We start from the raw sequence: 72,089 nt of genomic DNA, 5'->3' as shown, positions 1-72,089 counted from the left end.
CTGTATGTAGCATTTTAAACTTGATTTGACTAATTCTCCATTATGTAGTAAGCTTTCAAATTATTCCCCTCCTCTAGTGATTTTTTTGCCCCTGTAACAGAAAGGTTAACAAGTCTTTTAAAAATATGCAGAAGAAAGTAGAGTTGTGCTGGGAAGATGCAGTCTGTGTTTGAATAGTGTTTTCTTGGGTAAAGTTTATGGGGAAAATCTCATGTAGAACCAATGTGGTATAAAGAAAAAAACCCTCTGTTTATTAACAAAGGGCCATAGAACAGGGCCATATAGCAGACATAAAAATAGAAGAAATTTAGTGATTACCTAATGACATGACATTGTGTGGGACTCCAGGTGATTGTAGGAAATTCTAAAGGTCACAGTACTACAGAACTGGATATAATGCCCTACATCTGATTCAGAGTATTTAGTTCCTTTTGCTGTATCTTGTGCTGTATCTGCTTTCTCTGAAATAGTAGTTTTATTTTTCGCAATTTAATCAAAATTTCTTAATGTTCTGATTACTGCCCCTGCTGACATTCTGGAGTTTGGTTCTTGTTTTCTCGTGGAGATTTTTGTGTTTTTTCTTTAATTATTATTTTTGTTTTTGTTTTTGTTTCACTGTACTTATCTTTTCACTTATTAATGTATTCATTCATTCAAGACCTATTTGAAGACTGCATATTTTGTATCTCATACTATTATAGGTATATATAAACAAGCTAATAAAAAATATTCTTGCCCATATGTTAGAAGAGATAAATATTATGGAAAAAAGGAAGTAAGGTAATGAGGAATTATCAGGGATAGAAGTAAAGGAAAACATTTCAGTGCTTGTTAAAATCAGAGTAGGCCCATCAGAAAGGGGAAATTTGAGAACAGATCTAAAAGGACCCAGAGGAGTAAAGAATGAAGATATCTAAAGGAAGTGCATTCTAAGCAAAGGAGACAGTCAATAAGGAGGGCCTCAGCTGAGCGTGTGCTTAACAGGTTCTCACAGGAACAATAAGACAGTCAATGAGGCAAAGAAGAAAATAATGTGAGAAATAGAGGATTAATATGATACCAGATCATGAAGGACAACGACATCCATGGTTGAGTCACACAGGGCCATCCTAGGACTGAGATTCAATGAAGGAAGCAGAATACATTCCTATCCTTACCATGAGACTAATAAGCACTGAGAGCAAAGCAACAACAGTCTAATATTGGGAAAAGGGCAAGGATTTGGAGAGACACCATTTGTGGCACAGTTTTGCAAGATGGGAAAAAATTTAGAGTGGAACTCTCAACACTGAGTACAACCTTCTGGTAATTCAGCCCTCACCTAAACATAAATTAGAAAATCATGCAATAATGATGGCAAGACCCAAACTTGGCCCAAGTACTGACTAGATTAATTTAAATCCTCCACACACAAATCAAGTGTTAGAAAGAGGCATGCTTATTACCAAATTAAATACTATTTTTCTTAGACTCTTTTGTTCCATAAAAGGTTTCTGAAATTCAACTGAAAGTTATGTAACACATAAAAAATTATAAGAAAAACATATTATTAGAAAAAACAAGCAATTAATAGAACCAGATTTAGAAATAGCACACATACTGTAACTCTTAGAGAATTTAAAATAACCATTACAAATATATTTTCAAAAATCGAGTAGAAACATTGTACAACATGCATAAACATATGGGGAATTTCAGCAGATAGTAAATACAAGAAAGTAAAATGGAAATGATAGGAAAAAAATATAGTAATAAACATGAGAAACTACTTCAAAGGACTCATCGGTAAGCTCAATATAGCCAGAGAAACTTAATGAACTTAAAATAGGTCAACAGTAATTACAATAAGTGAACGGAAAAAAGGCATGAGGAGGAAGATGATAATTTTGATGTAAAAACTCCAGTGAGAAGACAGATTATCAGACTGGATAAAAAAGCATACCCACTACGTATTAGGTACAGGAAATACATTTCAAATATAAATGCAAAGATATGAAAAAATGGAAAATGATTTATTATACAAGCACTAATCAAAAGAAGGATTAAATGACTGCATGATATAGAACGAATTGTACTTCACACTAAGGAAAACTATCAGGGAAAGAGAAGGAAATTATATAAATATAAAGAACTCACATCAGTAAGATGATATAGCATTTCAAAATGTATGTATATATTAATTTATTTACAGTATAACCGCACAGTTTTGAAATTTATGAAGCAAAAAATTGATAGAGTGAAGAATGGACAAATTTACCATTATATTTGGATACTTACATAGTCCCTTCTCAGTAATCATTAGAAAAAATATAAGGATAATCAGACCTAAATCATACTGTCAATCAGCTTTATCTAATTGACAATTATAGGACATACAAACTTAGAATAACAAAATACATATTTTTTAAAGAAAACTTAGAATATTCACAAACATAGAATTATATTTGGGGTCACAAACCTCAACATATTTAAAAGAAGCAAAAATACAAAAGATCCTTAACAAACAATACAAATAAGGGATGAATAACAGAAAGATGTCACAAAATACACAAATATTTAAAAATTATATATTTCTAAAAAATTGATGTGGAAATATGAAGCCTAAAGTAAATTAGAAATATTTTGAATTAAATGAAAATCAAAACATATCAAAAGTTGAGACACAGAGAAATGTATAGCAATAATATCTTATATTAGAAAATAAATAAGGTCTCAAATCAATGATCTAAGTATTCATTTTAAGAAACTACAAAAGGAAGAGAAAATTGAACTTAAATAGGAAGAAAGTAACACAAATGAAACCAGAAAGCAACAAAACTGTAAAATAAAACAGAAAACATCAAGAAAACTAAAAACTGATTAACTACAAAGACAAAAAATTTTAAAAGACAGATATTTGGTCAGATTGATTAGGAAAAAAGTAGAGAAACCCCAATTACAAACACTAGAAAGAGACATTCCTACAGATCCTGATATTAAAAACTTATTAAGGTAATATTATGAACATCATAATAAAAATCCTACAACTTAATAAATTCCTTGAAAGATTAAACTACCAAAGTTTAATCAAGAATTGACTTGCACTACCATTGAATGAACTGAATTTATAGTCACATTCTTCCAATACATAATGTTAGGCACAGATGCCTTGAAAAAAGTTTTGTATCACTCAATTAATTTTACAAGGTCGTTGTCATATTCATGTGAAGCAGAAAGAATGAGAGAGAGAGAAATGAATAGAAGATAAGAGAACAGAAGGGAAGAGAAGAATTGAAGCTCAATATTTATCATGAATATAGACACAAAAATCCTCCACAATATATTAGAAAGTTAAATCCACTAATAAATAAAAAAGATAACACATCATGCTCATATGCTGGTAATGCAAATTTGGTTGAAATTCTGAAAATCAAAACAATCTAATTCATTATATAAATAGAATATTTATATATATTCTCACTGAATCACCAGAAATAGAAGAATCATCTTTAACTTGGCAAAGAGAATGTATGTTCCTCAACAAAACAAAACAAAACAAAACACCCTACAGATAGCATCATACTTAATGGTGAAACACAATCTTTTCTCATGTTTTCCTAACATCATATTCATAGGTCAAACACTGATTTTTTTTTCTCATTTATTTCTAACATATTTGCATTAGCCACTGTTCTATCATGAAACTCTAGTCAATCCAATTAGGTAAGAAAATAGCAAAAGGAATTTGGAAAAGAATTAAAACTATCTCTATTTGGAATTGACATAATTTTTTTAGGTATTGGATTCCAAACAGTCTTTAAGAAGCTACTAGAACTAAAGAGTGAGATAAACAAGATCACTTGATAATATTGAATAATAAATTTAATTAACATAAGAACAATGCATGATTAGAGATTAAAATTTTATAAAAAATATTTAAAATAGCACTAAAAAGATGGAGTCCTTTAATATAAATCCAACCTAACATATGCAAGAGCTGTGTCTTAAAAACTATAAAACATTGATGAGAGAAATCAGAGATCTAATTAAATGAAGATATATACAATATTCATGGATTAGAGAACATAATTTGTTACTATGTCAATTTTTCTCAAATTATTCTATGCATTCAGCATATTGCCACTATTTATCCCAGCAGTACTTTATCGATATCATTAAGGTGACTCTAAAATACACATGGAAAGCAAATTTGCTAGAATAATCAAAATAATTTTTAAAAAAGTCTGTGGACTCACACTGACTTCAATGTTTACTATAAAGCTAAAGTAATTACTGCATTGTAGAATTGTTGCAAGAGTAAACAGATGATTAGAGTAAAAAATGCAAGAACAGACACGCACACACTATTTAAATAGTTTCAATACAGATATCAAGTCAATTCAATGCAGAGCTCATAGAATATGTAACAAATGGTGCTAGCATTGAACGTTCAGCCACACTGAAGAAAAATAAAAAGGGAGAGATCATTTCAATCCATACCTTACAACCTTATAACATATATAAAATTCATTCAAAATGGACATAGACCTAATGTGTGACCTAAAATGACAAAACATTTAGAAGAAAACATGCAAAAATATTGAAAACATGCAATAGATTGTGTTAGACAAAAATTTTGCAGAGAGGATAAAGCATGAATCACGAAACAAATGTGGAAAGAATGGACTTTATCAAAATTATAAACTTTAGCTCTTTATAAGTCACTGTAAAGAAAATGAAGATACGACACAGACTGGGGGAAATATTTGTAAATATATATATGATAAAGAACTGGAATCCAAAATATAGATCTGTTAAAATTAAATAATGAGGAAACAATCAATAAAATTTTTAAAATAGCCAGTATACTTAAGCCTACATTTTACCAAAGATTACAAATAGCACATAAACACATGCAATTATGCTCAACATTGTTATTATTTTTTGGATAATGTGATAAAATCACACATATCAGAATAAATAAATTAAAACAAAAACAAGGAAAAAAAACAGCATCAAGTGCTTGAAAGAATGTGTAGCAACCAAAATTTTCGTATCTCCCCAGTAGAAATGCAAAATGTTAAAATTAATTTGCAAAAGTGTTTGACAATAATTATAAAAATAAACATATACTTATCATATGATCCAGCAATACCTTCCTTAGACATTTATCTAAGGAAATGAAAACATTCATACAAATACTTGTATGTGAGTTATCACAGTTACTTTAGTCATAATCATCAATACCCCTAAATAGTTCCAATGACCATTACTGGAGAAAAGCTTATAAATCATGGAGACATTACTACATTGGAATTCTCCTTAGTAAACAAATGGAATGTGAATGGACCTCAAGTACATGTTATGACATAAAAAAATTTCAAATGCATCATGCTAATTAAAAGAAGCCAAACTCAAAAGCCTATTCATTCTTTGATTCCATTTATATCACATAGTACCAAAAGAAAAGAAAAGAAAAGAAGGAAGAAAAGAAAAGAAAAAAAAAGAAAAGAAAAGAAAAAGAAAAAGAAAGAAAAGAAAAGAAAAGAAAGAAAAGAAAAGAAAAGAAAAGAAAAGAAAAGAAAAGAAAAGAAAAGAAAAGAAAAGAAAAAATCAAAACTACAGAAAGAAAAACATCAGTGAACGCCCCTGGCTGGACTTTGGGGCAGGAGATTAACTACAAAATTTTTCAGGTCAAATAAACTGTTATATATCTTGCCTGTGATGGTGAATACATGACTGTAACATTTGACAAAATTCACAGCACTGAACACTTAAACAGGTTAAGTTTTACTACATATAATTTATACTTCAAAAAATTTACCTTAGTAAAACTATTGTGATGAAAAACACAGCTGATACTTGATTATAGACTAGTTAGTGGTGAAGATGATACTGACTGACTGCTATGGATAAAGACAATGTTGACTATATATATATTTAGTCATATACATATATATATATATATATATATATATATAATGAGGATTGGGTGCCAGGAACTATGTTGTTTTATAGATATTATCTTCAGAGTTTTTGACAGAATTGGGAATTATGTGTAAGAGTATCACTTTTTTCTTCACTGGGAAAATGAGTTTTATATTAGCTAAATAGTAAGCCAAAGCAACAAAGCTTAAAGGCGTTTGAGCCCTAAATGACAGATCCATTAGATTCTAAGAGACATGCCACCCCCCTTTTTTTGGGCAGTGAGAAAATAGGATGGAAAGGAGCTAAAGATCTTAGTGAGAATTAAGAACTTGTCCTATTATTAAAAGAGCATGAGAAAGGTGGCAGGAAGATTAGATTCAAAGAAGGAAATATCAAAGTGGCTAATGACTATGGTGAAAGTTGAATTGGGATGGCAAATCAAAGCCCTGGAGATGAAATGAATGTGACATTATGCTCTTAAAAGGGTTGTTAACACTTACAGTGAGATTTTTGAGGTTGATGGCAAAAGGGGGACTTGGTTCACATTCAACTAATTATATTATAGTTAATTGAGAATTCAGTTTTGTGTATAAATTTATTTCTGTATGATTCTCTGCATATGCATATAATGTAAAGGTCACAAACAGACAGGGCTGTTTCTCAAAAGGAAAAGAAAATATACTGGAACTGAAACACTAATACATATTTCCTGACTAATGGAAAGGAAAAAAAAGGAGGAAGGAAGGGAGGGAGGAAAGAGAGAGAAGGAAAAGAAAGAAAGAAAAATTAAGCCACCATGTTAGCCTGCAAATTGGAGGAAATACGAGCTGTATAAAAGTTTAATAAATAAAAAGTAAGAATTAAAGTGAGTATTTTCATCGTGATCCACAGGGAATTAAGTGCATCAATCTCTACATTTACCTCGATAGCCTGACCTTAGGAAGCAGAAATAATTGAGAAAGTGCTCAGAGAATCCCATTATTAGAGAGTGAAATTACATAGAAAAACCTAATCCTGAAATCCTTATGCAGGTGAAGTCTCCTCGAAGACAAGCTTGTAGACTACAGGGAGCTGACAAATGAAATTGTGTATAAGATTATCAGTCTCCCAGAGACACTTGTGTCTGCTCACTTTATTGGAACAGCAACACGAGTGTCCATTTCCTGGCAATGAGAAGTGCCTGAAGAATTTATCTACCATCTAGGAGGAGTGTGAAAAATACCCTGTAATATCATTTAAAAATATGTTCATTTGCTAGGAATGAACATTGAGGATAGCTGCTACAACTGGTTTGAAATTCATTCTCTAACATGAAAAGGAAGGCTTCAGACATTTCACTAGGTTACAGAAAAAATAAAAATTAAGAGCACTTGATCGTGCTGTGGAAAATAAAACATTACGTAAAATAATTTTATTTTTCTTTTTTAGGACATTGGCTTTTTGGAATATGAATAATTTATAAAAGTAATAGTACTTTTTAAAATGTAAAATGGAGAAGGTGCTAGGATGCTGTGCTTCAATATTAATGCATCTCTACATTTTTAAAATGTTAATATTATTGTAAAGTTCTAAAAGCTTTACATATGTCATCTCAATGAATTATCTATGATGATGCAGCTTTTATCGTTATACCTATTTTACAGAAGAAGAAGTGGAGGCAGAAGTGTATGGACCACATACTTGTGAACCATAGTGTTCTTAGAATTTTCCCTACAGAGCCTGATAAAACTGGGAAAATTGTGCTTTGGCATAACCTCATCTTTAGTTCTGCTTCTTCAGAAGTGCCCTTCTGCTGGTTTTTGGAATGACCTACCTGGGCCTATTTGGTTGAGCAAAGATTCATGCTCAGATTTTTTTCTGATATTCACTTCCCTCCTTTATCAAAATTTATTTGTTGGTATTCATTCCCTGAGGACCTTGCTAAGTAATTCCTTCTTACAGGCTAATGGAACAACTACCTTCCCAGCTAATAGACTTGCACTTCAAAAGAGCCATTTTGGAGACATTAACTTATGACATTAACTTGTGGAAAAAATGGATATTGATGAAGAGACTTTTAGGCATCAAACAGGCCTCTTACTTACTATCTGGAGTACTTAGAAAGTCATTCTGTACTATTCTGCCTATAATGTACTTAGCGATAACATCCAAGTCATCTGAGTAAAAGCTGAATTTTTAAACATCTGAGACCTCTAGAGCTATTCTAAATTGCCTTATCAAGTTATGAGATGTCCATGTGATCAGAGGATACCAACTTTAACAGAATTGTTTACTTTCAGGAGTTAGATACAGGTTTTTATTTGTACTTAGCATTTGGAAGACGAGGTAATCTAAAACTGACATGGATTGTTCTTCACTGAGTAGGTGTTAAAATTATACCACCAAGACATGCATTTCTGATATACTCAACAGTGTGTGATCTTAAGTTGCTATGCCATGAGAAATTGTACAAAAGTACAGTATATTTTGTTGACCACAATATATGCAGAAATCTTTGAAATTTTTCTGAGAAGTCCAGGTTCAGAGTTATGCATGTACTGCCATTAATAATGAAAATACCCTAATATTCTAATGTGATAACTTACAACATGATCAACTGTAGATTTTTTAAAAATCTCTGGCTATATACTGCAAATTATTCAAGTATATGACATACTTCTGAATCAATCAATTAATAGTCACAAAATATAGATACCACAAACATAGAAGCTTATTATTCTTGCTTTCAATATGAGTCTATAAAATCGTGCATAAATTATGCAAATGTTACCAACTGTATTATTTTGTCACTCAGTGGTTATTAGGTGCTCACCAAGCAGAATGTTCATATGTCACATTTCAAAAGTGTAAATTTTTTGCAAAAGAACTCTCAGAGTTTCAACAGCATAACTGAAAATGGATAGTCCCCAATATTTATTTTGACCTTAGAAAATGTGAGTTCACACAATATACTCAAATTCACATTATATTCATTGAAAAATAGTTTGAGTTCTGATCTAGTGTATTCTGTACTGAAAGGGGCATTTCATATATGAAATAGTCCTATAAAATAGCACTATATTTTAGGGAAATTGTCAAGTGCATGAGGCTAGCTTTTGAATCGTATGTCCTGTTAAAACCCACTTTATTTTGTGTTTATTTCCCAAACAACAATTTAAACTTTTTTAAAAATATATTTTAGTTATTTATTCATGAGAGACACAGAGAGATAAGCAGAGACACAGGCAGAGGGAGAAACAGGGGCAGAGGGAGAAGTCCCCTGTGGGGAGCCCCATGTGGGACTTGATCCTGGGACTCCAGGATCACACCCTGGGCCAAAGGCAGATGACCAACTGCTGAGCCACCCAGGCATCCCTAAACTGACTTTTAAGATACACCATATACATTAGGTAGGCCTGTCTGGTTGCTTTCCTTTCTAATTTCATGTTTATATTATCTATTATCTTTCATTTCTCTCTTTCGATATATATATATATATATATATATACATATATATATATATCAAGAAAGATATATATATATACATGTGATATATCTGTGTGTGCATGTCTGTGTATTATATATATATATATATTATATATATATATATAATACACATGTATACCTAACTTTAATTAATCTCCAAAAGGCCATTGACCACTCTCCCACATCTCACACATTTCCATCATTTATTAGCTCTTCTAGATGCACTCTGGAAAAATTAGACTTGATTCTTTATTTCCTCTCCTCCTCAGAGCTTTATAACAATCCAAGGCAGTGGCAAGGCAGTAGTGCTCCCTAGGGAAAGACCAAGTGGCCCTGAGTGTAGCTGAGGAAGAAGCTGTTCAAGTTCTGGCAGGTGTTGAACTGGGAGAGGTGACTGAAGTCCTGGGTGATTGGGGCTGTGACAGATGATGGGTTGACCAGGCAGCAACACCTCAAGAAGCAGGTGTAAGGTGCACAAGCCAACATGACTCTGAGAAGAAGCTCAGAAAACTTCTTCAGCAGATCTGGCTTGCCCAGAAGAAGAAAGTAGTCTCTGAAGTGGAAAGGCCAGCCAGGGCTTGTGAACCAGAGCCCAAAGGGCAAACAAAAACGGAAGCATCCCAGGATGTAGACATGGAAGACCCTGAAGCTGAGAGCTAAATCTCTCACCCCTCCTATCAGAAGGTTCTCAGCTGGAGCCAGGAGGACTCTGGTTGCTTCAGAAGACTTTGGAGAAAGCATTGCCCCTTCTCACTCTCTCAGAGTCCTCTTTCTTAATGACCCCAGTGATCTACCTTTGAGGGATGTATTGGGAGAAGGAGGTTGAGAAGAAAGATTGGAGAAGGGGTTCCTTAGCCATCAGTAACATTTGTAATTGAAGCCCTAGAGTTCTCATTGAAACCAACAAAACCTCAAAGGATCCAAGACAATAAAGAGCTGATCTTATGAATTGTTATGTAAAAAGAAAGAATGCTAGAGGTATTTATTTCCTAGAGAGAGGTAACAAAGAGCAAATCTTTAATGGGTGTTGCTACAATTAGATGGAGCAACTAGTTTTGCAAAGTTTCTTACCTTTCTTAAATTTGTTTTGTCATCTGTAAAAATGAACCATAGGGTGGCCAGATTTATTTAAGATTCAAATAACTAAATTGTAGATGCTTTTATACATACAAAAGTGGGAGCCCAGTGCCTGAACCATAGCATGCACACAATGGATATCTTTATTTGAATTTCAGTTGAAGAAGCAGGATGTAGAGGGTTAGTGACTGGTATTGGGTCCGGGAAATGAGAAGCAAATAAGTAGACAGGGAAGTAGAAGAATTGGGTTTTCATGGGAAAGGTCCTGGTATCTGAACATCAGTGGTTAATATGAGAAGGCAGAGGGCACAAGCAAATGCAGGAGGTTATGAGATTTTTGGTCAGGGGAGAGATGGCGCTTATAGAGCTCTGTATATTGAATTGTCAAGTGTTTTATGGGAAACAGATAAGGAAAGGAAGAGAAGAATGAGATTATAGATTAACAGCTATTGGAAAATGAGATAGAGAGGCAATGACTGGGAAAATTGATGAAGTGGTAGATATCAGTAGTATATGAAGTAGAGATATAAAGAAGAGATACTTTTATAATTTGGGGAAGTGGCACAAAAAGGGGTGGACATTGGCTATAAAACTTAAAATGGGGCTTCCATACATTCCCTCTGATACTTTATGAGATCTCTTTCAAGAAGCAGCTTGATTTTCTTTGTAGGAAAAAAAAAAAAAAAAAAGTTCCTTAAAGAAAAATTATTTTCATGGTACTTAAAATCCCTGAGGTTGATCCTATGCTCAGTGCATTGTCTACTTAAAACTTAACAGGAGCCATATGACTGTTGTGATAAAAATAGATTATTTTTATGGCTGAGGAAATTAATAGGTTACACTGCAAATTTGGGGCCATATGCAAGCACAGAACAGGCCATACAAATGCTAAATAACAATGGTCTTTATCTGAAGATTCATGTATATAATCATTTTAAGAATCTGTTAGGGTAGTAACAGCACTGGGAGTTTTGGGGGAGGGCACTGAGTATTTTATGATTTAAGAGATGTATATATACTGAACTTAAAGCTGAAACAGAATACTGTCTGTGTTTATCCGGTGTTGTTTAATGGCTGAGGACCTTCCAAAATTGGCTTAGAGCAATCTGTGATACATAATTGCTGACTTTAAAAGTTCAGAAAAAGTTGTTATGGTTTATTTGGAGATATCATATAGTTTACCAAAGTCTCCTGGGCTTGTTGACACCCCAGATACTTTGTGAATGAGGCCTTTTTTATTCTCCCTTCATTTGTTTAGCTCTTTACCTAATTGATTTTCTGTGCTAATACACTAAAGGTCTGAAGAAGGCAGTGCCTCAGGTGTGACAGATGAAATAAGGTGCTTTTTAGTCATTGCTTTTATCCTCCGTGGCTAATGTGTTGGTTACAGCTGTGCAGTTTAACAGCAAAATCAATACATCATTTGCTGCAGGTACCTGAAAGAATTTGGAAGTCCTTCAATATTTTAACTATTAGATTTCCCCTCGAATTTTTATGTATTCATGTATTCATGTATTCATTCATGTATTCAGGTATATTCATTCATTCGTGTATTCATTCATTCATTCATTCATGTTTTCTGATACTGAATGTTACAAAGTTAGAGATTTTTTTCCCCTCCCTTTTGCCTTCTCTGCAAACACAGTCTTTTCCACTAGCTGGTTAAGTCACTTTTCTTTGGGTTTTGGAACATCTGCCAATCTAAATGAATCCTGTAAAGTGTAAAATAAATGTTTAAAAAATCTTTTCCATTTTGTCTAAATCATCTTTGAGCTTAAACATTTAGCATATGTTCTACTGAAAATGGAACCACTTTGTATTGTGCACGGAAGGCAGTATGTGTGGGGGCACTTGGGTAATTTCTCATGTAAATGGATGCTTATATTGCCAGTTTTCCATTTTACATTGGCAATGACACGGTTTCAGCCTGAAACAGGAAAAAAATTCTCTTGATTAGAACATTTTCCCTATTCAATATTCTCTTGCATATATTTATATTCTTTTTTGTTATTCTCCAAGTGTTTAGTGCATTTTAGTTTTGCTTTCATACGTTGAATATAAACTTCCAAAGGGTGGGAAACATGACCCACTTCTCTCTCATCCTATATAGTCAGCACAGGCCCAAGATAAGGAGTGAGGGAAGCTCATGCAGCTTTGAAAATTCGCATAAAATTTATCAAATTGATTTACTGTTAGTAGGTTCTTAGAAAAACCTGTTGTTGTTTTTTAATTGGATTATCTTTAAGTGTTGAGTTTTTCTATATATGTCCATGCCTGTGTATAATTTATGAAAGCAGCTGTCTTATTCAAGAATTTTATCTCAAAGTGAACTTAGTATTTTTTAAAATACATTTGAAAATGACTAACATGGGACACTTGGGTGGCTCAGTGGTTTAGTGCCCAGCTTCAGCTCAGGGCATAATCCTGTAGTCTCAGGATCAAGTCCCACATCAGGCTCTCTGCATGGAGCCTGCTTCTCCCTCTGCCTGTGTCCTGCCTCTTTTTCTGTGTCTCTCATGAATGAATAAATAAAATATTTAAAGAAATAAAAATAAAAAAAATAAAAATGACTAACATGCTTATTTCAAAGAAGATGCATCTTCAGATGAAGTAGATATAATACAATGATGCTTAAAAGAACATACAGATCATCAACATTTATTCCATATTTTAGCATGTTATTTGCAATAAATCGAATATTAAATCTTATCATTTTAAATGTTAGCATCTAGAAAGATTAAGTATTTAAAAGGCTCCCCACTCATATTTTTTAAGAAAGGACAAATTTTTAGGATATGTCATAAAATCGGCTGTAGTCTAATCTTTTCCATATATACAAAGGCCATGTTTGTTCATGATAACCCTGTAACAAAGTGAGAACTTGATTAAAATTAACTCAGTTTAGAAAACTGGAGGGAGGCAAGATGGCGGAAGAGTAGGGGTCCTCCATTCATTTGGTCCCTCAAACTTAGATAGTTTTCAAAACATCCTGAACACCTATGAATTCAACCTGAGATATAAAGAGAACACCTGGAACGCAACAGAGAAAACAGTCATCTCTTCTGACAAGGTAGGAAGGCAGAGAAGAGGAAAGGAGGGGATATATTAGAAGATAAAGGGCAGGGGAGGGAGCTGTGGAAAGCTGCTGCAGGAAAGTGGGGCAGCGGAATATTGGGAACTTTAGAAACCTGAGCCTGAAAGAGTCTTCCCTGACTGAAAAGTGCTCAGTGGGGAAATAGGGCAGAATCACAGGAGCAGTGAAGCCACAATATTCCCAGAGACACAGTAGGAATAGGGATGCCTGGGAGAAAGCTCAACACATACCGTAGTTGGATTGCAGTAAAGGGCTGGAATGCTGCAATCCTCCCAGGGTGTCTGGGAGAAGCAGGCTGAGTATGCAGGCCAGCACCTGAGCTCTCTTTACCCTAGAGCCTGGCAATAGGTGGAAGTGGGCTATCCTCTGTTCCCTCTGGGTGAGTTGGACCGTGGAAGCACAAGCCCAGCAGTGTAGGGCTCTGGGTCCCAGGTCACCACAGCAGACAAAGACAGTTATTTTCTTTGTTCCTTCTGGAACAGGTGAAACAGGAGAGGGCTCAAGATGGTGAATGCTCTCATGTCTCTAGGTGTCCTTCAATTTGTACAGATCAGTGCCCCCACACCTGTCCCCAGGAGGATCTAGGCCAGTGTGCACTGAGAGACTGCAGGTTCACCACACAAGGGGAACTCAGGTTCCGGGCCTGGAGATCTGGCCAGTGCCATTTTTTTTCTTTTCTTTTCGCCTTTCATCTGGGAGACATATGGCCTCTAGGGAACAAAGGCCTCACAAGACAAACATCTTCACACTGAGCTGGGCCACCTGGCAGAGGGAGGGACATCTCTGCCTAGGCACAGACATCTGAGAATCAGCATAGCAAGCCCGTCCTCCAGAAGGACTGCTGGAATGACATACTGGACCAAATGGATCTGATAGATAGATAGATAGATAGATAGATAGATAGATAGATAGAGAACATTCCATCCTAATGCAACTGAATATACATTCTTCTCAAGATTACATACTGGTTCGCAAATCAGGTCTCAACCAATACCAAAAGATTGGGATTATCTCCTGCATATTTTCATACCACAAAGCTTTGAAAATCTTGTGATTTTCATTCAATCACAAGAAGAAATTTGGAAGGAACTCAAACATCTGAAAGTTAAGAGCATCCTACTAAAATATGAATGGATGAACCAGAGAATTAGAGAAGAATTACAAAGACTCATGGAAACTAATGAAAATGAAAACACAACTGTTAAAATTCTTTGGGATACAGCAAAAGTGGTCCTAAGAGAGAAATATATTACAATACAAGCCTCCCTCAGAAAATTGGAAAAATCTCAAATACACAAACTAACCCTGCACCTAAAGGAATTGTGGAAAGAGCACCAAATAAAGCCTAACCCAAGCAGAAGATGAGAGATAATAAATATTAGAGAAGAACTCAATGAAATAGAGACCAGAAGAACTGTAGAACAAATCAACGAAACCAGGAGCCTGTTCCTCGAAAGAATTAATAAGATAGATAAACTCCTAGCCAGACTTATTAAAAAGAAAAGAAAAAAGACTCAAATTAATAAATTCATGAATGAAAGAGGAGACATCACAACCAATATCAAGAAAATACAAATGATTTTAAGAATGTACTACGAGCAACTATATGCCAACAAATTAGGCAATTTGGTAGAAATGGATGCTTTCCTAGAAACCTACAAATTACCAAAAATGAAACAGGAAGAAATAGAAAACATGAACAGGTCAATAACCAGCGAGGAAATTGAAACAGTCATCAAAAACATCCGAGGAAACAAAAGTCCAGGGCCAAATCGCTTTTCAGGGGAATTCTATCAAACATTTAAAGAAGAAATAATACCTATTCTACTAAAACTGTTTTATTTTATTTTTTTTTTTAATTTTTTTTTACATTTTTATTTATTTATGATAGTCACACACAGAGAGAGAGAGGCAGAGACACAGGCAGAGGGAGAAGCAGGCTCCATGCACCGGGAGCCCGACGTGGGATTCGATCCCGGGTCTCCAGGATCGCGCCCTGGGCCAAAGGCAGGCGCTAAACCGCTGCACCACCCAGGGTTCCCCCCTAAAACTGTTTTAAAGGGAAGAAAGGGAGGGAATACTTTCAAATTCCTTCTATGAGGCCAGCATTTCCTTGATCCTAAAACCAGACAAAGACTCCACCAAAAGGAGAATTACAGGAATATCGCTGATGAACATGGATGCAAAAATTCTCACCAAGATGCTCACCAATAGGATCCAACAATACATTAAGAGGATTATTCACCATGACTAAGTGAGATTTATCCCTGAGATGTTAGGGTGATTCCACATTCATAAAACAATCAATGTGATAGATCACATCAAAAAAAGGAAAAGACGAGAAACATGTGATCCTCTCAATAGATGCAGAGAAAGCACTTGACAAAATACAGCATCCATTCCTGATTAAAACTCTTCAAAATATTAGGATAAAGGGAACATTTCTCAGTATCACAAAAGCCATTTATGAAAAGCCCACAGCAAATATTCTCAATGGGGAAAAACAGACAGCCTTTCCCCTAAGATCAGGAACACAACAGGGATGTCCACTCTCACCACTGTTACTCAACATAGTACCAGAAGCCCTAGCCTCAGCAATCAGACAACAAAAAGAAATGAAAGGCATTTAATTTGGCAAGGAAGAACTCAAACTCTCCCTTTTCACAGATGACATGATACCATACATAGAAAACCCAAAAGACTCCACCCCAAGATTGCTAGAACTCATGCATCAATTCAGCCATGTGGCAGGATACAAAATCAATGCATAGAAGTCAGTGGCCTTTCTAATTTATAACAATGAGACTGAAGAAAGAGAAATTAGGTAATCAATCCCATTTACAATTGCACCCAAAAACCATAAGATACTTAGGAATAAACCTAACCAAAGAGGTAAAGGGTCTATACTCTAAAAGCTACAGGACACTTATGAAAGAAATCCAGGAAGGCGTAAAGAGATGGAAAAACATTCCATGCTCATGGATTTGAAGAACAAACATGGTTAAAATGTCTATGCTACCCATAGTAATTTACACATTCAATGCAATCCCTATCAAAATACCATGAACTTTTTTTCATAGAGTTGGAACAAATAATCTTAAGATTTGTATGGAACCAGAAAAGACCCTGAATAGCCAGAGGAATGTTGAAAAAAGAAAAACAAATCTTAGGGCATCACAATGCCTGACCTCAAGCTGTATTACAAAGCTGTGATCATCAAGACAGTATGGTACTAGCACAAAAACAGATACATAGATCAATGGAACAGAATAGACAACCCAGAAATGGACCCTCAACTCAATGGCCAACTCATCTTTGACAAAACAGGAAAGAATATTAACTGGAAAAAGGACAATATCTTCAATAAATGGTGTTGGGAAAATTAGACGGCCACATGCAAAAGAATGAAACTGGACCACTCTCTTAAGCCATACACAAAGATAAACTGAAAATGGTTAAAATATCTAAATGTGGACAAGAATCTATCAAAATACTAGAGGAAAGCACAGGCAACACCCTTTTTGAACTTGGCCATAGCCACTTCTTACAAGACACATCTATGAAGGCAAGGGGAACAAAAGCAAAAATGAACTATTGGGACTTAAGATAAAAAGCTTCTGCACAGCAAAAGAAACAGTCAACAAAACTAAAAGACAACCTACAGAAGGGGAGAAGATATTTGCAAATGACGTATCAGATAAAGGGCTAGTATCCAAGATCTATAAGGAACTTATCAAACTCAACACCCAAGAAACAAACAACCCAGTCATGAAATGGTCAGAAGACATGAACAGATATTTCTCCAAAGAAGACATAGACATGGCCAACAGACACATGAAAAAATGCTCCACATCACTTGCCATCAGGGAAATACAAATCGAAATCACAATGAGATAATACCTCACACCACTGAGAATGGCTAAAGTTAACAAGACAGGAAACCAAGAATGTTGGTGAGAATGTTGAAAAAGGGGAACCCTCTTGCACTGTTGGTGGGAATGCAAGCTGATACAGCCACTCTGGAAGACAGTGTGAGGTTCCTCAAGAAGTTAAAAATATAGCTACCCTATGACTCAGCAATAGCACTATTGGGTATTTACTCCAAAGATACAGATGTAGTGAAATGCCAGGACACCTGCACCCCAATGTTCATAGCAGCAATGTCCACAATAGCCAGATTGTGGAATGAGCTTCGATGTTCTTTGACAGATGAATGGATAAAGAAGATGTGGTATATATACAATAGAAGATTACTGAGCCATCAGAAAGGATGAATACCCACCATCTGCTTTGATGTGGGTGGAACTAAAGGGTGTTATGCTGAGGGAAATCAGTCAGTCGGAGAAAGACAATCATCATATGATTTTACTCATATGTGGAATATAAGAAATAGTGAAAGGGACTTTAAGGGAAAGGAGGGAAACTTAGTGGGGAAAAATTAGAGAGGAAGAGAAACCATGAGAGACTCCTAACTCTGGGAAACAAACAAAGGGTTGCAGAAGGAAAGGAAGGTGGGGGAATGGGGTGACTGGGTGATGGGCACTAAGGAGGGCACTTGATGGGATGAATACAGGGGTTATTCTATATGTTGTCAAATTGAATTTAAATAAAAAATTAAACACACACACAAAAAAAACAAAGTATATAAAAAATAACTCCGTTTAGGCTAAGGATAATATTAACTCATTTTACATATTTTGTTACAAGTTCCTTTTAGTTTAATTCTAACTATAATTTCAAAACTGTAATAATTCACAAATATATAATTTTCTCAGTTGACCAGAAGAGTATTCTAATTTTCAACCTTTCTTTTCTCTTTTCTTTAAATTTTTATTTATTTATGATAGAGAGAGAGAGAGAGAGAGAGAGAGAGAGGCAGAGACATAGGCAGAGGGAGAAGCAGGCTCCATGCACCGGGAGCCCGATGTGGGATTCAATCCCGGGTCTCCAGGATCGCCCTGGGCCAAAGGCAGGCGCCAAACTGCTGCGCCACCCAGGGATCCCTCTTTTCTTTTCTTTTCTTTTCTTTCTTTCTTTTTTATTCTTTTCTTTTTCTTTTCTTTCTTGGTTGTTCTTTTGGTTTATGTCGTTGTTGGTCGTTTATTTTTTTTCTTTCTTTCTTTTCTTTTTTTCTTTTCTTTTCTTTCTTTCTTTTCTTTTTTTCTTTCTTTTCTTCCTTCTTTTCTTTCTTTCATAGATTTATTTTTTATTTATTTATTTATTTATTTATTTATTTATTTATTTATTGAGCAAACACATGTGAGTGCAGGGGAAGGGCAGAGGCAGAGGGAGAGAGAGAGAATCTCAAGCAGATTCCACTCTGAGAGCAGAGTCTGATGTGAGGCTTGATCTAATAATCCTGATATCATGATCTGAGCCTAAATCAAGAGTTGAGTGTTTAACCAACTGAGCCATTCAGTTGCCCCCCATTCTTTTTATATTTAAAAAAATATGTTTCACAAGTTTCAGAAATACTATACCAAATTATTGAAATTATTAAATTATTGAGTTATTCTTGAATAGGATTTCTTTTTCTACTCTCAGATCTCTATGGAATACTGTGAAATTTGGATAGGTAAGTAATATATGTTCATATAGTTGAGTATAAATGTGTTTATGCCTCAAATATTTACATTAGCAATTACTGTTTTGTTTTTTTTTTTTCATTACAGATGTGTGCATTAGTCATGAAAGAGTTTTTCTAGGGTGGGTAAGATTTATTTTCCTGAGCATTCTGAGCTAGTCATCCAGACAGGTTCAGTTTTATTTGTAATTATACACATCCAGGCTTGCTCTAACCTAAAGCAAAATAATGGACAGAGGCTTAATCATGCAAATGCTTTGTCTCTATAACAAAACAGTTCCTTATTAAAAAAAAAAAAAGAATTGTTTCCTAAATTTTATTATTGATTATTATCAATAGTCAATTTGGTTTAGTCAATTAAGTGAGTAAAAGAAGTGACTCCTTATGCCTATTATTTTTATGACTACTTGTGTTTGATGTGTTGGTGTTTGGCCAGAGAATTAAACTAAACTCCATGGAAACCTGGTTGAAGCTAATCATTGAACTAAAAGGACAATGAATCAAAATATTTAATATCACCTAATATTAAATTGGGAAAAATACTGAAAGTTCTTCATCTTTTAGCCAAATATACCCATTTTGGAGGCAATACAGTCTTGTTGGAGATACCATATTAGCATGCTTTAGACCAGAGAACACAATTTGTTTCTGAGAAGGAATAGATTTTCCCTTAAGGGGAAATATTTTTTTTTTTTTTATACTGCTTAAATGTAATTATGTTGGTGGGAATCAAACGGCCTCAGGCTGCCTTCATTTGCATTCCAATGGCATAATATTTTCATTGCTGTTCTCAAGCTGCTTTAATCTGCTTCATTGTTTAAATTGGGGAAGTAGACAATTTTATGGTATATTGATGCTTTGGCAATCTTGCCCAAGATTGAGTCATCAATCTTCTGAAAAATATGGCCAGGAAAAGTGTAGACTTGATGTAGTTGTTAGTCAAGAAAAGTAGACAATCACCTCATGAAAATCCGAAGTAAAAATATATAAAACCCTAAATCTTTAGGGATAAAAGGCCTAAGAGAACATCTATATCCTTTCTCCCTTTTCTGGGAAAGACTAAGCTAAATAAAAAAATATATGTATCATATGTCATCTTTTAGAATTAAACACTTAGCATTTATATAGCAACTACCACGTAATTTCTTCAAGCACACTAGAAGCTACACAGATGAATAAGACTTTAATCACTGTTCACAAGGAATTTATAATCTATTGGTAGAGATAGTGTTGTGCACAGATATTAAGAATTTAAGCAATGAAAGAAGCAAAGAAGGGACTGAATGGAACCTTAGACTGAAAACTGGGCTGCTCAGTGCTAAAAGTTCCTTCCATTTCCAGAGAGGCAGCTAGTCAACTTTTTCAGCAATGCATTTCATCTAGTGCATTCCTCAATAATGCTTCAAGATGGTCGCACTGCCATCCACCCCCCCACCGGATGTATTGACAATTATGATAATTCTATATGTAAGCTTCATCCTGGTCAAATTGTCTTTATCATGTACTAATATTTTTGTAGCATTCCAATGTATCTAAAACTGAAATAATAATTTAGAAGTTAAGGCCTTCTGGTTTTTATGGTTTCCAATAATTGTTAACAAAAGGGAGTAAATATGGGAAGAGTGCATTTCTACCCATATCCTAATGCAGCATCTCTGTTTCTGAAATCTATTTTTATTAGCTTCTAACAAAGTGTGGTGTCACACAGATATTTTTGGTGTTTGCTCTGTTTAGCTATATTATATCAGGCACAGTGGAATGTTCTCAAAACCTTGACAGTTTGGACTGAACACAAGACCAATTTAGCTTCAAATCAAGTTATTTCCAAGTAGTTTTTGTTGTTGTTGTTGTTGTTTGGTTTATTTTTTGTTTTGTTTTGTTTATGTAGGAAATGTATCTGGAGAATTGGGTGTTCTTAACAGTATATCTATATCTATTCTGAAGAATTCTTGATACCCTGTAAATCTTCCCAGGAAAGAATAGCTCTGGCTTATGCTATAACAGAAACATAGCTTACTCCCCTCCACCTATAACTATTATATAAACAACAAAATCGACTGATTCCACAATGGCATAAAATCTACCAAAACCCTTGAAAGGCAGGGCAGGTAATTGATTTATTAATTCATTAATTAAAGACATGGATTGATTACCTTCTTGGTACCAGCTAGAAGATAAGGGAACTGGGGCAGAAGGGAAGATAAAATGGGTCTTGATCTCAATAAATCTGCCTTGATAGGAGAAGGATAAAATAAGAGAGTCAATCAGACCAGTATATCTTTTAGGGGGGGTCTTTTGTAACCTCAATCTAAGTCCAACCACAGAATGGCATATGTGATAATACCTTAAGACTATCCTAGGTCTGGTTTTACTCCCTAGGATATGTGTAGGGATGCTAATGCTTTGAAACTGCTTTGGGTTACTTCAGCAAGTTTACTAAAGGAGGGTAGAAACCTCAAGACAGGTGGAGTGAAGCTTCTCCAATTCTATGACAATAAACTAGGTGTAAATACATACATATATATATATATATATATATATATATATACACACATACATGTATATATGTATATATACATGTATATATATATGCCAATTTGGTATAACTGACCATCACTCACTCCCTACTTCTCACAACCAAATACAAATATAAAAAAAAAAACCATATTTTTGGCATATTTTAAGTATATTCCCTGAAGAGTCATGATTTAAGAAACACTGACCCAAGACATGATACCTAAAAAGACAGTTCATAGAATAGCTACGAAATTTAGGAACTAACTGAAAAAAGAAAATGAATTCAGTTTTCTAGATCTCTGGGAATTTTTAAAAGAAAATTACTTAGTTTTTAGACTGTCACACAGTTAGCTCTTTCATTCAAGCATGACTATACTTTGCAAAGGTACAGAAGGAAGGCATGTCTGTTGTCTTCTAATTTTTACCTGACTAGGGCCAAACAAGTGGCCTATGTCTATTCCCACAATGCCTTATTGAGATGACATATCATGTAGTATTAATACAGAAACAAATATGGTTTTCAGTTTTAATTTTCAGAAGAAAAAGATAGGCAAAAGTCTTACAGGAGCATAGGAAAGTAATGAATTTGATACAGAGAAATCCATTCCATTCTTTAATTTATTTGTGCCATTTTCCATGATAATCTCAATTGCACCTTTCAGAAACTATTCAACATCTGCTGTCTGACTGCAAGGAATAAGGGAAAAGTAACAATAATTGTGTAGAAAGGGCTAGATACAAGTAGGGGTTTATCTTTTGTTCATCATTTCTATCCTCTATGGACATATTTAGTTTCTGTGAGTACTATGTTGTTTCAGGGTTTTGTTGTATCCTTATTTGAAAGATGTCAATGAAATTAAAAAAAAAATCATTATAGGATGGCCACTTACTTCTATAGATTATTTTACAGCAAATGTTTTTTTGGTGAGCTAAACTGACACCATTGCAGACCAAACTAGTTATGGGTTCCAGTAATAGAACTGCAAATGAGCAGAGACATCTGATGATTATCAAGGCACATAGTCATAAGAATGGCATATAAATGGCTCTTTTGTCTAGTATAAATGTGTGTGTGTGTGTGTGTGTGTGTATATACTTACATAAAATGTCTAAATTGCCTTTTCCATAATGTTGAAATCAGTTGATCTACAAAACACATGCACTATTTCAGCAAGATCAATTGTGGGAAGCAATCGGGTCTACTTTAATTTATAAAATGCAGCATTAATACAGTCCTTTGTAATGTGAAAAAGTCAAAGAAAATGAAAACCAACACTGGTTCTTTTTTTTATACATGCAAGCTGTCAAATCAGATAAAATGCTTGAATACCTGTTATTATAAAAGGAAAAGACTGACTAGGGAGTGAGTATGAACCTCTTCAAGGAATTAAGAAAAAAAAAAAAACAGAATAAGGTTCATGTGGAAATCATTTCCAACATGAGTAGTGGTCCTTTTCCTCATATTTTCTGTATTCCATAGTATTTTGTCACTTTATCCATTTCATTTGAGAAAGTTAAAGCCGGTACCCTTGGGATCCCTGGGTGGCGCAGCGGTTTGGCGCCTGCCTTTGGCCCAGGGCGCGATCCTGGAGACCCGGGATCGAATCCCACGTCGGGCTCCCTGCATGGAGCCTGCTTCTCCCTCTGCCTGTGTCTCTGCCTCTCTCTCTCTCTCTGTGTGACTATCATGAATAAATAAATAAAATCTTTAAAAAAAAAAAAAAAAAAAAAAAAAGCCGGTACCCATATTTGGAATTGATGAAAATCTATAATATGTCAAATGCTAGGCATACATTAAATGGCAAGTTCTAAAACGTGATGAATGGTAAATTTTGCAGTTAGGTGTTTGGCAAGTAAAAGACACACTTTATATGCTAGTAGTGCTCCCAGTGACTTTCCTCCTGATTTAATCTGAATGCTACTGACCTCTGGAATCTCAATGCAAACAAGATACGGTCATTCCATAATATTTTCAGTCACTTATGCCAAAAAAATTGTGTTAGCTAATATTAAAACAAACAAAGTATAGGATTTCTGAGATAGGGTGTGTCAAGTAATATTTAAATTAACATTTCAAGAATGATTAATGGTAGAAATGACATAGCTATATTTAACTTGAGAAATTCCAAGTTGCCCTGTGCCTGCTTAGGGACCATAGTTTTTCCTCCATCTTAAAGTTTTTATTCTACTAAATCAAAGCATTCTCAGGAGAAAACTCCCACTTTATGTTAATAGTCCAGTCAAGCATTACATTAGTCTTTGGACACTTTACACACATCTAACATAAACTAGAAGTTCTGGAGTACTAAAATTGTCTTTAGTCCCTAAGATCAATACCAGTTCCCTGAAAACCCCTCCATGAAACAGGATATACTTATATTTCAGAGACATGTGGTTTACTGTGTTGATGTCATTGACAGTTTTTTTTCCTCAGTTGAATTATGATTTGGTAAATTCATCAAGATGCTTTTCAAGACATTGTGTCACAAAACAGCTAGAAATCGTTGTGGTACTTCAGTTCAAAAGAAGTATCATTTTAGCAATGGGTATAGTGTATCATATATATACAGCCTCTACAGCACTTTCTTATTCTTTATGATGTAGTGCTATAGAAGCAGAATACAGGTTGTCACTTCTAGTGCTTTCCAGGGTAGAGAAGCACATTATATTAAATTAGTAGTAGACAGATGAAAGCTTTTTTGTATATAGCACAACAAAGCTGTGAATTTGCATTATCACTGATAAGTTCCAAATCTTCCATGGGTTATTAAAGATTGTTTGCAAATGGCCATATTATGACACCCAAAAGAACATCCAAAACATCTTCATCTTTTTTGATGGTCTTGAGATTCTGTTTTAAGCAGAACCTTTGTAGAAAATACACCTTGTGTGTATGTGTGTTTAATCAAATATTTTACCTATTTGAATAATCTATTTTATTTTAAGCCAATTATTATGACTTTTTATTTTTTATTTTTATTTTTATTTTTTTTAAGATTTCATTTATTTATTCATGAGACACACACACACACACACACAGAGAGAGAGAGAGAGAGAGAGAGAGGCAGAGACACAGGCAGAGGGAGAAGCAGGGTCCATACAGGAAGCCGGACGTAGGACTCGATCTGGGTCTCCAGGATTGGGCCCTGGGCTGAAGGTGGCGCTAAACCGCTGAGCCACCAAAGCTGCCCTATTGTGACTTTTTAAAAAGATATATTTATTTATTTTAGAGAAAGAGAGCTTGAGCAGGAGGGACAGAAGGAGAGAGAATTCCAAGCAGACTCTGCACCTAGCACAGAGCCCCATGCAGAGCTTGATCTCACAACCCTGAGATCACAACCTGAGCTGAAAACAAGAGTCAGATGCTTAACTGACTGCCCACTATGATTTTCTGTACAATCCAAGTCATATATGACCTCCATCTTTCAACCTTGCAAATGAAAAACTTAGAGCCATAAAGTAGAGTTTTTATGATCATCATCATCCAAATGGAAGGAGAGAGAGTCCCAATTATAGCCATGAAGGATTAAGTTCAAGACTTATCTTCCTACTATAAATTTCTAGAAAACTATCCAAGAAAAAAAAATGATATGACTGTTTTCAGACATTGAATAAAAGGAAACACAGGACTGTGATCTTTGAAAAAGGGAAACAAATGAAGTATGTATATCTTTACTACAATTTTCTTCCTGGGGAAATTTTAAGATTACAGTATAAGAGCAGGAACCTTCCACAGCAATAACAGATCCCCATAGATTTACTGTTTAGACTTGTATAGATTTACTGTTAATCTTTTACACTAACAGGGTATAAATTTGTATAGCGAAGTAACAACATAATCCAATAATGATTAACAGAAAGCAAACCATTCCAATGCACAATATAATCAAATTATTAAAACACAGTGATAGGGATCCCTGGGTGGCACAGCGGTTTAGCGCCTGCCTTTGGCCCAGGGCGCGATCCTGGCGAACCGGGATCGAATCCCATGTCGGGCTCCCGGTGCATGGAGCCTGCTTCTCCCTCTGCCTATGTCTCTGCCTCTGTGTGTGTGTGTGTGTGTGTGTGTGTGTGTGTGTGTGTGACTATCATAAAAAAAAAATTAAAAAAAATAAAAATAAAACACAGTGATAAAAAGAAAAGCAGCTGAAGAAAAAAGTACATTACATACAGAAACACTTGAAAAATTACAGACATCTTTGAAAAATTATGTAAACCACAAAACAAAGAAATGGCCTCAGAGTGCTGATTTAAAAGAAAAAAAAGAAAAAAAGAAGCAGTCTCAATTGGATTTCTATATTGAGAGGAAATCTTTCAGAAATTAAAAATTTTTGCAGGAGAAAAGCATAGCTTAGTTATCACCAGTAATTTTATACTACATTAAATACTAAAGAAAACCTTTAAAACAAAAGAAAATGGATCTTAACCCTTTATTGAATATATTATTTGCAAATATTCTTCCATTATATAGAAAGAACTTACACAACTAAACACCAGAAAACCAAAGAATCTGATTAAATGTGCTCAAAAACCTAACTAAACATTTTCCCAAAGAAGATATACAGATGGTTAACAGACATATGAAAAGAGGCTCAACATCACTAATCAGTGAGGAAATGCAAATCAGAACCACAATAGCATATCACTTCACACCTGTCAGCATGGCTAGAATCAAAAAGACAAGAAATAGTAAGTGTTAGCAAGGATGTGGAGAAAAGAAAGTCCTTGTACACTAGTGGTGGTAATGTAAATTGGTATAGCCACTATGAAAAATAGTGATTCCTCAAAAAATTAGAAATAGAAATACCGTATCATCCAATAATTTCACTACTTGGTATTTACCCAAAGAAAACAAAAATGTTAATTTGAAGATATATGAACCTCTTTGTTGATTGCAGCATTATTTACAATAGCCAATCTATGGAACCAACCCATGTGTCTATCAATAGTTGAATGGATATGGGCAGCCGGGTGGTTCAGCGGTTTGGCGCTGCCTTTGGCCCAGGGCGTGATCCTGGAGACCCGGGATCGAGTCCCACGTCGGGCTCCCTGCATGGGGCCTGCTTCTCCCTCTGCCTGTGTCTCTGCCTCCCCCCTTCTCTCTCTCTCTCTCTCTCTCTCTCTCTGTCTCTCATAAATAAATAAATAAATAAAATTTAAAAAAAATAGTTGAATGGATAAAGAAGGTGTGATGTGTGTGTTTATATATATACACATTATATATATATATATATATATATATATAATTTCTCAGCAAAGAAAAAAAAGAGAATAAGATCTTACATTTGTATAAACATGAATGGACCTACAATGTATTACGCTAAGTGAAATAAGTCAGACTGAGAAAGACAAATACCATGTGATTTCACTTATACGTGCAATCTAAAAATGAAAACAAACGAATAAGTAAATAAACAAAAAGTGGAATCAAACCTACAAATACAGAGAACAAAGCAATAGTTGCCAGAGGGTAGGTGGGTGGGATAATGGACAAAATGAGTAAAGGGAAGTGGGAGAAGCAGGCTTCCCATTACATAATAAATACGTCACGGGTATAAATTCAGCACAGGGAATACATTCAATGTTATTAAAATAACATTGTATGGTGGCAGATGGTAGCTACACCTGTGACAAGCACAGCATAACATATAAGCTTGTATCATTATGTTGTACACCTAAAATCAATGTAACATTGTGTGTCAATTATACTGAAATACTAAAAAAAAAAGCTTTATCAAAGAAAAGCAAAATAAAATGATTTAACTTAAAAACTTGTATCAATATAAAAAAGCACCAGAAATGATAAATATGTAGGTAAATATAAAATTCACATTACATTTTCTTAAAAAGTCTATTTGACGACTGCAGGTTTTACAACATATTTCAGAGCGAAGAGTAAAATTGTATGATAATAAAACATGGAAAGGAGAAGCAAAATGGAAGCATACTGTTATAAAAATTTACATAAAATGTGGAAGAATATAATATAATTTGATGATAGATTGTGATGTTAAAAGTACATGTCAATACTCCAGAGTTATGGGCAGCTCGGATGGCTCAGCTGTTTGGCGCTGCCTTTGGCCCAGGGCGTGATCCTGTAGACCCCGGATCGAGTCCCACATCAGGCTCCCTGCATGGAGCCTGCTTCTCCCTCTGCCTCTCTCTCTCTCTCTCTCTCTCTGTGTCTCTATGAATAAATAAATAAAATCTTAAAAAAAAAATACTCCAGAATTATCATGAAAAAGAAAAAAAAAAAAGAAGGATAGCTAATAGGCCAATACTGAAAATAAATTAAAATGGTAAATATTATTAATCAAAAAGAAATTAGAGGACAAAAACCTATAAGAACAAATGAAAAATGTAAAAAATCATTATCATTAGCAAATTATTTGATTTGAAGCTAATTTCATTGGTAAGAACAATAAATATAAATGGTCTATATATTCCTATAAAGGCAGATAGTAAAACTGGGGGAAAAAAGCAAGGGCCAAATACATGCTATATATATTCAATTTAAATATAAGTACACACAAAAAATGAAAAATAATGGAACATATATAACATACAAAGAGAAATTATAAAAAATCTAAGATGACCATATTAATATGAGCAATTAGATTTCAGAACAAAATAGAGTATAAGGTATGAATAGGGAAAATTCACAATGATAATGTGTTCAATTAATCAATAAGAAGAATACACAAATGCAAAATGAGTATTCATCCAAAAGCAGAGATTCTAAGTACAGGAACTAAAACTGACACATGCAAAGAGACTAGCTTACCCTTATAGTTGGAGATTTCAGCACTACTCTATCATTAATTAATAGATCAAGTAAATAGGAAATAAGTGTAGATATAAAAGATGTAACGTTATCCACTAAATTCACCTATGTAACATGTCAGAACATTTCAACAAATAACTACCAAATATGCATTGTTTTCACATGCATATTCATCAAGATTGACGTATGCTCACCCGTAATACAAGTCTTCATAAATGGAAAAGCGTCATATCAAATAGGTAATACCACTATAATGAAATAAAATTAAAAATCAATAAGAAAATACCCCAATATCCAAACATTTGGAAATTAAATAACATAAGCCTGAACAATACATGAGCAAAAAAAAGAGAAAATATTCAAAATTATCAAAAATGAAACAAAAGATACTAAAATTCATTAGTTGTAATAAAAGGAGTCTACAAAAAAAAAATAAATGCTTATATAAAAAGAGTTTTCAAGTCAGTGGTTTAACATCCCAACTTTACAAGGTAGAAATAGAAGAGCAAATCAAACTCAAAGAGGAAGGAAGGAAATAATTGCAAGAGCACAAATCAATAGAAAACTAACAATCATTAGATAAAATAATTAGGCCAAATCATTTCTTAGGAAACAATAAAATCTCTACTACATTGACAAAAAATAATAATTTTAAAAACTCAATATAAATAAATAAAATAAAAATAAATGGGCTGATAAAACAGAAAAATATACTATTTACCAACCACAGGAATGAAAGAGGAGTCAATCACTACAGATCCATGAGACATAAGTAAACAATAAGTGAATATTGTGGACAGTTTTATGCTGATGGATTTGATATATTTGAAGAGTTGGTGAAATAGACAAATTCCTTGTTAAGTCATACATTTTCAAAACTGATCTAGAAATCTAAAAAACCCAAAAAGTTCCTGATTCCACTACAATATGTTAAATAATTAATTTAAAAAACTTCCAACCCTGATAAAAATGAGAGAATAATTCTAGAATTTAAATGGAAATACAAAGAAACAAACAAAATTTGGTTTACTTGCACCCCTTGACCTCAGCATTGTTTTTTTTTTTTAAGATTTTATTTATTTATTAATGAGAGACACAGAGAGAGAAAGGCAGAGACACAGGCAGAGAGAGAAGCAGGCTCCATGCAGGGAGCCTGAGGTGGGACTTGATCCTGAGACCGTGGATCACACCCTGAGCCAGGGGCAGGTGCTCAACCGCTGAGCCACCAGGCATCCCTGACCTCAGCATTGTTATAGAACCTCAGCAATCAGGATAGTGAAACACTGGCAAAAGAAAACAAATGTAGGTAAATGGAACAGAAGAGAGAACATATACTCATATCCACATGTATATAGTCAATTAAATTTTGACAATGTGCTGAGGAAATTAAAAGGGGAAGGAAAGTCTTTTAACAGTGCAAAAGAAGTTATGTTATAACCATATGGAAAGAAAAAGAACTTTACTACTACCTGATATCATACCAATAGTTAATTTGAAATGGACCTCAGACTTAAAAGCTAAAATATTACAACTCCTACAAAAATACAGAATATATTTTGATAAACTTTGATCAGGGAAGGTTCTCTAGATAGAGCCCAAAATAGAGAAGCCCATTTTTAAAAATTGATAAATTGTACTTTCAAATTAATATCTTCTGCTTTTAAATTGTATCATTAAAAATGAAAACACAAGATACAAATTGGGAGAATATATTTACAATGCATATTTGTGACAAATGACTTACTTCCTGGATATGTCTATATAGTCAATAATAAGAAGTCAAGGGGTCCAATAAAAAATGGACAAAGGATTTAAACAGCAACTTCTTGAAGGGATATGAATGGTCAGTAAGCAGAGGATGATTAAATTAATATTTGAGGTTGTCAAGGAAGTGAAAATTAAAATCATAATGAGATATTAAATTGATGTTAGGATGACTAAAATTAAAAATTAGCAATATCAAATGATGGACAAATATAGAGCAAAGTGGAATTCTCATATATTGCTTTTGAGGATGTAAAATGTATAAGTACTTTGAAAACCACTCAAGCAGTTTCTTAAGTACTTAGATATACACTGATTATATACTGCTCATCAGTTCCAGTTTTAATATTTACTGAGCAACCTGAATAGAAATAACATGGCAGCTTTATTTTGATAACCCCAAAGTGGAACCAACTCAAATGTCCATCAACAGGTGGAAGTATAAATACATTGAAATATATCTATAAGTATATACTGTTTGGTAATACAAAGGAACACACTACTCATAGACATAACAGGAATGAATCTGAAACACATGCTGAGTGAAGAAGTCAGACTACCATATATATATCACATGATCCAATTTTAATAAAACTGTAGAAAAGGTAATTTGAATATGAAATAACAGAAAGAAAATCAGTGGTTGCCTAGGTCAAGGAGTCTTAGGAGAAAATTGTGTTGTAAGGGATACAGAGAACCTTTCTGAGGAGGTGTGTTTTTTTAATTTACATTGTGGTACGTAATTGTGAAAATTTTATTTTTTTAATGAAAATATGCATTTATTACCAACAAAGTAGCATTTCCCACAGATTTTTCCCCCAGTTATACACACACACACACAGACACACACTATAGCAAGACAAAATTACATTTTTCACATACTAAATATCCATACTCCAAAGAAAGTTAGCAAATGTCCAAAAGACAATCAGAAAGCAGAAAAAAAAAAAAAATCTTCCAACACTACAAATCGGAATAGAGACACTCTCCTTAGGCAAATCAATGAGGATTTTTCGCATTAAAGATACCTGTCACCTTCAGGTTTTAAATATTTTATTCATCAAATCAGACTTGGTGTTTTTACATTTTGTGTGTAATTAGAAATCAACATTTGCAGAATATATATGAAGTTTTAAGTGGCTGAGTATATATAATGTGCTAGACTTCTTATTCTCTTATGTTAAAATGATACATAATTTTTCCTTTACAGCTCAAAATCCAATGTAAAACCAAGTATTAACTTTGTCCAGTAGAGAAATATAAAATGCTTACAAACAAGTTATGGAAATAATTACTACCATATGTAAACGGAAATGTACTTGATCACCCCCCCCCCAAACACACTCATCTTCAAGCTCCTTTTTCACACTGATAATCATTTTGCAGAAGTAAGATGACTGGCACTAACTCAGACAAAAAACAAATGACAGTAAGCACATATTAGTAAAGATATTTTGGTGGAAAACAAAGTATTAACAAATATTTGGTAACAAGATCCACCTACTAGTAGGTTACCAAGTTTTTCAATTTTTATGTGAGTTGTTACACTAGTAAAAAATGTTATTTTAAAATATTTTCATAATATTAGGCTAAGAGTAGAAGGCTCTCTTAAAATTTTCTCACGAAAATTTCTCAATTGTGGTAATGACTACACAGGTATATAACTTGTAAAAATTCATTTAGTTTTAAACTTATTTATTTATATTTACATATTTATTATATATATTGTAATTATGCATATAAATGATTGATTTAAAATATAGGGAGGGAAGGGCAACAGAATGCAAATGTAAGAAAATTGCCCTATCTTTTCCTTAAGTGTCAGTAACTCAGGAAAGATTTAGTGCTTACACCTCAGAGTTAAATAATGTAGGAGGGTAACCTAAGGCATCTGCAGAATAGAACAATCTCCTCAGTAGTTTTTCATCACATTGCTTTGTCTCATAATTGAAATGAACTTTGCAGTCTAGCATGAGAGTCATCACTCCTTAAGACTGAGCAAAAATTGCAGTGAAGTTATCTCCAGGAGAGCAAGTTTGAAATGAATATATGGTGCCAGGAAGATGGGTCATTGACATAACATCTTACTAGTACATTTATCAGATAAGAGGTTTTTCAAGACAGGGGATAATGTCCAAATATAGGTAAGCTTCAAGATAAAGAGAGCAATCTGGTGTGTATGAAAGGGGGAAGACATATACAGAGTTGAACTTAGGAAGTCAAATAGCCTTTGGAGGCTAGTTTAGAAGGCTTTAATTTTGAGTAAAGGAGCCCACAGTCTTGATGTAGGTGAAGGTGAATGACATTTTTTTCCTGTTTTGGTATGTGCAGTGTATCCAGACCTAGATTAGTGTATGGCACATAAGAAGCACTTGACGTTAGGTGAATAAATGAATTACTTAATTGATAAGGCAGGTGGCTATCAAAGGAGTAAATAAGACAGTGAAAATAAAATTAATGTGATATCAAACTCCTTGTACAGTGTCAGGGCACATATTATACTCAATATAGTGTGGCTTTACTAATTATTATTCCATAATTTTGCCTAAAACAGCCCGGTAACAATTGAATTTTAAAGTCATCAATGAGTATCATGGAATATTTTTCAAAGAAGGGGAAGATGTAAGGTCAATTAAAGCAGGACAGTTTTAACGAAGGATGTTAACTATGCCTAAAATTGCTCAGTTCCCATCTGTTCACATTATATTTAAGTGCTTTAGGGGAAAAACTTCTTTGACCTGAAGTTCAGAGCTAAAACTCAAGTTAAAATAAAACTATTCAGTATTAATGACAGTGATTAAAGTAGAGAAAAGTTACTATATACTTGTGATTTAGTCACTCAACCATATTATGAATGAAAGGAGGTTGTTAAGGCATCTTGGTAAAAAAGAGGGGAATGGCCTTCCATCGGAGTTATCAGTCTTCAATTTAGTAAGTTGTGCCTCTCTTCTAGGCCCCTGGCTTCAGCAGGCTCTTATGTTCTAGTGTGCCTTCCTCAATATTTTCTAAGTTTCTTTCAGGTGTTTTGGATCTGTCAGGATAGACAACATTGTAGAACAAAGCATCCCACTTTCTGACTGGGACCCTTCAGGGGATTTTGTGAACCTCTACCATACCCACACCCTATGCTTGTGGAGCCAACCAGATACTCCAACAAGCTCTGAGACCCTGTGGTTGGGATGGTTCCAGAATTATGGGAAAAAGACAGCTCCTGTTGTCCAATGTGGTATATCTTTCCAAAGACTGCACAAAATTAAACCTCAAGAAAAATGCTAACATGCTGATTTGGGGTGATTAAATTGTTATAGGGATGAGGGCCCTGTTAAAAGTAGCTATCTCTTTTATTCTAGCCTAAGAGAATAAAGATAAGATAAAGAGAATAAAATAAGAAGAAAATGGTAAAGAGACAATCTAAAAGAAGATCTAACCATAGTGAAATATGAGCAATCTTATTATAGACATGCTGTGCTAAAATTCAATTCCACTAAGGTGAATGTAGAGGTAAAACTGGGGAACTTAAAATCCAAGTAACCAGATTGAAACAAAAATATGACATTTGAAAAATCAAAGCTGGGTAAAATATGTAATTAGAACATATCTGTTTAGATTGGAGATAGAAAATATAGTTTCTCCTAAGATCCAAAGTAGAAAATACTCACTGAGCAAGAATGGCTATGCTCTAGAACATGCATCACTGTATGTTTGTAACCAATGGCTATTAGAATAGGCACATATAGAAGTTATTTAGTAAGGCATCTTGTGATAACTAAATTATTTCATTGCTTTTAATTATTAAATATTCTAGTGTTTTAAAATATGTCTCTCACTTATTAGACATATAATAAATAATGGTAACCTAAATGGAGCTTATCATTTGTTGGATTTTTATAGTAACATTGCATTAAGATTCTGTAAGAGGAAAGCAATTTCAAAGGTATGTAAGACATTTCTGAAACACAACAAAGCTTGTAAGTAGAAAGCTTTTTGTACTACTAAAGGCACTGCCTGTATAATGTCAGAGTATTGAGAATGGACACTCTACTCCCTAAAATAAGCCAGTTAGGATATTTCAACTCTGAATGCGTCAATAATGTCTGTAAAATAATATATGGAACACAGAGTGTTCAAAGACAATGTGTCTTCTTTGGGAGAGAGGATGCAATCCTTGAAAATATTTAATTTAAAAACCTTCTATGGAGTAGATTCTAAGAAATATTTAGGTTATATATTATATACATGTATGTGTATGTGTGTGTGCACATGTGTATATCTGTGTGTTTTTTCATTTTGTGGTTGCTTTTATTTTTTGGAAGTATAATAATCCAAGAAGATTCTAAGAAAAAACACTTTTTTTTTTTAATTTTTTAAAATTTATTTATGATAGTCACAGAGAGAGAGAGAGAGAGAGGCAGAGACACAGGCAGAGGGAGAAGCAGGCTCCATGCACCGGGAGCCCGACGTGGGATTCGATCCCAGGTCTCCAGGATCGCGCCCCGGGCCAAAGGCAGGCGCCAAACCACTGCGCCACCCAGGGATCCCAAAAAACACTTTTAGATAAGATGCTTCCTTTGGCTGCCATTTGGGCCTAAGATCAGATCAAATTCTAATTCATTCTTGCTTATTTATATGTTATCACTGACTGCCTGAAGGAAACATTTTATATGGCTGGATAGTTTCTCGAGTTCATCTTTTTGAATTAAATAAAATTATTGTAATTTATAATCAAAATATGGAAAGAAAATAAGTTTTGGAATATTGGCTTTAGAATTATTTTGCTGCTGTTAAATGTGGCATTTATATAGATAATGTGCAAATCTAGTTCAGTTTGGGTATAGAACCAGTTAGCATAGGAACACATTTAATGGGTAGGGTAGATCCTGGGTCCTCTTAAGAAATTAGATCTACTATTCATCATAATATACATCGAATTTAAAACATCTTTTTTTTTTTTTTTTTTAAGAGTTTGCTTTTCTTAGTATGTCTCTCTTTTCCAGAAGGTAACTTCTGAGAACTTTCAGGGAAAGTATAATTTAATTGTAAGGTTTGTGGGTTTTGGCATATGTGAAAGTGTGCTGGGCACACTTAAATTCCAAGTTCATTAAAAATAATGCTAGAAAATGCACAAATTATAGTCCTATTCATGGAAGAACACTTATTTTTAGAAAATGTGACGTGCTTATACCCAAAACTATATTGAAGTGGCTTTTCTAAGGACAGAAAAGTATGACATTTTCAAGACTTAAAGAGTCGATTTTCAATATTTTTAATATATCGAGTCAACGTATTTAAAATTGAAGTCTTTCTTCTGTTTACTAGAAACTTCAGTTGAAACTGTTTTCAGGATGAAGGATATTGAGACTGAGGTTAATGATTTAAATTGGCAATTCCATGTTGGTATTTGCCTACTAGCAAAATTCTATCACCAAAAGGATTCCCTGTCATATCTGTAATAAATAATAGAATTCTTACAAAAAAAAAGATGGAATAAATTGGGTTTTTTTTTTCTCCAACTACAAACATTGCTTCTTTGCACTTTGTGCATTTTTAATTTTTATTATAATTTTATGCTTTTTAAATGTAGATTCTGCCTAGGAAGAGTTAGTTTCTGGGATCTCTCCTGGTTATCTCATTTGCCTCTCTCTCTCTGAAATTGTGTATGAAATAGGTTCCAAAACACCCCTACTGAGACATATGAATTACCTGTCTATTTGTGGCTGGGAAAACTCAGAGGGAAATGTGCAATGAAACTAAAAGTCATGTTTTTTGCCAGAGCAAAAATTGGACAAATAACAAAAATCTAGTTATTTACTATATAAAAATTCCTATTTGACTCTGAATTTCTTTAAACTAAATGAAACAATCTTTTTTGTTTCTATGATGCTGATGCTTATGCACATTTAACATAGATACATATTTATTTAATGCTTTTTTAAAGTTTCTACAACTGATAGTAAAGCATTTCTTCAGAAGGTGAGGATATTTTTGTCTAATCAGTCAGAATATGAAGATATAACCACTCCTGCAAACCCAAGTGATCTCCTACAAAGCATGTTTATTATACAGACATACTCCATAAATACACAGATGGTTTAAATTCTGCTTACTGCTTCTGTAGTATAGTCCTTTTGATAGTTAGCTACTAATTTCCATATGTTCTCTTCTTTCTTATTCAAAAATATGATCTTCAGGGTCTAGTCAACAAAACCTTTTGAGGGAATAAAACTCCTATCTCTCTTTCTTGCTTGTATTGTAAAGGAATAAAACCCTCTTCTCAAAATACATGTGAAGATAGCATCATTATTGTTAAAGTCAAGAAGAGATCCAATTTCTAGAAACAAATCAGTATTTTCCAAAACCGGGTACATAAAATGATCCATCTGAATTTAGAAAAAGTAATTTAAAAATATAAAATATTTTAGAAAAATATATTTATATTCAATTTTATCACTTTTAAAATTTCTGTTTTTGTTTATGTTGCATAATATGCATGCAATTCACACAATTATTGTGGGATTTATACAATTATCTTAGAAGGATATATAGAAGCAATAATATATCAAAGTGTTCAAAGATGTGCTTCTAGAAACTGAGCATTCAGGTCCAAATCCTCCCTTCATTACCTGCTAAATAAGGCATTTTGGAAAATGTGCTTCTCTGTGACTTACCTATAAAACAGGGATAAAAATTGTACCTGCTTCATGGGTGACATGCTGATCAAATGCAATACTTATGAAGTATATAGAATACTATATGGCCTGTCTAGCTCTTATTAAAATATTATTGAATTTATAAATAAACACAATTATATTAGAAGGCATATATCTAGAAACTTGTTAAAGTGGAATATGATTAAAATTTAGAAGTCATTTAAATATACACATTTCTAATCTAGGTATACACAGATGTCATGAGACTACATCTGAAAAGCAATTATCGTTTTATGAATGATTAGAGAAGAAAAATTCAATATATAAAAATGTCTCCTGATGAAAATATTCTCCTTGCTGAAGTATGTCATAACAAAAAGCATTTTAACACTTGAGGGGGATAGATTGATTTGTTTCTGACTTTGTGATCTTGGAAAAATTATTTCAGCAATCTGAAAACCACTTTTCTCATCTAATGAATTGCAACAGTAATATTATTTCATAGGCTTGTTGTAAAGATTAAGCAATTTTTTACATGCGCGGTGCTGAGGGCACTGCTTGCCATATAATTTGAAAAAAGAATCCAGTTCCCTCCCTTTCCTGACTACACTGCCTTAAATTCCCATATTTCTCAGATAATCAGAATTTTTATTGGTGGAAATCCTGTTGGAGTATCTTATTTTGATATATTAATTAACTAATCATTCCATCTAAAGCACTCTGAAGGCATAGAATGAGTATGTTGATGATGTTATGGAGCAGAATCGAGAAGAAAGTATAGATGTGTCTTGCAGTCATGCTTAGATACGTCAGCCAAGTCTTTTCTTTACAGAGGACCTCCACAGGCTAAGCTACCTCTCAGTTCCACTAATAATTCATATGGTGCTATCCATGAGATTGCTTGGCTGACATACTCCCTCTGCCTAACTGTGACCTCAACTGTGCTACTAATTTCATGTCAAGGCCTATTTCCAACTTCTAAGAGTGAACTGGGAAGGAAGAACTATTTGCTCATTCTTAGGCATATTAAACTTTGGTCCATTGAAGCCCTGAGTATGCTCTATTCCTGTATACCTGCTGGCTTTAGAAATCTTGATATCAATATCAGGGAACAATATCCCTTTGCTTTAAGAGACACGATTCCCAAGAAAAAAAAATAAACCTTATACTTAGCCACCTAGAATATTCTCAGAAATGTCACTTTCTCCAATGTTTCCTGCACACAAAGGCAAAGTTTAGTTTCTCTTCAGCCCAGAAGCAGACTAGGCATGAATCCTCTTAGAATATAAGATATGAGAATTTAATAGCTTTCTTCTCACTGTGTGCCATCAATCATAACCTCAGATCATTTAGCAATTGGGATAGTTATCTATTTATCTACACCACATGATTTGATGTATAGTATCTATATCACATAGATATCATATATACTCATATATATGTGCACACACTTGCAAACATGTACAGATTCACATATATGTATCTGCATTTTAATATGAAATTTATCTCTTATGGAGCCATATAAAAGGCCCTGAACACAAAAAAATTAAGAAAATCCTGAGGGGTACTAAAATATACTTCCTTCTTAAAGTATAGTTTTTCCTATATTGGCCCTGAAGATAATAGAAAACTCAAAATCATCAAATTATCCCTATCTTAAGATATATTTATTTTGGCAGAAAAACTGATATAGAGAGTGAAGGTTCTATGAAGGAATTCATGATGCTTTAGAAATTCACCATCAATGAATCCCTGGAACTGGATGAGTGCTTTATGATAAGGTATGGAGGAAATACAACGTGAAATAGCAGAGATATTGACAAAGGTAGACCTTAAAAGCAATAAGCACTTGATGATTGAAAAGTTTCCCATACTCTCAGGCAATCTAGAAATTTCAGCAAAATTTGGGCTTACACTAAGAAATGTAGTAAATAATATAGCAAATAGAAGATTCATTTCAAGTAATATAATTGTAACACACTTGATGGATAATTGTTTTAATGTTTGAAACTGAGATTACTAGCCTTCTCCTTTAAAAAAAAACTCCTTTTCTACATGAACCTTATTATTTAAAACTTTTATCTCTTAACTGAATATATTATTTTTAAGTTTGTTTGGCTTGCATTATTCTAAGACACTGCTGATCAAATATTTTAATCAGAATTATAATAGTAGTATTTACAAAGCAAAAAGCAAAACATAAATAATTTAAGACATTAAAATTCCAGATACTTTAGTCTGTGTTGTTTTAAATATATTTCTTTCAGACTTCTTGAAATCTTGAAGCAACTTCTGTATCTCCATTTCTATAATACTTCAGTCTTTTAAGTATCTGAAGAACTCTTTTAAAAATGACATTTTTATGATTTTACCACAATCTTTCAAACTATTTAAAGATTTCTCCAAGAGGGCACACCTGGGTGGCTCAGTCAGTTGCATTCTGAACTAGTGGTTTTGGCTCAGGTCATGATCTCATGGATGATGAGATGGAGCCCCACATGGTGCTCCTCACTCAGTGGGGAGTCTGCTTGAAGGTTCTCTGCCTCTGCTCCCCACCACACACTGGTGCTCCCTTACACTCTCTCTCAAATAAATAAATAAATCTAAAAAAAAAAAAAAAAAGAGGGATCCCTGGGTGGCGCAGCGGTTTAGCGCCTGCCTTTGGCCCAGGGCGCGATCCTGGCAGACCCGGGATCGAATCCCACATCGGGCTCTCGGTGCATGGAGCCTGCTTCTCCCTCTGCCTATGTCTCTGCCTCTCTCTCTCTCTCTGTGACTATCCTAAATAAAAAAAAAAAAATTAAAAAAAAAAGATTTCTTCAAGGAAGAATAGTAAATATCCTTCTTTCAAAACGCTTTCAAGACTGTTTTTTAAAAAAACTCCTTTTTTTCTTAATGAGAATTCCTGCTTAGCTTCAAGATTGAATACACAAGTGGGCACAGAACTACCTCCGCTAATCTAACCACTCCTCTTTTTGTGGCACTCAGGTTGCTGACACAGTAGGAATTGGACACTTGCTTTGATTAATGTATCTGTAGACGTACCACTAATAGCAGCAACATATTACATTTCAGAGCTTTTCAGATTGTAATATGTTGTCAAGATTTATGTCTACTAATGACTAGAAAAACTTCAAGAAATAAAAAGAACAATTATCCTTTAAATTTTACTTTCAAAGAAACTGGGACTCAAAAAATTATTTGAATTGATTTTTTAAACCACATATTCAGGGAAAGGGGAAAAAAAAGGAAAAAGGAGACGCTCTGATTCCTCATTAAGTTTCCTGTCCACACCACAGAGATAAATCTGCATGCTCATTCATTGGGGCAAATTTTCAAGCTGGCTGATTGGGTTAAAGAAGTGGTCTAAGCCTATGAAGCGAGTGTGTTTTTCCCTGTGGAGCTGTAATTGATATGCTTGGTGGTTGCACTCTGTCTTGACCTCATTATCAGCATTTTCAACAAGGTACATTGATGAACTCTAATGAAATTAATACTTTCTGTTGAGAAAGAGGGTAGAAACGAAAGATAAAAAGTGTAAGTAGATGTTAAAAATTTCTAGGATAAATTTAGTATATCAGAGCTGGAGCAGCATCAGATTCCCATACTGTGTATGAATTTACCAGCTCCAAAAAGTGTGAAAAAGGCTTAGAAACTTCATAGATACCTCAATGCCCATGATCCACCCACTTTAGGGTGTGATTTGAAAAGCAAATGGTGTGTTGATGGCATTAAAAAAGGTATAAAAGACATTTTAATGACAGTGTAATCAAAGATTATACACCAGCTGTCACAACCAAGGCAACCATAGTAATTGGGGGTGACCAGAAGGCTTTCCAAAATAAGCTTCTTTTAAAGATTCATTTAAAACTGTCACCAAGGGACTGTTGACATTTTAATTTTTTCTTTAGATTTGGGAGTTGTTATTTTATTTCTTTTTATCTTTTCTTTGCAGAACAGGATAGCTCAATGTATTATCAGTCTGCTCTATAGTGAATGATCAGAGAAGCAAAAAGGAAAATATATTTATATGATGAATACTTTTAGTAAAATTAAGGCCATTTTGAAGACGGGCTTTGAAATAATTGATTAATATATCAGTTTGCTTTAACTATCACATACATTTTATACATGCATAATTAATATTTATGTCATTAATTTGGTTATTAATATTTCTTGATATTATAGGCTAATAATTCTATGATCAAAAAGCAATTGTCAGTATAATATCATTGTCATGTTATTGATTATGATGCTTCTTATTCCATTATATTTTTCAAGAATTTTGTATAATAAATGATATGAATATACCTCATTTACAAATGGGTTATCATTGTTTTCAGCATTTTTAAATTTTTCCTCTTAACCCCACTAAAAGTATACTAATAGTAATATTTCATTACATCAGTAAAGTACTTACTATTTTATAAAGTGTTTCCTATATGTTTTGCATTTTTTTCTCACAATGGCCCTATAGCATATGCAGGATAGGCATTAGCAGCCAACTTTTACAGATGTGGAAACTGAGAATGAGAAAAATTAGTTATTTAGATAACATAATGAAGAAGGAGCATATCTGAAACTTAACTTTGGGACATCTTTGTCAATGCGAGGTATTGTTAGTCTGCTGTTTTAAGCTACTACATAAGTGAGCAGTGAGATCTTGTTTTAATCACCTTTCTCTAATAACAAATGATGTTAACCACCTTTTCTGCTGCATATCTTTTTTGATGAAATATCTGTTCAAATCTTCTGCTCATCTTCTTTATTGAGTTGCTTTCCTATTATTGAATTTTGAGAGTTGTTTATATAATCTGTATATAAACACTCTGTGAGGTATGTGACTTGCAGTATTTTCCTTTAGTCTGCAGCTTATATTTTCATTGCCTTTACAGTATTTTTTCAAATAGCAGAAGTTTTAATTTTAATGAAATCCAATTCGTCAATTTATTGTTGTATGCATTGTGCTTTTAGTATTGCATCTAATAAATCTTTATCTGACCTAGGGTTACAAAGATTTTCTGCTATATTTTCCTCTACTATCTTTAAGTCTATGATCCATTTTGAGTTAATCTGTATACGATGTGTGAAGTGTGGTTTGAAATGTTTGTTTGTTTTGCATATTGAGCTCAAATATTCCAGCACCATTACTAGAAAAGATTATGCTTTTTTTTTTTTTTGTCTATTGAATTGCCTTGGCATCTTTGTCAAAATCAAACTAGTCATTTTCTGTGCATCCATGTCTGGACTCTATTCCATTCATTTTATCTATGTATCTGTCCTTCCACTAAAATCATACCATCTTGGGATACCTGGGTGGCTCAGTGGTTGAGCATCTGCCTTCAGCTCAGGTCATGATCCCAGGATCCTGGGATTGCTTCTCCCTCTGCCTATGTCTCTGCCTCTCACTGTGTCTCTCATGAATAGATAAATAAAAAATCTTTAAAAAATAAAATAATATCATACTGTCTTGATTACTGTTAACTTTTTATTAGGTATTGAAATCAAGTAAAGTGAATTTGTCAAATTTGCTCCACTTTATCAAAAGTATTTATATATTCTGGTTGTTTTGACCCCATATAATTTAAAAATCAGCTTATCATTATCTATAAAAAACTATTGCTAGGGTTTTGACTAGGATCGGTCAATCTGAGAAGAAATAACAGCTTAATGTTGAGTGTTCAAATCCATGGATACAGTACATTTTTCCAATTATTTAGGTCTTCTTTGAGTTCTTCCAACTGTGTTTTGTAGTTTTCAGCATACAGATTCTACATATATTTTTGTCAGATTTATGCATAAGTCAAGTTGCCTGCCTGCCTTATTACCTTTCTTCCTTCCTACCTTCCAAGATACAATTATGATTACACTTCTATAACTTATATAGAAAAGAGTCATAGCTCAAATATTGGGCCACTTACATTTTACTCTTTGATCCTACATAAATGCCACTTGTTGCCAACCTATTTTATCACTTATTAGAAAAATTAAAGACACCTCATGAAATTGGAAAGCACTAGTTTGAATATGCCTTCTAAGCAAGAAGCTTCACTTATTTCCAAGTTAGGGTTAGAATACCATAAATAATGATATTTCATTTTAAGATTGTAAAGCTTTCTTACCCATTGAAGGCTAGGGTAGCATCAAGTTACCAGTCACCTCTTCTCTGGATCAATACCTCCTACAGAAGAGAGTTCTGGATGGAGAATACTGAAGAATCTCATAGGATTACTAAGTAAAAAAAACTCCTTGACATTATTTATAGCCAGCACTTATAATCATAGATATTGTAAATATGTTGTGATTATTTACTATACTCTCAATCACATCTTTCCCTTAATATGTGGTCACACACTTGTTTAGTTGACCATTAATAAATGTCAATACTATTAGTCATTCCCAGGCTATATTACACCATACACATTGACCTTACTTCAGATCCTAGATTTTTCTTTATTTTACACTAAAGGTGATCAGAAGTGAAAAAAATATTCAAGGAAGGCAAGCCCTACAAAATCCATCCTTGAGTTCTGCTTATAATTTGTGACTTTAATAAGGAAGTTATTATTAGAAGATGTTATTTATTTTATAACTTTGTCCACTTCTACAAAGCACATATTGGTTTCCAAATATCCAACAATAGAAGATTATTTTTTTAAAAAAGGAAAGGATGTTACCATCATATAAATACTAGGCAGCCATTGCAAGTAACATAACTAAATAAATCAGACATTATTTATATCACATTACATGATAGGGAAAACAGCATTGCACAAAAATTTTTGCCAAACACCCCACTTATGGCAACGGACCAATCATCTAAGCAGAAGATCAACAAGGAAACAAGGGTTGTGAATGACACGCTGGACCAGATGGACCTCAGATATATATATAGGGCATTCCACCCTAAAGCAACAGAATACATATTCTTCTCAAGTACAATAGATCACATACTGGATTACAAATCAGAACTCCACCAATATCAAAAGACTGGGATTATTCCCTGCATATTTTAGAAGACAATGCTTTGAAACTTGATCTCAATCAAAAGAGGAAATTTGGAAGGAATTCAAACAGTTGGAGGTTAAAGAGCAGCCTACTAAAAAATGAATGGGTCAAATGGGGAATTAAAGAATAATTTAAAAAAATTCATGGAAACTAATGAAAATGAAAACACAACTGTTCAAAACCTTTAGGATACAGCAAAGGCAGTCCTAAGAGGGAAGTACACTGCAATAGAGGCCTGTATCAAAAAATTAGAAAAATCTCAACTACACAAGCTAACCTACACCTAAAGAATCTGGAGAAAGAACAGCGAATAAAGCCTAAACTAAGCAAGAGAAATGATAAAGATTAGAACAGAACTCAAAGAAATAGACATCGGAAGAACAGTAGAACAGATCAATGAAACTAGAAGCTGGTTCTTTGAAAGAATTAATAAAATCAATAAACCCCTAGCCAGACTTTCTTTCAAAAAGAAAAGAGAAAAAACCTAACTTAATAAAATCATGAACAAAAGAGGAAAGATTATGGCTGACACCAAGGAAATATAAACAGTTTTAAGAACATATTATAAACAACTGTATGCCAACAAAATAGTCAGTCTGGAAAAAATGGACACATTCTTGGAAACTGAAACAGGAAGAATCAGAGAATCTGAACAGACCCATAACCAGCAAGGAAATTGAAGCAGTCATCAAAATCTCCCAAAAAATATTTCCCAGGGAAATTCTACCAAACATTTAAGGAAGAAATAATATTTATTCTTCTGAAGCTGTTTCAAAAAATAGAAATGGGAAGAAAACTTCCAAACTCATTCTATAAGGCCAGCATTACCTTGATCCCAAAACCAGATAAAGAGCCTATCAAAAAGGAGAATTATAGACCAATATCCCTGATGAACATGGATTCCAAAATGCTCACCAAGATACTAGCCAACAGGATCCAACAGTACATTAAAAGGATTATTCAGGGCAGCCCTGGTGGCGCAGCGGTTTAGCGCCACCTTCAGTCCAGGGCATGATCCTGGAGACCCCGGATTGAGTCCCACATAGGGTTCCCTGCATGGAGCCTGCTTCTCCCTCTGCCTGTGTCTCTGCCTCTCTTTCTCTCTCTCTCTCTCCCTCTCCCTCTCTCTCTCTGTCTGTTTCTCATGAATAAATAAATAAAATTTAAAAAATTCTTAAAAAAATAAACAATTAAAAATAAAAGGATTATTCACCAGGACCAAATGGGATTTGTTCCTGGGCTGCAAGTGTCGATCAACATTCACAAATCAATATGATACATCACATTAATAAGAGAAAGGACAAGAACCATATGATCCTCTCAATAGATGCAGAAAAATCATTTGACAAAGTACAGCATCCTTTCTCGATTAAAATTATTTTCAGTGTAGGACAGAGGGAACCTCAATATCATAAAAACTATATACAAAAGCCCACAGCAAATATCATACTCAATCAGGAAGAACTGAGAGCTTTTCCCTTAAGATCAGGACTATAACAGGGATGTCTACTCTCACCACTGCTATTCAACATAGGACTAGAAGTCCCAGCCTCAGCAATCAGACAACAAAAAGAAAATAAAAGGCATCCAAATAGGCAAAGAAGAAGTCAGACTCTCACTGATGACATGATACTCTATAGGGAAAACCCAAAAGACACTACCCCAAAATTGCTGAACTCATAAATTCAGCAAAGTGGCAGGATATAAAATATAAAATCAATTGATATAAAATTAATCAAAACCACAGAAATCAGTTGCATTTCTATTCATTAACAATGAGGCAAAAGAAAGAAATTAAGGAATCAATCCCATTTACAATTGTACCAAAACTCACAAGATGCCTAGGAAATAACCTAACCAAAGAGTGTACTCTATGTACTCTGAAAACTACAGAAAACTTATGAAAGAAATAGAAAATCATTCAATGCTCATGAATTGGAAGAATAAATATTGTTTAAATGTCTATGCTACCCAGAGCAATAGACACATTCATTTCAATCCCTATCAAAACACCAGACACTTTTCACAGAGCTGAAACAAATAATCTTAAAATTTGTATGGAACCACAAAAGACCCCAAATATCCAAGGGAATATTGAAAAAGAAAACCAAAGCTGCTGGCATCACAATGCCAGACTTCTAGCTATGTTACAAAGCTGTAATCATCAAGACATTATGGTACTGGCACAAAAACTGACACATAGGTCAATGATCAGACTAGAGAACCCAGAAATGCACCATCAATTCTATGGTCAACTACTCTTTGACAAAGCGTTAAGAATATCCAATGGAAAAAAGACAGTGTTTTCAACAAATGGTTTTGGGAAAATTGGAAAGCCATATGCAGAATGAAACTGGACCATTTTCGCACACCATAGACAAAAATACACACAAAATGGATGAAAGACCTAAACATGAGAAAGGAATCCATCAAAATCCTAGAGAAGAACCAGGCATCAACCTTTATGATATTGGCCACATCAGCTTCTTACTAGACATGTCTCCAAAGACAAGAGAAACAAAGGCAAAAATTAATTATTAGGACTTCACCAAGTAAAAAATCTTTCACACAAGAAAGCAGTTGACAAAACAAAAAGACAACTGACAGAATGGGAGAAGATATTTCCAAATGACATATCAGATAAAGAGCTAGTATCCAAAATCTATAAAGAACTTATTCAATTTAATACCCAAAGAGCAAATAATCGAATCAAGAAATGGGTAGAAGACATGAACAGACATTTCTCCAAAGAAGGCATACAAATGGCCAACACGTGAAAAAATGCTCAATATCACTTGGCATCAGGGAAATACAAATAAAAACATCTTACACCAGTCAGAATGGCTAAAATTAACAAGACAGGAAACAACAAATGTTGGTGAAAATGTGGAGAAAGGAGAACCTTCTTACACTGTTGGTGGGAATATAACCTGGTACAACCACTCTGGAAAATGGTACAGAGGTTCCTCAAGACGTTAAAAATAGAGTTACCCTACAAACTAGCAATTGCACTACTAGATATTTATCCCAAAGATACAAATGTAGTGATCTGAAGGGGCACCTGCACCACATTGTTCACAGCAGCAATGTTCACAATAGCCAAACTGTGGAAAGAGCCAAGACGTACATCCACAGATGAATGGATAAAAAAGATGTGGCATATAAATACAATGGAATATTACCCAGCCATCCAGAAAGGATGAATACATACCATTTACATCCATGTGCATGGAACTGAGGGTATTTTGTTGAGCAAAATAAGGCAAACAGAGAAGACAATTATCATATGGTTTCACTCTTTAGTGGAATATAAGAAACAGTGCAGAGTATCATATACTAAGGGGCGGGGGGAACTGAAGGGGAATTCATCAGAGAAGGAGAAAAACCATGAGAGACTCTTAACTTTAGAAAACAAACTCAGCGAGGGTTGCTGGAGAGAAGGTGGGTGGCGGTGGGATAGTTGGGTGACAGGCATTAAGAGGGGCACATAATGTCAAGAGCACTGAATGTTATATGCAACTGATAACTGAACACTACATCTGAAACTAATGATGTACTATATGTTGGTTAATTGGATTTAAATAAAAATATTTTAAAAATGAAAAAAATTACCAATAAAAAATTAAACCTATATCTAACCACACAGGATCTAAATACCAGCCTATAGGAAATACAGTAGGGAGAAGAAGATGCTAAATGACACTATAAAAAAAAATGAAACCAGTCAAATCCAGAATGTAGAAAATTCTATTGTCCAAAGATCAACTTACTTTTCTACAAACAAATAAGATGCGAAAATAAAGAGACATAAACTTCTAAAAGATTAAAACTGACCTCGGTGCTTGGGTGGCTCAGTTGAGTCAGTGTCTTCCTTCCAGGATCCAGTGTGTATCAGGCTCCCTGCTCAACAGGAAGTCTGCTTCTCCCTCTACTCCTCCCCCTGCTTGTGATCTCACTCTCTATCTCAGATAAATAAATAAAATCTTTAAAAAAAAAGATTAAAATTGACTTAAATATGTTAACCAAATTCAATGTGTCAGTATTTTTGGATATTGATTTAAACAAGTTAACATAAAATTATATGTTTGAGACAATTGTGGAAATAACAAACACTATTCATTAAATAATATTAGAAGGTTATTGTTAATTTTGTTAGGTATGACTATATTACTGGAGTTATGTTTTCAAAAAGTTCTTACTATTAAAAATGTATAGTCAAGTATTTACAGATAAAATGTTATATTTAAAGTGTGCTTTATAATACTCTAATAAATTAATAAAAATATTGGGAAGAAAAATGCAACAGGCATATACAAATGATGTTGCCACTTGCCAAGTGAGGTATTGGGTACATGTGAGTTTATTATACTATTTTTCTGTTGTTTTTTTTTTTTTTTTTTGCATTTTTGAAAATTTCTATTAAAAAAAGTAAAGAAGAAAAATTAATGTATCTGAATAGCTATAACTGCACAGAAAAATGTTGAGACTAAGCATTTAAGAAAATAGATACCCTTGTCATTCTTTTATGGTGTATTTGAGGAAAGCTTCAAGATTACCCAAGAAGTTGAATGATGTACACTTTGCATATGGATTTTAAAGGAAAATAATTAAATGTATTATTTATTGACACATGGGGAAAAAAAAAGAAAATAGATGTCCAAATAGCATGCATGATATAAATAAACCTATATAAAATAATAAGACATGATATTTTATAAAAATATGTATATTAATATGGGGTTGCATATATAAAATGTTTATCCCTGATGGAATTGCTTTGTGTTTTTATCTTTTAGAACTTTTAATAATTAATTTGTATAAACTTTACAATTAGGACAAAAGTTTACATTTATTTGCAATTATGTTAGTCAATTATCCATTTTTACTTAGGTTGGTTTTTGGGGAAGCATGAATTCTTTGATTCATGGTCTTTAAAAATGGCTTAAAATGCTTGAACTGCCATTTTCAAACTACTGGAGTAACGTAAATATAGAATTTGTTCCAATTTATAACACTCCTATTCCTTACAATTTGGTCTATGTTTATTTTGGGCCACATTAACTAAGCTGAGGACAATTAAAAGCCTTCAATATCTATGAATCCTGGAATTTGAGTGTGACATTTTGAGATAATACTATGGTTGTTTTAAACTTGGTTTGGGAGTACATTACTTTCATAGGCTTAAAGATCCCTGAATTGGGTAAATGTACGAGACAAAATGGACAAGAATGAAGTTTTACTCCTTTAATTAGTTTTTCTGTATGAGAATGTTAAATGAGAAATTTTTCAGTTGTCTCAGTTTTGGCTGAGGCCCATGAACTTAAAACAAAGGTATAAAGTGAATACACTTTCTAAGAACTGCCAAGTTATTTGTGAGAATTTCCTAAGAGGGGTCTGCAAAATTATACCTTGTCCCTCAGCATGTGTAAAGGTATGGGTTGAATAGTAGAGGAAAATCAGGAAAGAGGATTTCTTTGCAGGAAGTTGCCTGATTGGTGTGTATTCCCTCCCCCTTTGCCTTACTACTGACAGAGTGGAGGTGTTTCTCAGAAGAGACCATTTCCTCCTACTGGCTGAATACTGGGTAAGATGCAGAAAGTTTTGAGCCCCAATGCCTCTAAATTTAAGAGCAGAACATGTCAAGAGCCCAATCTGTGTCTGATGTACTTTGTGGGGGTTGGATTGGTCCTTGACCCTCAACTATAAATATCTCCATAGAATAACATGGCTGGAGTTCCTTGAAGGCAGACCAGGCAGAGAGCTCTGCAGAGGCTGCTGAGTGAAATACTCTTGGTAGCAAGCAATGATAGATATTTCCTGCAGACTAAAGTAAACACCAGGAAGGAAATCATGCCTGATTCATCTCTGGCTGGTATCATGTGCTGAATATCACCATCCCCCCCTCATGTCAGAATGTGACATGGGGTCACTTTTATTCAGAAATAGGATCTTTTCCCAGGTGATTAGCTAAAATGAGGTCATACTAGATTAGGGTAGGCCCTAAATCCAATTACTTTTGTCCTTATAAAAAGAGGAGAAGACAAAAAAGACTCATACAGAAAAGTTCATGAAAAATAGAAGCATACATTGTTGTTATGCTCCCACAAGCCAAGGAATGCTGAGGGCTACCAGTAGCTAGAGTCAGCAAGGAAGACGTAGCATTTCTAGAAACCATAAGAAGTTAAGAGAGACGCATGGAATGATTTCTCTTCAGAGCTCACAGAAGAAACTACCCTATTGCTACCTTGATTTCAGGCTATGGAAAGGATAAACTGTGTTGTTTCAAGCCACCTAGATTATAGAATTTTGTTATGGCATCGCTGAGAAACTAGGACAGCTAGAGCACATAAAATTTCACATCTTGATCAGAACAGCTTTGAGTAAAGGCTTTCTAGTAGTTTAAGTAGTCCTCAATACTGACCCCTGACTGTCTCTGAGATCATCTTCTAACTACTTTTCTCCCTCCTCACTGCTCCCTGAATTCACCAAAAACTCCCTGTTCTCAGTCCTTTGCATTTAGTATTCCCCAGCCAGGTAGGCTTATTGTCCAGATAACTAGATGGTTCCCTCAATCACTTCCTGGAGGCTTCTGACAAGGGTAACCTTGTTAATGAAGGCTTTTCTGGATGTCCTTTATTGAATAACAAAAGCACTAAATGCCATTCTCTTCTGCATTCCCTTTTCTCCACCATCTTGCATAAATTGCTTTTAAAACCACTTACCAAAAAAATAAAATAAAATAAAAAGATAAAAAAAACCCACCACATTACAAATTGTATGTCTATTTTTATCGTAATCTGCCATTATCAAATAGAATATCAGTGTCGTGAAGGCAAAAATTGTATTTTTGTATGCTAGGGACTTGGTAAGTAAGGATAGTATGAATAAGGTTTTTGTCAAGAGATATCTCTGGCAAGAATTATTTTAAAATAAAAGCAATGACATATGCCTAGGAACTTAATAATCTAGACAAAAACGATTAATTTATGGAAAGTTAAATTTTTAGAATTGGACAATGAAGAATAACTCAGATGGAAATACTACTAAATAAATGGAAATGGCAAATTCCATATTCCAAAATTTTAAGAAAGATATTCTCTGTCATATATATGATATTCAAAAAAGGAAAAAGGAAAAGATGGAACAGATTTTGAAAATGAGCTAATTTTATACACAATATATAAAAAGTTATAAATATACATAGGTATACTTAGTTTCTATATAAAGAAGATTTGAGATTTCTCAAAAGAAACTCATGAGTCGTCATTTACTTCCTCATAGGGACTAAAGTTCAAGCCAACAAAAGTCAGAAAAATATATAATATAGTGGAACCATACTGTCAATAGTTTGTTCTGGTAGATATGTAATTACTTTACCCAGTAATTACAGAATACACCTTCTCTACTAGCATTCATGGATCATTTAAGAACTTGACCATAGATTAGATAATCAAAGAAGTTTCAGTAAATTTAAAGGAAAATATATTATAAACCACAAAAAATTAAGTTAGAAGCATTCATTTAAAAAAAAAAAGATAATGTTTGAAAAGTCACTGTAATTGTGATATCAAAGCACACTTTAAAAAGTATACTCTGGAGAAACAGAATTGTAGACCTTAGTGAGTAAGGTTTGGTTCTCTGTGGTAACTCCCAGGAGAAAGGTGTTTTGGGACAGGACCATATCTGGCTGGAAGCAGGACTTTCCCTGATTGGAGAAGCTGCCATGGGTCACTTTTCTGACTAAATGCAGACTTTCTGGTCACTTTAACTATTCCTAATCTGGTAGCCATCTCCTCCTCTGCTTCCCTCTCCTCCTGAGCTGTCCTGATAAACCTTATGATGCCATTTCATCTTTTTCATTGCAGGCAGAACAAATGCCAAGATGTGTAACCAAGTAGTCTTTGGGAAAGTGTCATGAAGAGAGATTAGTACACAGCCTTAACTATTCACCTGGATATACAACTAGAGACTTGTCCTTCTCCACTGCAACCCAGAGGAGGTCCTGCATAAGCAGTTGAAAACACAATATATAACTGCATGTTCTTTGATGTCCAGGTGTATGAATCAGTCAATCTATTAATCATTGAGTCAGTTCACCAACTTGGGATAATATTAAAACTCCCTGTAATGTTCTTCTCTCTATACGTATTTTTCATGCCTCTGCAAACAGATAAAAACAAAACAAAACAAAAACCCTAGCTTTCTAAGCATTTATGTTATACAGCAACATCATGGACAACCATCAAGAGTGTTTACTATGTCTTATGTTGGTTAGAAGTCTAAGAGACTTAATAATTTGGAAAATGTTTCAGTAACTACATGGAGATATCTTAGTAATCTCATTGTTTTTCTAATTTCTGTAATTATCTCCAAGGTCCTATTATAGTTACTATTATAAATATCTACATAAAATGGACAAAAGTATTACAGGGCATTATGCATTCAATTGGAGTGTTATTAAATACTTTTGTCAAGCTCCAACAGAAGAAAATGAACATGAGATTTAAAAATTTTTAGGTATGCCCAGTTAAGCCAACATAGAAACCCACAAGATGGCCAATTAGTTATGTAGCTACAGTATACTCCAGTAAAGCTCTGAAAACAAAGGGCTAGTCCTTGCATATGGCTTACTCTTACAAACATAACATTACCAAGATAACATTCTTGGTATTTGTAGAATGCCAAAACTTCAAAGTTAAAAGAACATTATTCTCCCATTTTCTAGTAGATGCAATCTTTGTATAGCTTGATTACAAAGCTGTCTTATCTAATAAATTAGAAAAAAGAACTGTCATCAAATAATTATTTAAATAAGACAAATAATACATGTAAGTTTGGTCAGGGAAGCCAGTCCATCAAGTATAATAAATTCATAAAATATATTCTCTATTGTAAATTCATACTCTTTCTATACTTGTGTGTATATATGTATGTATATAATCTGTATATATATGTATATGTATATGTATATACATATATACATTCAGTTTAACATAAAGAACAGGATGAAAATTTCTGAATAAACATTATTTATAAGGATCTATGTTACTATCTAATAAATTTACAAAAAGTAGAAGATGGATCAAAAAACTCAAGTAGACTTTAATCAGTAGTTATATATTTTTCCCATAGAATTAATGGCTCCTATCAAAATTTTCAAACAAAAACATCCCCCCCCCTTTTTAAATTCTTCCAGTAACTAGAAAAAGGGAAAATACAACCCAATTCATTTTGTGAGGCTAATACACTCATTTAATTTTTTAAAAGATTTTTATTTATTTATATATTTATTTGAGATAAAGAAAGAGAGAAGGAGCCAGGGGATGGAGAGGAGAAGCAGAGGGAGTGAAACTCAAGCAGACTCATGCTGAGCTGGAGTCTGAGGTGGGGCTCAAACCCAGGACCCTGATATCATGAACTGAGCTGAAGCCAAGAGTCTGACACTTAACTGACTGAGCCATTCAGGCACCCCAAGCTCATTTAATGTGTGTGTGTGTGTGTGTGTGTGTGTGTGTGTGTGTTTTAAGTTCACTATAGGTTTATTTAAAACAGCACATAACTCAAAGTGAGAAAGGTTTATTTTGAGAAGAAAGGTGCTGATGAGTCCCCAGGGTCTAGTCTATAGGGGATGGCTGCCAGGTAAAGAAAAACCCAATGGGGCAGCTCCTAATAGGAGAAAGGAGTGGGGGAGGAGGTGGAGGAGTGCTCCCAATACCAAGAACCATCCAGACCCCAAGGGTGCAGAGGCCAGGGGCAGAAATAGGTAGAGAAAGGTCAGAAAGAGGCCCACATGCTGACGGGGCCTAAATCAGTCAATAAAACCCAGACAAGTTTAATGGTCTTTGCTGGAGCCTTCACTGACAGGAGCAGTTGCCACTGAATCTGGCCCCCGACTTATGACAGCAAGTAATATACCAGGATCCTTTCAAAGGCTTATCCCCTGAATACCTGATTTTAAACTATTGTGGAAGTAAGAAATTTAGAAATAATGTTAAAAGTTGAGGTTTCTCTTAATAGAAGTCAGATCTATTAAAAGAAAGTATTAAAAGGGGAAATTAGAGGCACCTCTCATTGATTAACAATCTTACAAAAATCCTTACCAATACATTAGCAAAACATATCCAATATTATATTTTATACAATTAAATTTATATATGTTAAGGATTTTTGTAGTTGATCACATGGCAAATAAGCACACAATGGGACAAAAGGACTGGCTTGTTTTCTGTGTGCTATAAATTTTCCTGCTTTATGAAAAATCACTCAGCTTTTGCCCTGCATTCCTAAATTGTGACATAAACCCACTGCATTCATATAATTGTGGGTCCCTCTAATCACCTTGTGGGAGTTGGAATCAAGGGGGATGGCACAATTATGCTAATATTCATACTGCTTGCTCTGTCTTGAGAAATAAAGTCCTTTGTTTCTACTCAAGAATATCCTGTCATTTGCCATCATCCTGAGTCAGTAATAGGGAAGTAGAATAAGAGCTGACATTCTTTAAAAATCTTCTTAATATAATTATATAAATCCTATATCAAATAATAAACTATATAGGTATAAAATCATTTCCATAGTTATTAAAATGTTTATAATATTCAATAGTCATGCATGATTTAATTTTTTTAAAAAAGATTTTATTTATTTAATCATGAGAGAGAGAGAGAGAGAGAGGCAGAGACACAGGCAGAGGGAGAAGCAGGATCCATGCAGGGAGCCCGATGTGGGACTCGATCCCAGGCCTCTAGGATCTTGCCCTGGGCCGAAGGCAGGCGCTAAACCCCTGAGCCACCCAGGGATCCCCATGATTTAATATTTTACCAAGAAAGGAATTTCTTCAGTATGAGAAATCCTATCTACAACATGTCTACACCATGTATCATTTGTAACTGCACCATTAGAAGCATTCTCACTGAAGTCAGAAATAAATCAAGCATGCCTGCTATTAATATTTCTACTTTCATTACAGCGAAGATTAGTATATTTGGGTATATGCAAAAATAAAATTAGAAAAAATAAAATTAGATCTTTAACTCATGTTAAATACAAAATTTGAATTTTAGGATTATATTAATTATATCATTTCCAGGATTTGTAGACCTAAACACTACAGTATAACTGTAAAAATATTTGGGAGAAAAAAAAAGACTATATGATGTAGAGATTTTGTAAGGCTGAAAAAATTATTATAAAACTTCAAGAAGGAACTTCCAGTGTCCAGTTCCCCATGTAAGGATCTCAGTAATCCTCATTGTGTCATAACAACAAATAAAAAGCTGAATAGGGACACCTGGGTTGGTCAGTGGTTGAGCGTCTGCTTTGGCTCAGGGTGTGATCCTGGAGTCCCAGTATTGAGTCCCACATCCGTTGGGCTCCCTGCGTGGAGTTTGCTTCTTTTTCTACCTATGCCTCTGCGCCTTTCTCTCTCTGTCTCTCATGAATAAATAAATAAAATATTTTTTAAAAATGCTGAATAGACTGAAAAAGCAACAACTCTTCTTAGATTCCTAAGACAAGGGAAGACACAGGGCAAACCATGGTCCCTATGATTGGAGAGTCAGACAGACAAAATCAAACAAATCAATACAGAGAGTCATGGTTTACCTGAACAGAGACTCATCAGTAGAAAATCACCACAGAAACTGGTGCCAGAGTAAGACAACCTGAGCTGTAATAGACTTGTAATTGCTGGAGGTTCAGTGTGGACAACTTTCAGAATTAAAAACTCTAAGGGGAACCAGTCATATGAAATCCCCTAGAGTCCTGGGAGACTTACCCCCAGGAGCTCCACCATATTTTCATAGTAAAAATCAGAGAAGAATCACTTCTGATTTCTTTGGCAGGAGAAGGGGAAAAGCAACCATTTTGAAATAGAGCAGAGCATTCTGTTCTTAACAAGGCTTGCCCTCAGGAGAAACTAGTTAACTAGAACTACAGCCTGGGATATTCTCAGAGCCTAACTGACCTGGGGAAGGGAAATACCCAACTCAAGCTATATCTAATTATCCTGTTCCACCTAAGAGTGAACAAACAAACAGAAGCACTTGTGAGGTTGAGAGTCCAGAGGCATAGGCTCACAGAAGACTGAGACTTAATCATAACATTATAGAAGCTATAGAATGCTTTCCTTTCCCCCACACTCCACTATCACCTTACTAATGGCCTTTCTACCACAGTTCCTTTTCCCCAGTACATCCTGCTGTCAAAAAGAAGAAGAAGAAGAAGAGAAGGAGGAGGAGGAGGAGGAGGAGGAGGAGGAGGGGGAGGGGGAGGGGGAGGGGGAGGGGGAGGGGAGGGAAGGGGAAGGGGATGGGGAAGGGGAAGGGCAAGCATTACAATTACAGATAGAAGGATGTTAGAATTATCAAACTGGGAATTTAAGCAATTATGATTAGTATGCTAAAGGCCCTAATGGATAAAGTAGACAGCACACAGGAAAAGATGAGTAATGTATGCAGAAAGATAGAAAGCCTAAGGAAAGAAAACAAACCAAAATGCTAGAAATGGGGAATCTAAAAAAATAGTAAAAGGGATTATAGAGGAAAGGAGAGAATATGAGTGGGAAAAATCAGAGAGGGTGACAAAACATAAGAGACTCCTAACTCTGGGAAATGAACAAGGGGTAGTGGAAGGGAAGGTGGGTGGGGGAAATGAGGAGACTGGGTGATGGGCACTGAGGGGGCCACTTGATGGGATGAGCACTGGGTGTTATACTATATGTTGAGAAATTGAACTCCAATAAAAAAGTATACTTAAAAAAACAAGCAAAAAATTAAAGAATGTCATTAATGGACTTATTTTAACACTGGACACAACTGAGGAAAGAATCTCTGAGCTACAGTATTTAACAATAAACTATGCAAAAACTGAAAAGCAAATAGAACAAAGAGAAAAAAAAACAGAACAGAATGTACAAGGACTGTGGAACAATTACAAAAAAACACTTAACAGGAAAAAACAGAAGATGGAAGAGATAGGGGCAAAGAAATATTGAAACAATTATTGAAAACTTCCCCCAAATTAATGTCAGGCACCAATCACAGATCCAGAAAGTTCAGAGAACACCAAACAGGATAAATACAAAACCAAACAAAAACCCAAAACCAACCCATCAAACAAAAAACTCTACATCTAGGCGTATTATTTTCAAACTACAGAAAATCAAACCTAAAGAGCAATATTCTGAAAGAGAGTAAAAAAACAAAAACAAAAACAAAAACAAAACATCTTATCTACAGAGGAACAAAGTTAAGAATTATATCTGACTTTCCCTCAGAAATTATATAAGCATGAGGAGACTGGTGTGAACTTATCAAAGTATTGAGAGGAAAATAACACCAACCTTTCAAAAATTGAGGAATTTGTTGTCAGTAGTTATGCCTTTCAAGAAATGTTAAAAAAAGTGCTTTATAGAGAAAGACATTAATGTAAATAGTTGATAGATAGACTTGTATATGGTTATATATAAGTAAAATGAATGATAGCAACAATACAAGGGGCAGGAGGGGATAACCAGGTTATTTTGTTATTATGAGGTTCTCATACTACCAGTGAAGCACTATAGTGTTATTTGAAAATAGACTTGGGTCAATTATAAATGTACATTGCAAACTCTAGGGAAACCACTGAGTATTTTTTTTTTTAATGTATAACTGATATGCTAAGAAAGGAGAGAAAGTAGAATCATATAAAATGCTTGATTAAAACTACCATTGAAAAAGGTAGAAAACAAAGAAAGGAATAAAGAATAAGAACAAAGGATGCCTGGGTCACTCAGCTGTTGCGTGGCTGCCTTAGGCTCCAGTTGTGATCCCAGGATCCAGGATGGAGTCCCCCATCAGGCTCCTGCAAAGAGTCTGCTTCTCCCTCTGCCTATGTCTCTGTCTCTGTCTCTGTCTCTCTCTCTCTCTCTCTCTGTCTCTCATGAATAAATAAATATTTTTTTTAAAAGAAGAACAAGTAGAAAATAGTAATGGGTATGGTAGATGTTAATCCACATATATAAATAATCATTTTGAACATCAGTGGTCTACATGCACCAGTTAAAACAGAAATTATCAGAATGGATTAAAATATATGACTCAATTATATGCTGTTTACAAGAGGCATATAAAGACACACAGACTAAAAGTGAGTGGATGAAGAAAAATATGCCATTCTCAAACTAATCATAAGAAAGCAAGGGGCACCTGGGTGGCTTAGTTGGTTAAGCATCTGACTTTGGCTCAGGTCATGATCTCAGTTCTGAGTTGAGGACCTCAGGCTCCCCACTCAGCAGAGAGTCTGCATGTCCCTCTCTCTCTGCCTCTCCCTGTGCTTATGGTCTCTCTCAATCTGTCTCATAAATAAATAAATAAATAAATAAATAAATAAATAAATAAATAAAATCTTACCAAAAAAAAAAAAAAAGCAATAGTGGCTATATTAATATCAGACAAAGCAAACCTGAAAATAAGGAGAGTCGTTTTTTTTGGCTGAGTAATATTCCAGTGTGTGTGTGTGTGTGTGTGTGTGTGTGACTTCTTTATCCATTCATCAGTCAGTGGACACTGTTTCCATAATTTGGCTATTGTAGATGATGCTGCTATAAACATCAGGGTGTGTGTATCTCTTCAAATTAGTGTTTTTGTATTTTAGAGGTAAATACCTAGTAGTTTGACTCCTGGATAGTAGGGTAGTTCTATTTTGAATTTTTTTAGGAACCTCCATACTGTTTTCCACAGTGGCTGCACCAGTTTCCATTCCCACAAACAGTGCAAGAGCATCCGCTTTCTCCACATCCTCATTAACACCTGTTGTTCCTTGTGTTCTTTCAAGAGATTCTGACAAGTGTGAGGTGATATCTCATTGCAGTTTTGATTTGCATTTTCCTGAGGATCAGTGATGTTAAGTACCTTTTTCATGTGTCTGATGTCCATTTATATGTCTTCTTTGGAAAAATGTCTATGTCTTCTCATTTTCTTTTTAAATTGGATTATTCAGTTTTGGGGTGTTGAGTTTTCTTTTTTTTTTTTTTTTTTTTTTTTTTTTTTTAAAGATTTTTTTTATTTTATTTATTTATTCATGATAGTCACAGAGAGAGAGAGAGGCAGAGACACAGGCAGAGGGAGAAGCAGGCTCCATGCACCGGGAGCCCGATGTGGGATTCGATCCCGGGTCTCCAGGATCGCGCCCTGGGCCAAAGGCAGGCGCCAAACCGCTGCGCCACCCAGGGATCCCGTGTTTTCTTTATATATATTGGATACTATTCTCTATCAGATAAGTCATTTGCAAATATCTTCTCATATTCCATAGGCTGCCTTTTAGTTTTGTTGATTGTTTCCTTCACTGTGCAGAAGATTTTTATTTTGATGAAGTCCAAATAGTTTATTTTTTGCCTTTGTTTCCCTTGACTCAGGAGACATATCTAGTAAGAAGCTGCTATGACTGATGCCTATGTTCTCCCTTAGGATTTTTATTGTTTTAAGTCTCACATTGAGTCTTTAATTCATTTTTAATTTATTTTTGTGAATGGTATAAGAAAGTTGTCCAGTTTCATTCTTTTGCATGTTGCTGTCCTACTTTCCCAAAACCATTTGTTGAAGAGACTGCCTTTTCCCATTAGATATTCCTTCCTTCTTTGTCAAAGATTAATTCTTGCCATTTGCAACAACATGGATGGAGCTAGATAATATTATGCTAAGCAAATAAGTCAGTCAGATAAAGACAAATACTCTATGATATTACTCATGTGTGAGAATTTAAGAAACAAAACAAATGGCAAAGGGGGAAAAAGAGAGAAAGCTAGGCAAACCAAGAAAGAGACTCTTTTTTAAAAAAATATTTTATTTACTTATTCATGAGAAACACAGAGAGAGGTAGAGACATAGAGGACTAGAGAAGCAGGTTCCTCACAGGGATCAGGGATCACACCCCGAGCTGAAGGCAGATGCTCAGCTGCTGAGCCACCCAGGTGTCCTGAGAAAGAGACTCTTAACTACAAAGAAAAAACTGTTACCTGAGGGGAGGTGGGTGAGGGGCTGGGTGAAATAGGTGAAAGGGATTAAGGAGGGCACTTGTGATGAACACCAGGTGTTCTTTTTTTTTTTTTTTAATTTTTTTTTTTATTTATTTATGATAGGCACACAGTGAGAGAGAGAGAGGCAGAGACACAGGCAGAGGGAGAAGCAGGCTCCATGCACCGGGAGCCCGATGTGGGATTCGATCCCGGGTCTCCAGGATCGCGCCCTGGGCCAAAGGCAGGCGCCAAACCGCTGCGCCACCCAGGGATCCCAACACCAGGTGTTATACAGAAGTGTTTAATCATTATATTGTACCCCTGAAACTAATATTACACTGTATGTTGAATAACTGGAACTTAAATAAAAACTTTTTAAAAAGGAAAGTCATTAGAGACAAAGAAGGGCATTACATAATAATACAGGAGTAAATCCTCTAAGAAGACTAGGCAATTCTTAAAGTACATATATACCTATTAACATGATGTCAAACTACATGAGGCAAAAACTGATAGAACTACAAGGAGAAATAGATGAATCCATTATCATAGTGGGTGACTTCAACACCCCTCTGTCAGAAATGGACAGATCCAACAGATAGAAACATAGCTGAACTCAACAACACCATCAATCAACTAGATATAATGGACAACTTTAGACAACATCATCCAACAAGAGCAGAATGCACATTCTTCTCAAGCTCACATGGAACATTTGCCAAGATAGACCAAATTCTGGGAGCTAATACACACTCTAACAAATTTTTAAAAATAGAAATTATATGTCTACTTTTAGACCACAATGGAACTAAACTAGAAGTCAATAACAGTAAGATAACCAGAAAATCCTCAAATATTGGAGATTAAATAACACTTTTAAATAGCACATGGGTCAAAGAAAAAATTTCCAAGAAATTTTAAAATATGGTTAACTAAATGAAAAGATAAACACAACTTATCAAAATTTGTGGAATGCAGTGAAAGTGGTACTTAGAGGGAAATGTATGACATTGAATGCATATATTACAAAAAAAATAAATCAGCAATCTAATTTTCCATTTTAGGAAACTGCAAAAAGAAGAGAAACTAAATATGAAGTATACAGAAGAAAGTAAATAATAAAACATAAACACAAATCAATGCAATTGAAAACAGGAACTCAATAGGAAATATCAGTGGCACGAAAAGCTGCTTCTTTAAAAAATCAATAAAATCAATAAATTTTTAGTTAGGCTAACTAAGACAAAAAGAGAGAGGGCACAAATTACCAATTTCAGAAATGCGATAGGGGATGTCACTACAAGTACTTGTTAATTATATTTAATAAAGGAAAAAAATGTTAAAGTCTAATATGAGTTTGATTATATGAAAATAAAATGAATCTTATCAAAATAAAATTGGAGAACTAGTAAACTTCTGGGTAGGTATATTTCTTTTTTTAATTCTTTAATATATGTATGATTATTTAAAGGAAAAAATTCAAAATTAAAATATCTTCTGAGGTGCTTCAATATTTACAGGTATGTCTTGAAAATTATAACAGAAAATGAGGAGAGGAGGGATGCCTGGGTGGTTCAGAGGTTGAGCACCTGCCTTTAACTCTGGGCCCGATCTCAGGGTCCGGGATCGAGTTGCACATTGGGCTCCTGCAGGGAGCCTACTTTTTCCCCCCAAAAAAAGAAAATGAGGAAAGAAAAAGGACATAATGGTGGTAAGTTTTCTATGATTCCAAAGAGGTAAAATATTAATTCTAATTATTTTCACAATCTAATTAATAAAAATATAAAAAAATTAATAATATGTATTATGGGACGCCTGGGTGGCTCAGTGATTGAGCATCTGCCTTTGGCTCAGGTTGTGGTCCTGGGGTCCTGGGGTCCTGGGATCCAGTCCTGCATTGGGCTCCCCACAGGAAGCCTGATTCTCCCTCTGCCTATGTCTCTGCCTCTCGCTGTATCTTTCATAAATAAATAAAATCTTTAAAAATAATAAATAACATATATTGTAATCCCTATAGCAAACACATGAACAACACCTGTACACATATAAAACCTGAAATGTAATGATGTCAGGAGAGTAGAAGGAAAGAAATGGAAAAATAAACAACAATGAACATTAATCAAAAGAAAACTATATTGACTAAAATGCATGTATCCAAAAGCTGACTAAAGTTTGCAAATCACTGGTCTATGCAAACAGAGAAGTAAAATGTTCAAGGCCTTATTATCCGTTACTTGAATAATAAATAAATTATTGTGGCACAATCTACCCCACTCCTTTTCAGTTTTAAAACAGGAGTTATTTGGTTAACAAAGGATGATGCCTCAAATTTATTCTCAACTATGTCTATCCAGACTTACAGATGGATTTTTTAAAGAAATTTATTTATTTGAGAGAGAGAGAGAGAGCATGGAGAGAGAGAGTAAGAAGCAGGCTTTCTGCTGAGAAGAAAGCCCACTGCTGGGGCTTGATCCCAGGACCTCAGGATCATGACTTGAGCTGAAGGCAGATGCTTAACCAGCTGAGTGATCCAGGCATCCCTTAAAGAAGTATTTTTAATGGAAATGTGAATCTATTCAAAATATTAATACTACTTGGTTTCTTTTTTTTTTTTTAAGATTTTATTTATTTATGAGAGACAGAGAGAGAGAGAGAGAGAGGCAGAGAGAGAAGCAGGCTCCATGCAGGAAGCCTGACGTGGGACTCGATCCCAGGTTTCCAGGATCACACCCTGGACTGAAGGCGGCACTAAACTGCTGAGCCACCCGGGCTGCCCATACTACTTGGTTTCTATACAAGTTTTATTTTTGGCTAGGCAACCATAAGCTAGATAGACTGGCTTCCTAAAAATCACAAGTGACGTTATAAGGCGTTTTTAAATTCAAAGACGTGTACACAATTAGATCACTTCAACATCCCCAAATAGATTAGTATCAAAAATATTTTCACCCAATAGATTTAAAAACAGTACGCACTTTCTAAGAAATGTATGAAAAAGTCAAATGGCATTTACTTTTATATTGAAACCACCTGAAGACATACAGTCTATGAAATAATTCCCTGACCAATATCACTGCAAAAGTAGGGACACCTGATATTTCTTTACTTTCAGATATAACAAAGTACTTATTAAGATAAAAGAAAAAAAAAAAAAACCTCTCCCTAGCTAGTTAAAAGGTTTTATTTGTAATATAAATAAACTATGTATACAAGTGTTTAATATTATCTTCTTGTTCTTTTTATTGTATTATTTTATTTCATTTATTTTAATATGTTGCAGAGATTTATGTTGCAGAAAGATAGATGCACCAATGTTTAACTCTATCGCAATTATCAACCTCCATGTTTACCTAACATAATTACACAAATATTTATATCGAAAGAAATAACAAGCATGGCATTTCACATTAATTATTAAAAGAGGTAGAATATTTTGATGGATAAAGTGATAAAATTTATCCTAAAATGACACTTTATATAATTTTGAATCAGCTTCTAAAACTTGTCAAGCATCTCCATACAAAAAACAAGGATAATACTCCTGATTTTATAGACATATTATTAGGATTAGTAAATAATGCCTGCAAAGCTTTTCCCATTGTCTAGATTTAGGCATTAACTAAATACTAAATATTATTGTTGAAAGATATACAAAGAATATTCAGGCAGCACAGAGATAGATTTGTAAAAAGACAATGTTATAATATGTTCCAAAGTATTACTTAATTCTGTTACCTCTACAAAGTAAAATTTGAGAGACTGTATGCTGTAACTACTTATTAATTTGCCTTCTGGACACACCATATACTAAATATGCAGAAATAATAGGCATTAAACTGGAAGCATCTAACAGGAAGAACTTATAAAGATACGATAACATCTTTGACTTGGTAATTCTCTACTTAAGCAGACCTTGCTAATGTTTTCTTAAAAGAAAATCCTATAGGGAAAATTCTTTATATCAAACAAATTGTATACTTTGCTATTCAGATGGCTAACACACAACAAAATAAAACATTTCATTTCATAGTCCAACATCTTCATGAGTTTATAGTTAAGTGTAATTTTTGTCCTTATGTTCTAGCAGTGCCCTCCTGTTCTAAGCCAAGTCAATGGTAGATGCATAATTATTTTAAAAATGTATACATATATAAGAAGGAAATCTTAAATACTCGTACAAAGCTGTGCAGACATATGATTAGGAAGCATATCTATTTGCTCAATCTTTAAATGGCTACTGTGTGTTAGCTATGAAAGATAAGATCATTAAAACAGTAATTAGAAGCTGCTAGGCATACGCATATCATCTGTTTAAGTCAGGAACAGTATCACATGCTGTGTAGAGCAGTACATAGGTATAATTTGTTTAGCCTTTCCCTCAAACAGCCCACTGGCACCTACCACATGCAGGTTTTAGTTTAGATGCACTAATTGTCTGATCCATTATATTGAAATTCATAGTCTTATTTGAAGAGCTGATGAGAAGTCATTATTTAAAGGATATCAAAGTGATGGTAATTGTGTAAAATAATCATTAGAGTCCATGTTTTGACAAGCATATCCTTTTCATCATAATTAACATGTATTTACTTCCTTGAGTTTATTTTTCTTTGTCAGTAGATATGTTAATTTTATTCAAGGAGGAAACTAAATCCTCTGTCCAAGGTTTTTCCAAAATTCAAATTCAGTACTATTGATGTGTCTTTGTAGCTTTACTGTGATATTTTTGCAGAATGTGAGTAGAATATTAAAATAGGCCTGTAATGTTCATAGGTCTTAATTTTAAATCGGGATCTGTTGTCCTATTTTTAAAATTTGGTAGTATGATGGTATTCTACATAGGAAATGGATTAAGTGGAAAAATAATTTCTAAAATACCATATTAAAAACAGGAACATGAAAAGTAGCATGGTCAAAATCATCAAACTCAAGAACGCACAAGAAACTAAATGGGTATACTGAAAAAGAAATAAATACCCTCACTGTAATTTTCATCAACAGAATAAAATATTTAAGAGCCTAATATTTGTGTAGAATAACAGGAAAGTCCAAAAATATTCAATTATTTTGACCATATCATATTCTAGTAATTTCTTAAATCTATAATAGGCAGAATTATTAATTATAGAAACAATTTTAAAAATACCCATGGTGGAATGCCTGGGTGGCTCAGCGGTTGAGTGTCTGCCTTTGACTCAGGGCGTGATCCCAGAGTCCAGGGATCAAGTCCTGCTTTGGGCTTCCTGCATGGAGCTGCTTCTCCCTCTGCCTAGGTCTCTGCCTCTTTCTCTGTGTCTCTCATGAACAAATAAATAAAATCTTAAAAAAATAAAAATAAAAATATCCATGGTATGAGATCGTTTTGTGTGTCAGTTATGAAAACTTAGATACTAAACCTAGATATTGCCAAAATTGTAGACACTTACGAATAAGTAATACAGAAATAAAAACACATTATTAAATAAATTCTTAAGCAAACAAGACAGGAGATAAAAATAATAATCCAAAAGCTGAAATGATCAATTCCACATTCCTGTCCAGTATTTTATATTCACTAGAAGTAACAGCATGGAAGTAATGTGAGAGGAAGACCATGATGAAGATAGAGGGATGTATATAGTTACCAAAAATTTAGAGCTCTCAAGTATACAACAAAATAAGTGCTCTCAACATAGTAGATTCTAACTTTGGTTTTTAATTTCTACATTCCTAGTCCCATTTCCCCAGGCAGGAGTTCTTTATAAGGAGTCCACATCCAGCTCGTGGTATGTTTCCTAGGCGTTGGCTGTCTCCATTAATTCCCCCTCTCCAGCTAAATCAATGTTTCTGTATGCTGTCAGCACATAAAGGAATGCTTTTTTTAAATAAATACCACTCATGCATTGAGATAATTTAAGTGAATATATCTTATTTTGGCCACATTTGCCGAGACCTGATTTTGCTAAACTATTATTAGAAAAATAGATTAATTTTTTTCTCTTAATGAAATTCAGAATTTGAATCTTTTTCACTTAACTCAAATCAATAATAATAATAATAATAATAATAATAATAATGTACTGATAATCTGCCAAAGAGTCCTCGGCTGGCAAGTAATGACTTAATTTCTGTATAGCTCAGGGGGCGTTGCAAAGGGAGTGTGAGAAGTTCATTATTATCTAGCAGAAAAAAAGGGAGCATGCTAAGAAGAAAGCAGCATCTTTCCTACTGGGATTTCTCTTGGACTACATGATTTGCATGAAGGGCGCCACATCAAACACAGTGGGTGCCCTTTTTCAAATATTAATGTGAAGCTTGTTTTAAGTTCTCTCTTGACTTTGTGCCACCTTGTATCAAAGGAACTTAAAAGTAGGACTTGAGGGTGGGGGAGACTTTTCCAACTGTTTTAACACTTAGTGGAATTCTTTCTGCATTTGATCAGCGTGCCTCAAATTCATAATAATTTGACATATATGCACATTTTTCTAGGATGCCTATTCTCATGATCATTTTTTCTATTTTGTGTCTGTGTGGATTGTTTAAATATTCTAAATATTCTAAACCAAAAGGATTTAAGCAATTTATAAGTAAATGGCACACACAAGCAATAAACACAGACATTGATAGTTACTTGAATTTATTGTGGATTTATTGCTAGTTGCTGTTATTTTAAATGAGAATTTTCAGCTATGTAAGTAGAAGGTTTTAATTTCCTTCCTCTGGAATGATTAAAACAAATCAAATTTGGGGACTAGTATGGAGATGAGTCTTGTCTAGGTGCAGATGTGCATAAAATAGGGTATGGGTCATGGAATGAGATTGTTAAATTGATCCACTGTGAGTAAATCTAGATTTGTCTCTGTGTCTATGTGGGTCAAATAGTAATTTGATCTTGCTATTGCTTGTTAAATAATTTAGTACTGCAGTAGGATAGTTCACGTTCAGACATGTTTTTGATTATTAATTTCAAGAATTAAAATTTGAAATATTTATAGCTTGATGTCAATTTATGCATATTTCTTAAAACACAGATTGATAGAAGATTTAAATTAGGAAAGTACATCTTAAAATTTAAAATCTGTGTAAGAGACTGGTTAGGTTAGGAACAAGATAATTTTATAATATAATTTTATTAATATCAATCAACATATTATCAACTACATGGTCTTAGTCACTCTCTACCATGTTGTTCCTCCTGTTTTGCTCTGCTTTCTTGTTTCACTTTCCTCTAAGGTTACATTAGCAGAAAAATATCAGTATATCTGTCTATATTATAAGTAGGTTTATCTCTTTCCTATGTAACATATTGCTAGGACAAATAAAACACAAATAGTAAATGAACTGGTTTTATTATTATTATTGTTTTTATTCAATAATAATAATAATAATTGGGAACATATTGTTGGGATTCTGACAGTGACCTCTAGAAGCAAAGAATTTTACTTCAATCAGTACTATAATGGGCTTTGTAAAGAATATTTTAGGTTATAAAGTGAATGTTATATCCCCTTCATAATTCACATGTTTAAACCCTGACCCCACCTCCATGGGGCATGGCATCAGAAGGTGAAGTCTTTGGGAGGAAAATAGGATTAGATGAGCTCATGAACATAGAGCCTCATGAATGGGATCAGTGCTCGGATGAGTCATGAGAGCTTGCTTCCTCTCTCTACTCTGCCACATGAGGCTGCAAGGAGCAGTCATCAGTCTGCAACCTGGAGGACAACCTTTACCAGAATTCAGTTATGATGATATCCTTCTTGAACTTCCAGCCTCCATAACCATGAGAAATAAATTTCTCTTGTTTATAAGCCACCCAGTCTGAACAGAGTAAGATACTTTTTTTGAAGAATATGCTTTAAAAATGAAACTATGTACGGGGCACCTGGGTGGCTCAGTCAGGTAGTTATCTGACTCTTACTTCCAGCTCAGGTCATGATCTTAGGGTCATGCAGTTGAGCTCTACATGGGCCTCCATGCTCAGTTCACAGTCTGCTTGAGATGCTCTCTTTCTCCCTCTGCCCCTCCACCTTCAGTTCACATGCTCACGTTCTCTCTCTCTTTCTCTCAAATAAGTAAATAAAGTGTTTTTTAAAAAATGAAACTATGCTACAGACTGAATTATGCCACCTGCCCCTCCATCTAGTGTTGAAGGTCTAATCCCAATTGTGATATAATATTTGGAGTTGGGGTCTTTGGGAAGTAATTAAATTTAGCTGAGATCATGAGGGTGGGGCTCTCATGATAGGATTAATGTCCTTATAAAAGGTGACACCAAAAAGCTTGCTCTCTCACTCTTTGCTCTCTGTCATGTGAGAACACAGACAAGGTAGCCATCTACAAGTCAGAAAAAGAGCTCTAACTGAAGCTGGAATTTTCATCTCAGATCTTTAGCCTTGAGAACTGTGAGGAAAAAAAAAATGTTGTTTAAGCCACCTAGTTTGTGGTATTTTGTTATGGCAGCTCAAGGCAATTAATACAGCGTTTCACTACACATCTGCCTACAAGTGATAAAACTATATTGAATTTACAAAATATTTACTTTACAATATAAACACAGTTTATATTGTAAACTGTGTTACACGATGGTACATATTTCTGGCATTCACTATTTGAGATGAGTTACGCAAATAAAACATTTGTTAAAAAATATTAGTCTTTCATGAGTCTAATTATAACATCAGAGAACTTCTCAATGTAGTATCATATTGTTTTCTTTATAATTTACTTCCCTAATGTTTATACATGCTTAACTATATAATATTTTACACATGTTGCACTAGAAACAAATATGTACATTCTTCAAAGAATGTACTTATTTCTCAATTTCTATGTTTAACATATTGATTTTTGTTAAACTATCTCACTCTAAAAGGTAATCAATGTAATGTAATAGGTGTTTCAAGCAAAATAATATATGTAACAACACACTATTATTAAACATAACTTAAAAACTGTGTACATACTGCCAAACTTTAAAAGTTTTAACATTGCCAATTCCTTCCTTCTAGATAAGTGCTCTGTGCTATCATTCCTTTGTTCTTTTCCCATGCCCACGAAGCAAAACACTATCTTGGATTTTGTCTTCACCATACTTTCTTTTTAGAAATAGAACATTACCAAAGAAGTTATTTCAACCAAAACAATATGCCATATATTTTTGCTTATTTCTAAGCTTTATAAAAATGTTATAATACTCAGTTGACTTTGTAATAGGCAAAGATGCCCACATAGTAAATCCCTTGAATCTGTGAATATGTTACCTTTCATGGCAAACAGAACTTTGCAGATATGACTAATTTAAGGATCTTGAGATAGAGAGATTATCCTGAATTAGCCAATGGACATAATGTAATCCCAAGGGTCTTTTAAAGTGAAATAGGGAGGTAGGAGAGCAAAGTCAGAGAAGATGTGATGACGGTATCAGAGGTTGGACTGATACAAATACTTGCTTGGAAGGTGGAAGAGGACTTTAAGTCAAGGTATGTGGCAATGCCAGGCTTTCTGCTTAGTGGAGCTGCTGCTTCTCCCTCTCCCTTTCCTTTGCCCCCTCCCCCCTCAACCCTCATCCCCAACTCATATGCTCACTTGCTCTGTCTCTCTCAAATAAATAGTATTTAAAAACTATTAAGAACTGCTTGTATGGTGTTAATTTTCAAAGTTTCTGTAGGTTATAATAGCTTAAACTGGAATTTCAGATTATGATTTTCAAATCTTTATTTTATTTTTTAAATCATTTAAAATATCTTTTATTAACAGAACAAATAAAAATAAATGACCTATTTTTGCAGTGTTAATTTTTTTAAGATTATTTATTTATATTTGACAGACAGAGAGAGAGTATAAGCAGGGGGAGTGGCAGGCAAAGGAAGAGAGAGAAGCAGGCTCCCCGCTGAGCAGAAAGCCCCATGTGGGGCTTGGTCCCAAGTCTCTGGGATCACGACCTGAGCAAGAAGGCAGATGTTTAACCAACTAAGTCACCCAGGTGCCCCTGCAGTGTAAATTTTTAATTTAAAGTTAAATGGAAAATGGTTATCTGAACTGTTTGTACCATTTTATTTTCTCTCAAGTCCCATTGATTATTTCTTCTCTAGTATATATTAATAATTTTGTAGAGGTTATTTTTATATTATGTGTATTATTATTATTTTCAGTGTATTTTTTATGAATATATCTTATCTCAATTTGCAGGTTATGGTTTCATACATTCTATCGTGCTTTTTGATGTACCAAATATTCCATGTTAATGTATTCAACTTCACAATTTGTTTCTATTTTAGTTACTTCTCATTTTATTTTTCAAACGAACAATATATTGTCCCTGTGTCATTTACAAACAAAAATATCAAAGAACCTCTATCGTACCAAGTTTATGTTTATATGCTAGTCTATTTTTTGACTTTGCTCTGTTCTGTTTTCTCCAAAACCATATTCATTTTATTTTAATAAGGTTAAAATAAGTTTTGATACCTTCTAAGCCAAATCCTCTTTAGGAGTATCTTGGTCAATCTTAGCTCTGTTTTGTTCCATAATAAATTTAAGAGGTGAAATACATTTTATACATATAAAATGTTAAATTATTATACATTGTTTAAAAGGTAAAAATAACATCAACAAAGGTGCCTGGGTGGCTTAGTCAGTTGAGCACCTGCCTTCAGCTCAGGTCATGATCCCAGAGTCCTGAATAGAAGTCCTTGTCCGGCTCCCTAGTCAGTAGGGAGTTTGTTTCTCCCTCTCCCTCTGCCCCTCCCTACTGCTTGCACTCTCTGTCTCTCTCAAATAAATGAATAAATTTCTAAAAAAAAAAAAAAAATGAACATTAGCATATCCACCACCCAGACTAATAAGCAAAGTAGTTCAGAATCATTTGCAATCCCATGTCTCTTCCTCAACAATAAGGAGAAGTAAGTAGTCTGAAATTTGTTAAATATTCTTTTGTTTATTTTTTTAATTATATTAACTTTTTTCAGAAAAATATACCACTGAAATCCACTGTATATAATTTTTCATGATGTGCTTATTTTAGTTGAGCACTTTATTTGTAAATATCATCCACATCACTTTTTTGTTTGTGTTTGAGTATAGAAGCAAATTTGAATTTTATGTACTAACTCCATAGACAACTAACTTGTTAAATGCTTCAGTTGTTTCTTACAATTTTCACTATCTATTTATACAATTATATCATTTGAAAACAAGTCAGGTTTGGGTGGGGTTTTTCGATTCTAATTCTTGGGATATTCATTATTTGTCCTCAAATAATTGTGATAACCTGCTGTCCCCATTAAAAAATAAATTAATTAAATTAAATTATGTTGATTTACTTGACATTTTTTTTTTGATTTTTTAAATTTATTTATGATAGTCACACACACACACACACAGAGAGAGAGAGAGAGAGAGAGAGAGAGAGGCAGAGACATAGGCAGAGGGAGAAGCAGGCTCCATGCACTGGGAGCCCGATGTGGGATTCGATCCTGGGTCTCGAGGATCGCACCCTGGGCCAAAGGCAGGCGCCAAACCGCTGCGCCACCCAGGGATCCCTTACTTGACATTTTTTTAAAAGATTTTATTTATTTAGTTAACAGAGGGTACATGAATAGGGGTAGGAGGAGAGGTAGAGAATCTCAAGCAGATACCACACTCAGTATGGATCACAACCCAAGGCTTGATCTCACAACTCTGAGATCATGATCTGAGCTGAAACCAAGAGTCAGAGGCTTAACTGTACTACCGAGGTAGCCCCTCTTGACTTAAATTTTTAGAATTTCTACAATCTTTCATTAGTAATATGTATTATACATTTTAGATACATTTTAATGAGTTATTAAGTTGACTTCTGTAATATCAATTTGATGTAATAAATGGCATTGTGCATGTTATCATATTAAATCAAGTTTATAATCCTGGGATAAATCAAAAGTGATCACGATTTAATTTTGTTCAATGTTATACATTTAAAAAATACAAAACAGCATAAAATAAGCTATTATAAGTTAAAGTAAGCATGAGCAAAATTTTTAGAAAACACATTTTGACAAAATCATGGTTACATGTTTAAAAGGAGGAAGGTATAAAAGAAAACAACTCATTAGGAAAGAGATTGAAAGTACTAAATATAAGACATGGCAGATACAAGAAATGGAAATATAGCAGTTCTATAAACACCAACATACACACATACACAAAAATATACATGTATTTCTGAATTGTCATATGTAGTCAATGGCTATATGTGTGTGTGTAGTGTATACATATGTACATGT

The 72,089-nt window shown here is 34.2% G+C and overlaps 1 long non-coding RNA gene across 1 annotated transcript; it reads right to left on the bottom strand.

Moving 5' to 3' along the window:
• Positions 1-31,237: 31,237 nt before the first annotated feature.
• LOC119876850 lies at positions 31,238-44,230 on the bottom strand. The gene is made up of 3 exons (XR_005367467.1): positions 44,219-44,230; positions 40,624-40,626; positions 31,238-31,432 (listed from the first exon to the last, which is right to left on the bottom strand). It is a non-coding gene; the product is annotated as an uncharacterized LOC119876850 (long non-coding RNA).
• Between the last annotated feature and the right edge of the window lie 27,859 nt (positions 44,231-72,089).

This window comes from Canis lupus, chromosome 12 (genome assembly GCF_011100685.1).
Source record: "Canis lupus familiaris isolate Mischka breed German Shepherd chromosome 12, alternate assembly UU_Cfam_GSD_1.0, whole genome shotgun sequence".
Taxonomy (NCBI): domain Eukaryota; kingdom Metazoa; phylum Chordata; class Mammalia; order Carnivora; family Canidae; genus Canis; species Canis lupus.
Note: the sequence above shows the minus strand (reverse complement) of the source record. Positions and strands in the feature narration are given on the sequence as shown.